We start from the raw sequence: 70,786 nt of genomic DNA on the forward strand, positions 1-70,786 counted from the left end.
AAGGCATGCCAAGAACCCAGAAGTGGCCACTTGCTGCCTGGGCAATGGGCAACGTCTCAGAGAAGAAGAGCCTCTGAGCTAGGTCTTGACAGATAAATGGAATCTCACCCAGGGGAGGGTTTATTGATTGAGTCAATGACTTATTCATTTATCCCACCAATAAGTGCCAGAGTCCATGGGGAGCAGCGCAAACACAGTGGTGAACAAAAACAGACACGGAGAGCCTATGGAGAGGCTGACATTGAAACGCAAGCACACGACCCATTAGTCAACCCCAGGGCCCGGACAGGGTCGTGCTGCACTTTTGAGAGGGAGGGTCCCCGTAAATTGTGCCCTCCTCCCCCCAATGCCTCACTAGTCCCAGTCCTGGACTACTTTTTCTCTGCCACTTGGGACGGGAGAGGGGTGAAACCCCCATGCATGAGACCAGACCCCAGGGCTGGGTTGAACCTGTGACTAAACATTTGCTCTTTGTCAAGTAGCACTCAGTCATCGCACTGCATCCTGCTTTCCACAGCCCACGTTCACAGCTCCGTGCTGCACCTGACCAAGGCGAGGCAAGATGCAAGACCTTGAAACATGTGCCTTCTTGTCCCTCCACATTCCACAAAGCATCGAACTAACTTTTCCTTAACTCCCCACAGCAAGAAGGGGATGTTCCTATGGAATGGACATAATTCTCTATTAACCTTCTTAAAGAGGCATTGGCTTTTTGTTTCTTCTCTTCCGGAAGGTGATAATGTCCACCGAGCTCAAGAGAACAGATTAAATACCAGGCTTCGCTCTGGTGGTCATGCCCGCCTCCAGCGCCCTCAGCACTTGGACTTGGAGGACTGGGGGGCAGGAGGCCTCATGGGGTGCAGGAGAGACTCAAATCTCATGTGCCCTGGACACTGCCTTTTCCTTCGAGTCCTTTTCAAAGTATTAAGGGGCCCCCACAAGGCCAACTGGCTAAAGCAACTCCCAGTAATGGGGTCCCATCTGCTGTCAGAATCCCCCTCATCATATTCCTGGGGCATCAGCCCCACCTTCTTCCAAGTTACCACTCCTACTTCTCAAATCCCCCTTTGTAAAAAAAAATGTTTATTTATCTTGAGAGAGAGAGAGAGAGAGGGCACGGGCACACGAGTGAGTGTGTGAGTAAGGGAGGGACAGAGAGAAAGGGAGAGAGAGAATCCCAAGCAGGCTCTGTGCTGTTGGCATGGAGCCCAAGGTGGGGCTCGATCTTACAAACCATGAGCTCATGACCTGAGCCGAAATCAGGAGTTGGACATTTAACCAACTGAGCCACCCAACGCCTCAATCCCTTTTTAATGGAAGCATCTTATAAAAGTCCAGATGCCCTAGGAAAGCACAGAGAACGGTGGGGAGGGGAGGTAGGCTGCTTCTAAAGTAACTCCCAGTGACCCCCATCTCCTGCCTTCACACCCCGCCCTGTAAAACCCCCTCCTCTGAGCATGAGTAGGGCCTGGTGATTGGCTTCCAATAAACAGAATAGGCAATGGTGATGGGATGTCCCTTCTGAGATTAGGCTCCAAAAGGCTGTGACTTCTGACTTGCTGGCAGTCCCCCAGCCCCTCCCCCACTGACCCTGAGGAATCCAGCCGCTGTATTGCGAGCTGTCCTACAGAGAGGCCCACACGGCAGGGAACTGGGCGATGGGCGTGGAGGGAGGTGGCTAGGACAACAGCTCATGAGAAACTGAGGCCTTTGGTGCAGAAGCTTGGAGACACGGATTCCTGCCAGCGACCAGTGGCAGTGATCCCAGACCCGGATCCATCCCCAACTGAGCCTTAGGATGACACCACAGCCCCTCCCCCAGAGGATCCACTGAAAGTGTATCTGGATTCCTGCCCGCACAACCTGTGATATAAAGTGTGTCATTCTAAGCCTGAACGTGCTGGGATGACTTGTTTCCATAGCAGTCGATGATTAATCCAGGAAGTGAACGAGAAGATAGTCCACACAAACACAGACTTCAAAGGACCATAACCACACTCTGTGCATAAATGAGCACATGTATAGGTAAGCTGACTTGTAGCCGGTTTGGGACGGGACAGACACATGGTACTTGGGTCCTTCTGTCTCTCCATCCAGAACTTTTTCTGCTGGCCTATGAGTTGTTGAAGGTCGCCTTTCAATTTCTTTGAGATTTTAAATATGGATTTGGAAAATGCATGCATCTCTCGTTGAGGATGTGTTTAATACATTGAAATACCTTCTGTTTGTATCAGAACCTGTATTGTGTTGGTGCAGGCCAGGTGTGGTGGCTCTGAGTCAGTTCTGCGCCACGGGGATTTCCTTGATACTCTTTGTGACTCTCTGGGCTCATGGGGGTCGCTTGTGGCTATGAATGAAACTCATAACACAGGCCTTTGCTTCTCTCCTTCTGGGTAAATGGCTAATGTTTCTTTGAGCTTTGGTTTTGACATCAGACTAAGTTGTATTTATGACTAACCTACTCAGTGAGTTATTCACAGTGACCATCAACTCAGAGCTGAGATTTGTCTTTTAAGAGATCTGGGCGTGTCACACGCTGGACAGCATCACGTAGCTCCTACTGTGCTCATGCTCATGCTGAGCATGTCAGCCCCCCACCCCCGCCCCGTCTCTGGGGAAGGATCCCCTGTTATCAGCAATCAGACTCCAGAGAGTCTCGCTTTTCAATGGCTGCCCTTCCTGCTTTGTAATTAGCGATGCCTTCCAGCTTAACATCACCATTTATCAATTTAGTTTGTTAGAGGTGGCTTGGTTCATTTTACCATGTTCAGTGAAGTCTACTGGATTTCTAGCTGTGCATGGGTTACAGTTAAAAGTGAACCACCCACACACCCCTGGCCAAAGCAAATGTGTAGAATTGCATGCATGGTAATGCTTTACCATTATCGCCAACTTCAGTGTTTTCAGTTGCAGAGGGGGCACCCAGAGGAGCCTTCTGGCTGGTGGACTAACCATGTAGAGAAGGGGGGAGGGTCTGAAATAGCCCAGTGTTCCCACCCTATCTACACTCACCTGTGTCCTCAGATGTGGTCCAGATGTGTTCCTTCCATGCAAAGATCCAGCAGGATTTGACTACCCACCCCCCCGGCTCTGTCTGCCACCTGTTCCCTGAACCCCCTTATGCTGAGTTCCTGCCACCACCAAATTCACATGCTGAAATCTTGACTACTGGGTGTCTCAGAATGTGACTATACTTGAAGATAGGGCCTCTAAAGAGGTAATAAAGTGAAAGTAAGTGCACTAGCATGGGCTCTAATCCAGTATGTGACCGGTGTCCTTATAGGAAGGGGAAATGTGGACACGGACACGGACACGGACGGAAGACCGTGTGAGGACCAAGGAGAAGACGACCATGTGTAAGCCAAGGAGGAGCCCTCGGCCAACCCTGCTGACTTGGTGATTTCAGACTCCCAGCCTCAGGAGTTCTGTGAGAATAAATTTCTGTCATGTAAGCCCCTCGGGCTGTGGGACTCTGTTATGGCAACCTGAACAGACAGGCACACCCCTGTGTGTGGTCCCTGCTCACAGTATGCTGCCCAGAAGCAGGGGGGCATAGGAGGGTCACTCTAGCAGAGGGACTCAGAGCACAGGATTGCACTTGGGATCCTTCCATTTGAATCCTAGCTCTGCTGCCTATTAGCTCCTTGAAGACGCTTGACCTTGAGCAAGTTACTTACTCTCACCATGCCTCTATTTCCCATCTGTGACATAAGGGCAGTCAAAATGTCAGCCTCATAGAGCTGTTGCATAAGTTAAATTAATAAGCCGTAGGTAGTGTTCGCTTTATTATTCATTTGACAAATGTCTACTGAGCATTTACTATCTCCGGACATCGGGCTGAGTGGCCAGAGTGGGACAGCGGACCACAGAGACTATGGGCCGTGCGCTTGTTTCTTTCTCTTGTTTCTTCCCTCTATAAGAATACCTGACGTATCTTTCTCTGCAATCACTCTTTCTAACCCATTCATCTTGCGAGACTGCCTTAAGGGTCCCGCACGTCAGGCCAGTCCTTCTCCCAGCTCCATCGGCTTCCATAGCTACATTTGAGTCAGCCTTACTGCCTTGACCTGCCCAAAATGCCTGTGTCCCACTGGCCCCCGGCAAGGACGCTGCTGCACCAGTCGGGGCCTCGGGCTCTTAGGCTGACCCGGATGAAATGTCGCCAGTTCTTGCCAGCTCGTTCTGGTCTGTTCTGTCAGTCTGTCCGCATCATCACTCTTCAGAGTCTTTGCCAAGTGCCCACCATGGACACATCTGCCTTCTGGAGCCTGACCTGGGTGTTTCCAGTCCTCAGCTCAATCCGATCTACAACATCTGAGTGGACATTCACATCCAGAGGCTGCTTTTCCATCGAAGAGTCAGGGAAGCACAAAGGTGATTCAGACGGGGCAGGGCTGTGAGACAGTGGGATTTCTGCAGCCATCCCGCTCCCCTCTCTGCCTATGAGGAAGGCCTTTGAAGCATCTGTACAGTCAGCCAGCCAGCCTCTGCCCACTGATGACCCACTGCCGAGGACCGCCATGATTGTCCGTCCCATTGTCAATGTCCCTAAATGCCCACCTCTTCTTCCCAGCCCTGTTCTCCAAAGATGGAACAGGGATTCTACCAGACATCTTTAATCTTTGCAATATCTGTGAAGTCAGTCTCATTATTCTCATTTTTACAGATGGGAAAACTCAGGCCCATATGGACCCAGCATGGGGAAGCTACTTGCCAAGATCCCACCACTGATTCGCAGTAGGATATGTGATGGGCGTTGCACTCCTATCTGATTCCCAGGTTTGGGCTCCAGGTCCCCCATGCCACCTCCAATGGGTCCCCCTCAACCTCCAGAGATGGACGAGGGAGGTCAAGTCCATGTGTGGCTGGGGGCTGGAGCAGTGCCTGCCTTCTAAGCAGTGCACCTCAGCAGAGTGAGAAATGAGGCGCCCAGTCTTGCCTGGTGTGATGGACGCTTCCCCCTGCTGGCCTCCGCCACCCAGAGCAAGACCCTGTCCTCTCCCTGCTCCTGACCCCTGGAAGGGGCCCGCGGCTGACCTTCTAAAGCCGCCCTCGGTGCTCCTGGCAGGTGCTGGAGTGCAGACCCTGGGATCACACCATCGGGGGCCCTGCTGAGACAATTGTCATCTGTCTGCCCTGTGGGGAGACCTTCTAGAGCTTCTGGGAAAACTAGCACTACAGAAAGGAACGGTTCATCCAGGGACACTTGGAGGTCACTGAGCTGGTGCAAGCCTGGGGACAGATGATGAGCAGAGAAGGTGTCCATGGCAGAACAGGGGAGAAAGACTGTAGGGGGGGGCATGATGTTTCCAGTAAGGCTGCTGCCCAGGGAAGAGAAAGAAGCTTATGACTGGGGGCTGCCAGGGGGCTCAGTCGGTTGCGTGTCCAACTTCAGCTCAGGTCATGGTCTCACGGTTCGTGGGTTTGAGCCCCGCGTTGGGCTCTGTGCTGACAGCTCAGAGCCTGCAGCCTGCTTCAGATTCTGTGTCTCCCTCTCTCTCTGCCCATCTCCTGCTCGTGCTGTCTCTCTCTGTCTCTCAACAATAAATAAATGTTAAAAAAAAAAAAAAAGAAGAAGAAGAAGTGTATGATTGGGACTCAGGTGCCAGAGCTCCGATCTGAACTCAGATCCTTCGTGTGTGTGATGGCGAGCCAGTCACTGGAGCCAGTCTGAGACGCAGGTTCCCCGTCTGTACAAGGAAGATCATAATCCTTATCCTTCAGGGTCATCGTATAGACTCAGTAAAATTTCTCATGCAGACTTCTTCCCTGCATCCCTGGCCTGGACTGTGTGCTCAGTGCGGCAGAGTCTCTGTCGTGCTGGTAACGTGCGTTCAAAAGATCCCTTCCCTTCATAATTAGAATTGCCCACATTTGTGCAGCCTCTTTGCAGAGCATGTTTCTGACCATTGTTTCATTTCCTTTGTCTGAGAGCGGCCAGGCCTGCCAAGCCTGGTTAGGGATGTGGATCAGAACAGTGGGCAGTAATAGGGGGTCCTGGGCTGCCTCGGAGAGAAACATCCATTAGCATTACTGGTTTCAGTCCAGGGAGCGGGGCTGCCGATTGGGTCTGGCAAGCAGGGGGGAGGTGGAGGGCGAGGAAAGTAGGTCAGTGTGTAAGCCAGAGGGGCCAACACAACGCCACCTGACGGCAGAGTTGACAAGCACAGTGCCCCGCAGTCCTGGCTGCCTCTGTGGGCCTGTCTCTAGGATCCTCCCAATGTCCCCCAGCACCACATCCCAGCCCAAATCACGCCCCCCATCAGCTGCACATATAGCCCCCCGGCAGCCTCTCGTGTCCCCTTTAAAGTTTAAGGCCCAAGTTCAGCCTGGCGGCAGGAGCTCCTGACCTTTCGGAGGGCCCAGTGGGAGCAAAGCCAACTCTGAACGGGGCCCGAGCGGAAGGAGGCCACGGTGGGGTGGAGGCGCGGGACCAGCGGCTTTGTATGGGCCTGGGCTGCCCAGTGCCACGCTGACTGTGTCTATTAAAATGTCGATCATTCCCCATCCGCCTGCCGTCTCCCCTCAACCCCTGGAGAAGGCAAGGGATTCACCGTTTTGTCTTTCCCGGGCCTATCGATGCCTCCTTTGGGGAGCCCGCTCGATGACGGCTCCAGAAAGCCGCGTGGAGCAGAGAGGCCAGAATTAAAACAGCCGCACGGAGGGACCCCTGCAGACCCCCAATTTCCAGAGGCTTACGGATCAGAAGGCAAAATAAAAAAAAAACTGCTGCGTCTGTTCTTTTGCAAACGTCGATGGTTTTATTCATCGTCCTCACTGCCCTCCCCTCACTCATGCCCTTCTTCTCTTCATTATTCCTGCTCAGCGCGATGCTGCACAGGGCTTCTCTCTGTTCTGCACGGAGGCCTGGGGATGGGAGGGCTGACAGGTGTCTTGTCACCAGCGGCCCAGTGAAGGGATGCTGCGAGGAAGACGCTGACCCGTCGTACCCCGGCTGGCCAACAAAGGGGTAGCACAGGGGCAGCCCGTGGCCAGAAGGTGTGTGGTCACACTGTGTGAGCAGAGTCCCCCCGTTCCACATGTGTGGACACCTGCTCTGCAAAGTCACTCGGGGCATGCCGCACAACTTCCGGGGCCTCAGGTGTGCCAAGGAGGCCACCCCTCCCTCCTCCCCTCCCTTGTAGCCTCCTGAGGTAGACGCTAAGGCAAAGTGGGTCGGGGGTGCAATTCACAGGGCGCTCACTCACTCCCCGTCCCAGTCCCTCTGGCTCAGCACCACCCCTGCCCCCAAGCCGTGCACACACCTCCCCCCTTCCCAGATCTGGGAGCTCTCACCTGCCTCTGCTTTCCCCTCCCTGCAGCTGGAAGGCGTGGGACACCCTGCAGGGCTGAAGCTGTGGCCGCCCCTTCCCCAAGTTACTGCTTCGGGGTGTCCCGTTTCCCTTGACTGGAGACGCAGGTGCTCGTGGAGCGTCTGCAGAGGCGGTGGAAACGCATGAATGAGCTCACAGCTGCCCCAGGCTTAGAGGAGGGTCCTGGGACACTGTGGGTCTGGCAAGAGGCTTGCTGCTTTCCTTCAGTGTGTGCGTGTCCCTGTGTGTGTGTGTGTGTCCCTGTGTCTGTGTCACTGTGTGTGTCCGTGTCCCTGTGTGTGCATGTCCCTGAGTGTGTCCCTGTGTGTGTGTGTCCCTGTGTGTGCCCCTGTGTATGTTCCTATGTGTGTGTCTGTGTGGTGTGTGTGTGTCCCTATGTGTGTGTGTCCCTGTGTGTGTGTCCCTGAGTGTGTCCCTGTGTATGTGTCCCTGTGTGTGTGTGTCCCTGAGTGTGTCTCTGTGTGTGTGTCCCTGTGTGTGTGTCTCTGTGTGTATGTGTCCCTGAATGTGTCCCTGTGTGTTTGTGTCCCTGTGTGTGTCCTTGGGTGTGTGTGTCCCTGTGTGTGTGTCCCTGTGTGTGTGTGTGTCTCTGTGTGTATGTGTCCCTGAATGTGTCCCTGTGTGTTTGTGTCCCTGTGTGTGTGTGTCCCTGTGTGTGTGTGTGTCCCTGTGTGTGTGTGTGTCCCTGTGTGTGTGTCTCTGTGTGTGTCCCTGTGTGGTGTGTGTGTGTCTCTGTGTGTGTCTGTCCCTGAGTGTGTCCCTGTGTGTGTGTGTCCCTGTGTGGTGTGTGTGTGTGTCCCTGTGTGGTGTGTGTGTATGTCCTATGTGTGTGTGTGTCCCTGTGTGGTGTGTGCCAGAACGAGATGAATCCAGAAAGAGACCCTTGAGAGTGGCCCTGCCATGTCTGAAAGATAGAGGCATGACTGCTGCCACTCCCCCTCCGGACTCCGTCCTGAATTGTCACAAGTGGCCCCATGTGCCCCCAGCCCATCTCCCTCTGTCTGAGCCCCTTGCTCGCCCACAGCCTTCCCCTTCCGGAGCCCCACCCTGGCCAGCAGAGCCCTCTCCTTGCTGGCTCCTTTCTCCTTTCCCATCACATCGCTCCGAGGAGACTGTGGCTTCCCTCTTCCTACTTGGCACACGGGAGGGAGGAGGGGCCCCGACGCTCCCCGACGCCAGCGCCACCGCTCTGCAGAGCCCCTGGGAGAACAGTCCCGTGGGGCTGTGGGAACATTTCTCGGGGTGCCTTTCCCCCTCCACGCCACGGGGTGGAAAATCCTATGCATGTGCACATATGCACGGCTGCCTTCACACGTGTGCAAACGTGTATCAGCTCATGCGACCGGGTCCCCACGTACCCACGTTAGGTTCACGCATTTGCACGCGTGTGAGTGTGTGTGCACGGGCGGGCAGGCGGGCTCTGGCTGCACGGGCCTCGCTTGCCGGGGTGGGTGGGGTGCACAGACGGCTCGTGTGTCTGGGAGAACCTGCCCGCGGGCGTGCGCACCCCTCCACCTGGGCGGTGCGCCCGCAGCTGCTCCTGCGTCTGCGGCGCGTGAGTGACGAGACAGTCCCCTTGTTACCGTGTAGTCTTATTAAACGCACGGCATGTTAATAGCACCGGCGAAGTCGGTTATGAAAAGCTCTTTATTAAAAATAATAAGAAATGGCCCTCTTGTTCCACAACTTCTGAGCCGTGCCTGGCCGCGCGGGCTGGCAGGTTATTAAAGTGGGATCAAGCGTCTTTAATACGCCTTGTGCGGCGGCTGTTTGGTGACTGCCTCGTTCCCAGCCGGCTGGCCCCAGTTGCCTCAGTCTCCCCAGCTCGCCGCCGCAGACACAGGGGATGAGGGGCAGGAGAACGTTTATAGGACACAGGCCTGGGGGAGGCAGAAGCGGGTCCTGCCCGACGGACCTGGAGGACTGCAGGCTGGGCGGTGACGTGGTCTCCCGTCCCTGCTGTCCTCTGGACCCACAGGCAGAGGTCAGGGTCGGGGACTTCCGTCCTAGAAGGTGCGTCCGCGTCCCTGAACGGTGGCGGCCTCTGGGAGCATCTCGTGCTTTCTCCGGGGCTCTGAGAGCAAGGACGAGGACTGGGCATGCGCACCAGCGCTTCTCAAACTCGGCTGTGCCCGGGAATCCCCGGAGAGCTTGTTAAGGTGCAAGATGTTGACCCGCGAGGCCGGGGGTGAGCTCGACTCTGCGTTTCTAACAGGGTCCTAGGGGACGCTCTTGCTGCTGGCCCATGGACCCGACTCTGAGGAGCAGAGTCCCATGTGCCTCTTGGGGAAGGACAAGAGTGTCACCTCGATGGCCCGAACCTTGAAGCTCACCAAGGGTGAGGCTCGGCAAGCCCCTCAGACCGGGAGGTCCCCAGGACCTGGGGCTGTGTGCTGTTCCCCACGGACTCCTAATGGCGCCCAGGCCAAGGGCCTGCCTGAGCTTAGAGGTGAAGAAGGCACACTAACACTTACTGAGCACCTGCTATGTGCCGCACACTTCCATGATCTTTCCTCCGACAGCCAGCTAACCAACTATTATCCCCATTCTAGAGCTGGAGAAACGGAGGCTCAGAGGACTCCCAGCTTCTAGGGGTCAGATCTAGCCTTTGACCCCAGGTTGGTAACTCTCCTGAATCGTGGTTTGGCACCAAGCAGAGCAAAGAGGCCCTCACGGTCTCTCTTTGCCTCTCCCCCCCAGCTGCCTCCCAGGACACGGAAGACCCCCATTCAGGGAACCATAAACCTGCCTCTACATCCTGGAGCATCGGCTCCCTGCTGGGCCCCAAACCGTCCATCAACATTAGTGACAACTACAAACGCATCTCCCCACCCCCCTGAGACGCTCGGGGCACAAGAGCGTTGAAGCTTTGCTTTCCGACAGATTTCAAGGCATGAGAGGCCCAGGGAGAGGCCTCACCTGGAAGATCGGCCGGGCAGCAGGTGTCCAGGAGGAGGAGCCCTTTCCAGCGTCCGCTTTGCTCCAGGCGCCGTGGGACAAAGGTGACAACAGTAGCGGCAGGAATGGTAGGACACAGAGTAGAGTCAGAGCTCACACTGCTGCGTCCTTGCTGATGCCACACGTCTGCGTGTAGTGTGTCCTTCCTTGTGATCATTTGCACATATAACTCTTTCATTCCCACCTTCAGACAAGGGACCCAAGGGTCAGAGAGGGTAGGTCATCTGCTTGAGGCCACCCAGCCCAAAGGACCCCGAGCTGGGCTTTGTACGCAGGCCGTCGGCTCCCCAGGTATTTCACCAGGTTTCATGGGAACACGTGAAGCTGGAAGGAGTCCACGGAAGATCCCCGTGCGTGTGGAGAACTGGAGGATCACAGAATGACGGGGCTGGAAAGGGATTCCAGGGCAATGGGTACTGCTTCGCATTTTATAGACGGGTAGACGGAGTCTTAGGGAAAGGGGCGCTTGACTAAGGTCCCATAGCAAGTTGATGGGACAGCAGGGACTCAAACCCAGGTCTCCTGTCATCCACTGCAACCTCGGGATCCTGGGGTGCAGTCATCCTGTGGACAGGAAACCCAGACAACAGCACAGAGCGCCGAGTGTCTGCATTCAGGGACTGCCTTGTGGTTCTTACTGTTCCCCCACTGTCCTGGGCTGGCATCACCACCTCAGGTCCAGGTCCAAGTTCCCTGATCTCCAGAAGGAGCTGGTCAAGGCAGCCGGCATACTGCTGGAGTGTGAGAAGCCGGCTTCTCAAAGGAGAGCTGTGTGCCTCAAAAGAGACGCTTACCAGCCCCTGTGTTCCATTGGTGCTGAGAGTGTATATTGATGTTACACCTTTGGAGGGCAATTTGGTGTTCATATCGGAATTTAACGTGCATAAACCTTTCAGCCCATCCATTCCATAGCTAGGAATTTGCCCCATAGACTCATTCTAGTGTTTGTGCTCAACACACACACACACACACACAAGTATTTATGTAGTGTTCTTTCTTTCTTCTTTCCTTCCTTCTTTCCTTTCTCCTTTCCTTCCTCCTTTCCTTCCTTCCTTCCTTCTTTCCTTCCTTCCTTCCTTCCTTCCTTACAGTATGCAAGTGGAGGAGGACAGAGAGAGAGAAAGAGAGAGAGAGATTCCCCAGCAGGATCCATGCGTGTGGAGCCCATCCTGGGGCTCTATCTCACAACCACAAGATCATGACCAGAACCAAAATCAAGAGTCAGATCCTTAACCGACCGAGTCCCCCGGGCGCCCCAAAGCAGCATTACTCATAATGGTAAGAGAATGAAAACCGCAGGTCATTTGTCCAAGAAAATACTGCCTGGTTCGGGGTGGCAGTGGCCCCAGAGACGAGCCTGGAGCCTGATTCTCTGGGTTTCAATCCTGCTCCGTCTCTCTCCACCTGTGTGAACCTGGGACGTAACTCAACCTCTCTGGGCCTGTTTCTTACCGTATAAAATCAGGGTTATGATAAGACCTATTTTAGGACATTTGGAAAGATTGGATGAGTGGGCACATGTGAATCGCTGGAAATAGCGCCTGACCCAGAATTAAGGGCTGAGACACGGACCCTCTTCCGGGAACTGTGGACTATTGAAAAAGAGCATTGTAGCTGGATGTGCTGATTTAGAAAGATCTCCAAGGTTTATTATCAACGGAGAAAAGCAAGACCCGGAATGGGATGAAAAGATCCTTTCTGTGTAAATCTTAACAAGTAGATATAAATCATGCTTTGCTGTAACTTGTAGGTATCTTTTTTAAAATTTTTATGTATTTACAGAGAGAGAGAGAGAAGGGGGAGAGGGGCAGAAAGAGAGGGAGAGAGAGAATCCCAAGCAGGCTCTGTGCTGACATGGGTCTCCATCCCACAAACTGTAGGATCAAGAGCTGAGCTGAAATCTAGAGTCGGATGCTTAACTGACTGAACCCCGCAGGCACCCCTGTAACGTCTAGGTAGGTGGGTAATTCTAACAACCCGTGCACCCCCCATTTGTTTTTATGACTGTTCAAGCATGGATGTCCAGGCTCTGGGAATTAAGGGCCTCTTGTGTTTTTTTCTTTATATTTTTGCGCATTAACAAATGTAATCTACGCACGCTGCTCACCTTTTTATTTTTAACTATGGTTAACAAAACCTGTCACGTGAGATTTACCGCCGCAGCTGTCTCTGAGTGTACAGCCTGCTGGTGTGCAGCATCGCGTCGTGGAGCAGCAAAATCTCCAGCACGTTTTCATCGTACAAAACGGAAGCTGTGTTCCCACTAAAGGCCGGCTCCCCGTTTCTCCCTCCCCTGACCCCTGGCACCCACCATTTCACCTTCTGTCCTTAGGAGGATCCCACTCCCCCAGAACCCCGGGAGGAGAAGACTCACCCAGCCACTGTCTTTGGGTGACTGGCTTATTTCATTTAACATAATGTCCCCCAGGGTCGTCCGTTGTAGCAAATGTCAGAATGTCCTTCCTTTTCAGGGCCAACTAGTTTTCCATATATGCATACCCCACATTTGGTGGGTGCACTCATCTGTCCCCGGGCACCTGGATTGGCCCCACGTTCTGACTACTCTGAATAAAGCCGCTCTGACCGCAGTGTGCAAATAACTCTCCCAGACGTCACTTTCAATTCTTTCGGATGCACCACCAGGAGTGGAATAGCCGATCATCTGGGCCAGACGCTGTTTGGAAGGCCTGCTCTCCGGCTTGTCTGCGGCTGACAGAGCCGCTCCCCTCCCCGGGGGGAAACCCGCCAAGGACTCCAGCCCCCCGAGAGGGAAATGATTTTCCCTGAGGCCTTCAGAGAGCAGACCGCTCTTGCCACGCGTCCTCAGAACCGAAGGGTTGTCTGAGAAACTTTAAAACATTCAGGAACATTTGAAAGCTACTCCTCTTTGGTTTTTAAATGTGTTTGGGGGCTAACGTGGAGCTAGATTTTCTCACGTTCTGATGCTTTGGCCGACCGCGTGCTAATGCGGTGGCTTCGAGACAGAGACGGTTTGCCTTTTCCCAGGAATGCCGGGATGACAGAGTTTTCCAGACCAGGTTTAGACAAGTGCAAAAAAATCACCCCATATTAAACTGTCCTGTTCTCTTTCTCTCTTTTAAGTTTATTTATTTATTTGAGAGAGAGAGAGAGAGAGAGAGAGAGAGAGAGAGAGAGAGAAATCAAGCAGGGGAGGGGCAGAGAGAAAGGGAGAGAGAGAATCCCAGGCAGGCTCCACACCAGCAGCGTGGAGTCAGTCCTATGCAGGGTTCAAACTCACAAACCGAGACGTCATGACCTGAGCTTCGGAAATCACGAGTCTGACGCCTAACGGATTGAGCCCCCCAGGCACCCCTCTCTCCTTCTTTCAAAGAAGGAAAGAGAAAAGAATGTTCAATGAAGTGCTGAGTTATCAAAAACCTCTCTGCCACTGTCCCCTGGACTGTGACGGGCAGGTGACACCCACCTGAGCACTGGCCGGGCAACCAAGCAACGGCCCAGTCAGGCCAGAAACAGTTCCCCGGGGCACCTGCATGCAAGGGAAGGGTCTGCTGCACTCGGCCAAGAGGCAAAGCCAGTGATGAGGGACAAAAATCCACGAGAAGCCTTCACTAGGGAGCTCAGGAGGCCCTTTCCCAGGAACCCAGGGGACATAACCCCAGGCAGGCAGGCTCTGGGTGTGGGGGGTGCCTGCGGGGGCTGGGGTTTGGGGAGCAGAGTGATGACTCAGTCCCCGTCCCCCAGGGCCATTGCGGAGGAGGCCACGCCCGCAGAGGGATTTGCCTGGGGGGTGCGGGGAGTCTGAGCTGCAGTTCAGGCTCCGTCAGCCGGTTGGGAGGAAGGAAGGAGGCGCGGAGACACAGAGCACAGATGCCTTGAAAGCCGCAGCTCGCTCCTCGGGTGGCAGAGTGGGTGGCAGAGAAGGTGAAGAGCGAAGCGGGCTTACTGCGAGCCAGCAGCTCTGTGTCTGTTAGGACCAGCAGCCCGGTGATGTCGCGGCCGCAGCCGGCCAGAGAGAGGGGATGACGGTGGGCACTGGGGATGGTTAGACCGCAGTAGCTTCTGCCTGCTGCCCACGCTGCACCACGCTGCGGTGTGCTGGCAGTCAGGCCTGGAAGGCAGAGAGGACCAGGGACACTCGCGGTTCAGCGCTGTGGGGCCCCCGAACCAGCGACTGACCTGGGAATCGTGCTCCCAGGAGCGGTGATGATTGATGAGCAGGAAGGAGTCAGGAGAAGCCCAGTGCGGGTGGAGGGAGAGATCAGGCAGGAGGATTGCCTTGTACCAGCCTGGGGGGGGGGGGTGACAGGGGCCACAGCAGGTTTTCAGCGGGAAGGGAATGATTCCACTGTTCCGTTTATGCGTTTTCAAAGATCGCCCTTCTGCTGCCGCATGGAGAATGGATGGAAGGCGGCGGAAGGCGGTGGAAGGAAGCAGGGAGGCTAATGAGGAGGCAGGTGTGGTTGCCCTGGAAAGATGCCAGTGACCCGCGCTCAGTAGGCGACCTCGGAGACGGAGAAGAGGGGACGGATTTGAAATTTAGGAGACAGAGTGACAGGGCTCGGTGATGGATTGCACACGAGGAGTGGGGGAGACGGGCGTCCAGGGCGAGACTGTGAGCACGCCTGAGTGCAGACCGCGTGCTGAGTGCTAGTGCCCTACCTGCATCGTCTCATCGACTCCTAAGGACACCCCAAGGATGCGGGGGGGGAGGGGGGTGTTGCCTCATCTTACCGTTTAGGAAACAGGCTCAGAAAGGTCAAGTACTTGCTAAAGGTCACAGAGCCCGGAGTGGTGGAGCCAAGCTGCGAACCCGGGAGAGTGACTGCTCAGCCCTGGGGGGGCCTTGACCCTTAACCAGTGGTGCCTTCTTTTTCTGGCTTGTGGAGGTTTGGAGAGTCCATTGATTAAGACAGAAAACTCCAGAAGGGGGAGCCCAGGACAAAGATGAGACCCCTGTGGCGGGTGTTGGTTTTGAGGTACTTTGGAAGAGTCAGACGTTCAGGTGTGGAGAAAGGGAGTCTGGAAAAGGTGATAAACCCTTCGTATGATAAACCCAAGAAGGCATCTTGGAAGAGGAGGTGATACCAAAGGCCCTGAAGGTGAAATGTGACAGTGAAGGAACATGGTACAAAGGCAGAGAACATTCCATGGAACACAGCCTCCAGGGCGGAAATTGTTTAACGGGGGTGGAAATCAGAACCGCCTGGAAATGAAGGAAAACAGAAAGCAAATACTGCCACCGCCCGAGCTGTAAATCAGAGGCTGGGGGGAGCCCAGCTGCGATCTGCCCGGAAGTCGGCCTGAGACCTCCCCCCTCCCCAGGCCTCCTGCAAACCACCCCGCCCCTTGCCCCGCCCTCCTCCTCCCGCTGTGCTGGGCACAGGATCGGCTCCAGAGTCTAAGAATCCTCGGTCCTGTAAGGCGCACCCAGAGGCCTGTCCCCAGATAAACAAACGACGCGTCTTCCTCTGCACAAGGAGGGGATGCGACACTGTGAGCCCAGAGAGAGCCCGGCAGGCCTTGAACGTCGCTGAGGCTTTGATGGCACCGTGGTGACACTTGTCTCCCGAAGTTGTCATACGCTTGAGAAGTAACACATCTCTCCTGCTCCCTGCAGGGAAGATTGTTCCAGAATGTGGCTGGGTCTGCAGGCCTAATCAAGGGAGAGATGATTTAGGGGCTGGAGAGCTTTAATTCAGGGCTCAGGCGGATCTGAATTTAAATTCCTTCTCTGTCATCATGACTTGTGGGAGCTCAGGCAAGCTGTGACTCGATTTCCGCACCTGTAAAATGGGTGCAATTATAGAATCTCACTAGCATGAGAAGATTGAAGTTGATATAGTATGTTAGGTACTTAGCTTAGTGTCTGGTCCAGAGGAAGAACTTAGTAGCAATTAATAATAATAATAATAATAATAATAATAATAATAATAATTTTTGTTTATGGTGTGAAGATAAGGGCACACCTAGAATCTAGAATTGGAATGTTCTGGCTTTTATTTATTTATTTATTTATTTATTTTTTTAATGGTTTGCCTTTGTTTGAAGCATGTTTGACACACAACATTGCATTAGTTCAGGGGTACGACACAGCGATTCGACAAGTCCATACATTACTCCGGGCTCTCAAGTGTAGCTACCGCCTCTCATCATCTGGCGCTACTGCAAGATCGCTGACTGATTCCCTCTGCTCTAACCTTCATCCCAGGGGCTTGCTCCTTCCCGAACTGTAAGGCTGCGCCTGCCCCTCTGTCTCCCCTGCTTGGACCATCCCCCCACCTGCCTTCCCTCTGGCAGCCACGAGCTAGTTCTCTGTCCATACGGGTCTGTTTCTGCTTTTCTTTGTTCACTTGATTGCTTTTTAGATCTCACATACCATTGACATCATGTGGTGTTTGTCCTTCTCCGTCCGACGTATTCCCCTCAGCACACTACCCTACACGTCCACCCACACTGTCATAAATGGCAAGGTCTCTATCTTTTTTATGGTTGAATAATATTCCACTGTCTGCAGATACCGTATCTTCGTTTCCCATTCATCTACCGACGGGTACTTGAATCGCTTCCGTATCTTGGCTATTAGAAACAATACTGCAATACACATAAGGGTGTGTATGTCTTTTCAAATGAGCATTTTCCTTTTCTTTGGGAAAATACCTAGCAGTAGAGTGACTAGATCACATGGTATTTCTATTTTTAATTGTTTGGGGAGCCTCCGTCCTGTTTTCCACAGTGGCCACGCCGGTTTACATCCTCGCCGTGAGGGTGAACGTCCTGGCCCTCATTCTGGCTCCCCTAGGAACGGCCCGGCTTCTCTGAGGACAGAGCCTGCAGCGGTCATCTGGTCTCTGCCTGACACTGAGCACAGTCCTGTCCCTTGAACTTGGCCCTGTCTCAGAGTCGTTTTCTGGGTCCTTTCTTGTGCCTGCTGTGGGCACCCCATCCCCACCCCTCAGAGAATTAGGCAGAGGTCATATCATGCAGGGCCTCCTGGGGCACAGCGAGGAGCTTGGGGCTCCTCCCGCTTTCAACAGGAAGGTGTATGAGTCGGCTGTCACCACATAACGCCGCATGACAAGCCACCCAAGGGCTGAAGCAGCAAGTGCCTGTGCTCACCCACACATCTGCGTGGGGGCTGGGGTAGCCCGGGCTTGGCTGGCCTCAGGGCCATCTGTGGCTGGGGCTCGGGCTCACCCCACACTACACAGCGTCTCCGGGAGGCCGGTGGACTGCTCCGGGCACAGGCTTCCCGAGTCAATGGCTGAGCAGCATGGGCACTGTGTCTTCCGGTCTGATCTTGGAACCGGCACAGTGTCACTTCCACTCTTGTTCCACGGGCCATGGCAAGCCTGGCTGTGCCAGACGCAGCAGTGATAGGGACGCACGCTCTGTCTCTCAAGGAAGGGACTGCAAAGCGCTATGGCTGAAGTCACAGATGAAGGATCGGGAGCAAGGACGAAATCGGCCCAAGAAGCCCCTGTGGCATGTGCGGCATTCGGGCGCCCATTCTCAGCACCCCCCCACCCCCACCCCAGGACACTGGCAGTATCTGCGGATAGTTGTAGCTGTCATGACTGGGCATGGGCATTACTGGAATCTAGTGGGCAGAGCCCAGAGATGCTGCAAATGTGCAGAAAAAACCCATAGTGAAAAATCATCCCATCCAAATGTCAATGGGAAGCCTTGCGGTAGGTAGACATCTTTATATCTGGGCATTAGAGGGCTGGCTCCGTGCTGAGGGCGGTTTGTAAGGGGGCGGGGGAGAGAGAGAGGCAGGCATATTTCCTGCCCCCACGCCCATATCTCCTGATGAGATATAATCACACTCTCTTTTGGGTTGGCTCTGTCCCCACCAGTCACAGTCTGCGGATTACAGGTTAGAGGGGAGCTGAATCACCCCTCAACACAAACCCAAGAGAAGGACACATAGGACACGGCACCCGGGTGGCTCAGTAGTTGAGCATCTGACTTCGGCTCAAGTCATGATCTCTCACAGTTCATGGGTTCGAGCCCCACATCAGGCTCTGTAATGGCGGCTTAGAGATTGGAGCCTTTGGATTTTGTGTCCCTCCCTCTCTTGCTGCCCTTCCCCTGCTTGTGTCCTGTCTTGTTCTCCCTCAGAAATAAATAAACATTTAAATAAAAATGGATAGGACAAGTTTCTTCTCCTGAGTTCCCATATCATGCCCTTCGGACAAGGACTACTGACAAAAATCTCCCATCTCCCAGCGTCTGTCTTCAGTGCTGCCCCGAGCAGGAAGGCAGGGATGAAGGGCTGGTGGGCCACACCACCGGAACCGGAACAAGCTGGTTTGGAGGGTTGGAGGCAAGTCCTTGGGAAAGGGGACAGAGGAGTATGGGGAAGAGCCATTCCCAATGTCAAGTCTGGAGGGTGTGAGCCATAACCAAGAGACAAGCAGCTGAGATGTGCAGCCACGGGAAGCTGGCTCAGAGCTGGAACTGGTGTGGAGCATCCGCAAGGAGCAGAGGCTAATGCTGTGAGAGGTTTTGGGTGCCGCCGGGGACAGATGGCTGCTGGGGACAGGTGGCCCTGGTGGGGGGGTGGGGGAGGGACGGGCAGGATCGGGCGAGCTCCCCAGGTACTTGGTTCTGGAGAATCTGACTTCACATCTCCTTGGTGAAGTCCATCAGGAGGGGGCCCAGGAGCTAGGGCGGCAGCCTAGAGCCTCCCCTGGAAAGCTGTTCCTTCTCCCAGGGACCCAAGGGCACAGTCGTTTCCATCTCTTCGAGTCATTCAGCCAGGTGCGTAAGAGGACACAAGTGCTCAAGGGGCCACGCAGGAAGCACAATGACCACGAATGTGCTCAGATCCGGAGCCACTGTCTGCATGTGACCTGGGCCTTAGATGAGCTTTGTGGGTCCCGATATCCTGAACTGAAAAATGGCGACTCATGGTAAATGGCAGCGTGAATGTCACGGGGCTCAGCGGGGAGCAAGGGGCCCTCGTCCAGAGAGTTCCCACACTGCCGCGTCCCTCCCAGACCACTGAGCAGACATCTCCAGGCCTCGGTCACGTGCCCAGGGTGACTCTGCCGGGGCTAATCTGGGTGCCAGAGTTTGGGAGCCACCAGCAGAGACCCGGGTGTCATGTGTGCTCATGCCCTCATCCCCCTTTTCCCTGGTGTCGCCCCTGAGCAGGTCTCGGTACCCAACCCGGGCACCCTCCCCCACACAGTCCTTCCCCACCCAGTCCTTCCCCGCCCAGACAAGGAGCCTCTGGGAGAGCCGGCAGCTCCAGGAAGGAAAGGGAAGCGGCCGCCCACGGCTTCCCACAAGCCTGAGTCATTCTGCTGAGCACGTCTCAGCTGTCTGGTTTGGGAGTGGGAGCAGCCTCCCGCCTTCAGCAGCGTAGACCCTGAGATTGGGCCCGTGCATCAGGCCGAAGGAGAACATGAGTCAGAGAAAATAATCTCCTCATTTAATCCCCTGCCGCCCCTCCGCCAGGCTTCCTCGCAGGGTGGGGCTGGAGCTCATGGGCTCCAGGGGCGGCTGCTTTACCGAGTTTCACCCCAAAGCCTCGGACTGATCCTAGCTAGGTGGTCACAAGGGGCGCTGGGCTGGCGTCGGGGTCCCTGCATCAAAGACGGCTTGCTCAGGCCTACACGGCACTTGGGTTTCTCCAAACGTGTTCTTGGCATCCCCTCCCTCTCTGAGAAAGCCTTCCCAGCCAGTGCAGAGGCGTGGGTCAACCAATCAAAGTCCTGTGAGTCAGCCGCTTCTCGGTTCGGGTGACCCACATGCCGGGCACAAGCCTGGCACCTCCGAGGGCCTGGCTGCCCGCTATATGCACATCACAAGTCCATGTGACGTTCCGCCTTTCTACCTGGTCTGTCCTGGTAATGCCAAGTGGCGCAGGTGGAGACCTCCTTAGCCGGATCACCTCCGTGATTGACCCAGTGACCTGCACCATCTTGGGAAACACCCTGGAAGTTGGCATTGGCACCGATGACATCCTCGTCTTCACCGATGTACCTGTTCTCTTGTTTCTCCTGTAATAAGTGACCACGAGCCCAGGGCCTTACCAGCACAGAGGTGTCCCCTTACAGTTCTGGAAGTGAGAAGTTTGAAATGAGTCTGATGCGGCCAAAATCAAGGGGCTGGCAAGGCTGGTTCCTTCTAGAATCTTCAGGGGGAGAATCTGTTTCCTTACCTTTCCTAGTTTCCAGAGGCTGCAGGTATCTCATAGCTTGTGGTCCCTTCCTCCACCTTCGGGGTCGGGATGTGGGTAGCACCTGCTCTCTGGCTCTGCTCCCGTGGTCACATGGCATTTGCACTCTGCCCCTCCCCCACCCCTGTATAGAGGCCCTATGATCACATCAGCCCTACCTGCGTCATCGGGATACTCTCCCCATCTGAGGATCCTCTCAAGGCCCTCTCCCTGTGTAAGCAACACCCACAGGTTACAGGGATTAGAACGAGGACTTCTCAGGGGCCATCGGTCAGCCTCCCACGACAGGGTGACATTGGCTGAGCACGAGCCACATTGTGGCCCCTGTGCTGAGTACATCTACATCATTGTGCTCCCCCCTAAACCCTGCGAGGCGGGTGGTGCTCTGTCCCCACATTTACACATGAGGATGTGGACACCTGCAGAGCCTAGGCAACCACCTCAAGAAGCGATGAAGCCGGGATTTGAACCCAGCTCCTTGTGATGACAAGACTGTGCTCAGAAGCCTCCGGGGCGTCCTACTCCACCCCTGCAAAGCCGCAGACTTCCCACACCTCCTCACCCACTCCCCTGCCTCCCTCCCGGATCTGCAAGGGACAGAGCCAGATGTCCACTCACAACGAGAAGAGACCCACCAACTTCTCATCCAAGTCTTGCTCTTGTGCAGAGCCCACCCGCCCATCTGCGGCACATGCCCACCTCGTGGAGGATGGGGGGCCCTCTCCTCTCCTCAGGTCCCTCCAAGGGACAGCAGGGGAGGAGTCGTCAGGAGAGGGGGGGCACGCCAGCCTCCCGCTGTCAGCACGGAGAGGTGGCCTGCGCCGAGCTCCCCTTATCTCCGGGCCTGCGGTCACCCTCGCTCTCCCCTGCAGCCAGGGCTTGCCAGCTATTTCCGTCTCTGGATCAGATACGGGACCATGATTTATTGATCGTAATAAACATTGCTTCACATGCACTTTGGTGACACGGCTCACTCGCTATTTAAAGAAACCCCAGCCCTGCAAGCCGAAGCGCAGAGGCCAGGTCAGGAGGAAGCCGGTGCTGGGGAGCCCCCTCGGTGACTGGATGGGCTCCTTTGCAGCTGGAGAATTAAGGCTCTCTGCCCCCAACCCACGCGCCCCTTATTGGCCTATCAGTTATTCCTTAAGAGGGTCTCTCCAAGAAGGTGCTGCTGTGTCAGAGGCTGTGGGGCCCATCGCAAGCCCCGGAGTCCTCAGTCCCCTCCACTGGCATTTCCTGGGCTGTTTTTTTTTTCTTTTTTTCTTTTTCTGTTTTGGAAAGCTACTGTCTTTGTCTTCTATCCTTTCCTGCTCCGGGAAATACAGCTGCCTCGGAGATGAAGCATCAGCTTTTTGCAGTAAAAGATTTCCAAGTAGGTCAGAGCACCCCACACCCGGTGGCTGGCTTTGAGGGGTACCATCTGGGGGGCGGAAACTGGGGGTGTGTCCCGGTAAAGAGGGGTTTTCCTCTGCCCAGACGGCGGGGTAGGAGGCGGACGAGGACCGCGGGGGGCGGGGTGCCCTTGCACACACACCCGGCTCGCAGCCAGGTGCGCCCCAAGTGGCTGACGCCTGGTGAATTACAGCAGCGCCGCCGGTTCTGGCTGTCAAGGTCGTGGAGGCCGCGGGGAGGGCAGACTGAGACCCCGGAGAGCTGGCCCTGGTCTTGTTCACTGCTGTACGTCCCGCAGTTCCAAGGGCGCCTGGCACAGGACAGGGGAGCCACGAATAGCTGCCGAATAAGTGAACGAGTGAATGGACGCGCACGGTGATGTCGGTGGTATGGTGGCAGGGGCAGGCGTGGCGCGTGGGGCGTGGCGGTGTCGGGTGTGAGCGCCACCAGACAAGAGCGGGGACAGTGGTGGGGACAACGTCGGTGAGTGGCAGTCAGGGCTGCGTGCTGGCGGTGCTGCTCACGGCAGCGTCTGATTGGCTGGCTCAGCTCACACGGGGCGGAGACGCGCTTGGGGCTCCGCAGGGCAGGGGGAGCTGTTGCGGGCCCAGGCCTGCTGCTAGGCATGCAGCTCCGGATGCCGGCTCCCGAGACTTCAGCCGCCAGCCTGCCGGCCACGGCGGTGGGCCGCGTCTGCTCCTCTCCACTCCCGAGTCTCTGTGTCCCCTCCTGCCCCACAGTGCGCAGCAGCGGTGCTCAGAGCTGAGCGATCGATCAGGATCGCCTATCACCCCATCACCACCCAGAAAGAGAGGACGGGGTGTGTTCCCAGGTGCCTGCTCTGGAGTCCGACGGATCTGGCCGCAGCCTGAGGTAGGGCAGGTTGTCTCACCTTTGAGACTCTGTTTTTGCATCTGTAAAATGGGTACAATGATAGCACCGGCCTCAGAGGAGGTCCGTGAGGGTCAGTGCTGGACTCACTGGACTCGGTCGACACGAGTTTGTTAGTGTTCCCAGGCTGGGCAGATTCGTGGGCTTCTGGGTGGCCTTCGGTTCAGGCCTTGATCCCAGATCCATCTGACCTTGACCCCGTGTGGGACCGCATGCAGCAAAGTCCAGCGCCCCGTGTGAGTGCAGCCACCCTACCAGAGCGGGGTGGGCACTCCACGCCCAGCTGAGCTGGGTGAGGCCGGGGTCTGGTGCTGGGGAACAGGCCCGCTGCAGGTTGGGGGGGCTTCAGGGCAGATACAAGGGGAAACTGCAGCTTTGAGGCCCCACCCTCAACAAGCAATGCCCAGAAAGGAAGAGAATGATAGAAATAAAAGTTAAATAGCAATAGCACCTGGTCTTTATTGAGCCTGACTCCGCCAAGCCCCAAGGCCAAGTCCTTCACTGGTGCTAACTCACTGGATTCTCACGTTCACGCGGTGGGGTAGGCTGCATTATTGTTCCATCCGCAAGGAGAAACGTGGGGTGGGGGTGGGGTGCGCAGGGTGAGCGAGGGCCCTCCCAGGACCACAGTGGAAAGTGGGGAAGGGGTTTTGCTTGCAGGGCCTCCTCAGGCCCAGCTGCCGCCCCACCCCCACCCCAGCCATTCCCAGAGGCCCAGCTGGAGGGCAGAGAGTTCCAGGCCTTCCAAACCCCCGCCACCACCTGCTCTGGCCTCAGAAACTCTGCTTCAAAATAGGGAAATTCGTAGCCACTTTGTCAGATTGAGATGGGCGAGAGGCCCCTTCTGCCCTGGAGGTCACTCTGCCCACCCCTCCCAAAGGAGGCCTGGAAAAGCATGGCACAGAGAAGGAAAGGGGATCCCTGAGGCGATGGTCCCCAGACCACCCTCCTCTCCCTCCTGCCTGATACTTTGCTCCTAATTCCATTCAATTGAACATGCTCTGTTCTTCCCGCTGCGCCCTGGACTGTCTCCCTCACTGTGAGGGAGGTTTAAATTGAAGCAACAGCCATGTTGCTGCTCCTGACATCCGAGGCTGGACGTGCACGACGACATGAAGGCACAAGTCCACCCTCGTGTGCCAGTGTCGGGAAGTCAGGGCCGAGCGGAGGGGGCTTGTGAAGGTGGCATGGCGAGGTCTGGAAAGGTCATCCACTGGGCTCTCCGTTTGCTGCTGCTGGCAAGGGAGGGTGTGAGCTCCGGGGGCCCTGGGTGCATCTCACAGCAGCCTGGAAAGCAGGAAGAGAGAGGAGAACCAGGAGGCACTGAGTGGGCATTGGCTCCGGGCCCAAGACTGACTCAGCCTGGCCCCCCAGGACGGACCTCAGTGGAGAATCATGGCGGAAGCAGGGCTCACTGAGGGTCAGGGTTGACCTGAGAAGGCCCCTAGGCCGTAAAGGATGGTAGAGCTGGGCAGAGTGGGGGTGCAGGGCGATGGGACAGCTGGAGCCAAATCAGAAAATCAGAGGCCCCCAGAGCCGGGCTCCTGAGCGAGAAGCACTGAGATAGGATGGTCTCCGGGGGGCAGGACGGGCTCAGAAGAACAGTAGGGCACAAAGTGATGGGGGCCCCTGCTCACGGAGCCGATCTTCTCAATGGGGCAGGGGGTCTCTGTGAAGAAAGACCACATGCCAATCAGTCAATAACAGAAGCTCCATGAAGAGGGATGAAGAGAGCAGTGGCCCAAGCCGCCGGCGGGCAGTGAAGGGCAGGAGACCGCCTCACTCCTTCACCCCGGGCCTCCGGGGTCAGGAACTGTGACCTCCACCCCTACACCACAGATAGGTGAGGTGGGGCTCAGCAAGCTTAGGTAATTGGACTCAGGATTCAAAGGCAGGCGGGGGGAACCCAGAGCCCAGGCTTTTAGCACCCACCGCTCCACCTGGTCTTAGGTTGGGTTTTACTCAAAGGAGACCTCCAGACAAGGATTGGAGTGCATGGAATTTATTTTGAAAGAAGGTCCTGGACACTCACTTATAGGAGCACGAGACAAGCAGGGCTCCAGCCCGCAGGGCACCGTGTGCGAGAGGGTAGAACAGACCTTAGGAATTACTCCTACCGAGGGAGGGAGGGAGCTGGGGTATTTACACACCCTCTTCCCTTTGGTCTGTGGCCAAGGGCCATCCCACTTCTGGCCTGCCCCCGGGCTGGTGAGTGGGCTCTGGAACCCAGAGCAAGGCCTCCCGAGTGCTGGCCGGGGGATAGCTGTGAGGTCGGCTCCCACAGAACAGTGAGCACCGGAGAGACTGAAAGAACGCCAACAGCATCGCCGTCCTGTTTAAACCACCCCTCCAGGCACAGCAAGTGGGTAACTTTTGGAGGAAGGTAGATCAGACGGGACACAAAGTTGAGGACCTCAGGGGCCAATCCAGGGCATTTTAACTTCATCTTGTATGCCCCTGAGAACCACACGGAGGGATAGAAAGGAGACATGGAGAATGATGCTCACCACCAATAAATAAGCACCTGCTATGGAAAAGGAACTTGAAATTCATTGAATTGATTCACGTTTGCAACAGCTCGTTGAGAAAAAGCCCTCTTTCTTAGCCAAATTGCCTGAGGCCTGTTCTGGATTTCTTCCCTATTGCAGAGTCAGGATTTGAACCCCAGACTCGCTGAGCTCCTGCATTCTCTGCCATGTTCACCCCAAGCTAAGGAAACTGAGTCCCTCAGGAGGCCTGGGAGCAAAGCCAGTGCGTGGCTGACTTAGCGCCCGCATTCCTTCACAGTGTGAATGTCAACTACCTAAATAGCTTCGGTTATTTGGCTAAATTAATCCTCCGAGGAGCTGCATAAATATAACCAGGAAGGCACGCGTGCGCACACACACACACACACACACACACACACACACACAGATGCATATATATTTAACATGGTGCATCACTGCGTGCCGATAAACAGCCTGATGACAAGCAAAGGGAAGATAAAAATACAAAAAAATTATAACCAGGGGCTGCGCGCAGGGTGACAGCAGGGAGCACATGAGGGTTCCTCCGGGGACGGGCCACAGGAGCTCCGCCACGGCCAGGCACATCCAAGCTCTCAGCTGGTGAGCCTGGCGCCCACCGTTCGCTCCCTTTACCACGTGACTTTGGGCAAGCTGCGCCACCCCTCCAAGCCTCAATGTCCTCATCCACTAAATGGGAACAAGAATACAAAGATGAAAAGCACCAAGACTTTATAAAGATGAAATGAAAGTGCATGTATGGAGAGCTCCTGGCACTGGCAGCAGCGATTGGTGAGTGAATGCCAACAGTGTGGCCCCACGGAGGTTGGTCGCCTGGAGGCAGATGGGAGTGACGAGGCCCCACAGCTTAGGATGGCTTTCCCTGCATCTCTTTACTCCCTGAGTCAGGACCAAAAGGGACCAATGAGCACGCTCCCTGGGTCAATGACCCCTCCCCCAAACCAGAATTCAAAGCAGCAGTGACAGTTACCAACTCTACTCCCTGCTAGTCCTGGACAAACCCATGGATACACATTGTATGTACATTGTCCAATTTGATCCTTCCAAGCACTGCATGAGGACTTTGCTATACTTTCTCCCATTTTCTTTTCTTTAAAAAAATGTTTAATGCTTATTTATTTTTGAGACAGAGAGACAGAGTGAGAGCGGGGAAGGGTCAGAGAGAGAGAGAGCGAGACACAGAATCTGAAGCAGGCCTGAGGCTCTGAGCTGTTGGCATAGAGCCCAATATGGGGCTCAGACCCACGAACCATGAGATCATGACGTGAACCAAAGTCGGACACTTAACCAACTGAGCCACCTGGGCACTCCTTACTCTCATTTTCAAAATGAGCCTTTCTAAGGCCCCAGGAAGGGCTATGACTTGCCCAAAGTTACCTAGTTGGCGTTACGGGTTGGACTGTGTCTCTCAAAAATGCACATGTCGGGGCACCTAGGTGGCTCAGTCAGTTGAGCGGCTGCCTTTGGCTCAGGTCATGATCTCACAGTTCATGGGTTCGAGCCCCACGTCGGGCTCTGTGCTGACAGCTAGCTCAGAGCCTAGAGCCTGCTTCAGATTCTGTGTCTCCCTCTCTCTCTCTGACCCTCCCCTGCTAACACTGTCTCTCTCTGTCTCTCAAAAATAAATAAATGACATAGAAAATATTTTTTTAAAATGCACACGTTGAAGTTTTAACTCGTACTAACTTCCAGGGTGACCTTATTCAGAAATAGGGTACTTGCAGATACAATTAGTTAAGCTGAGGTCAGACTGGGGGAGGGAGGGCTCCTCTCCATTATGACCGGGGCCCTTATAAAAAGGGAGAATTTGGATACACACACATACACACACACAAGGAGGGCACCCCGTGAAGATGAAGGCAGGCATCGGGGTGATGCGTCTACAAGCCAAGGAGCGCCAAATGGTGCCAGCACAGCCCAGAAGGTAGGAGAGGGGCCCCATGCAGATTCTCCCTCTGCCCCCCGGAAGGAGTCAGCGCCCTGACCTTGGACTTCCAGCCTTCAGGACTGTAAGACAAGAACAGCCTCTTAGGGAAGCCCCGCTGGTGCTGTTGCGGCGGCTCACACAGCTGGCACATGCGGAGGAGGACTTGAACCCGGGCCTCTCTGATTTCAGTGCCTGCCGCTACTCAGTGCACTGAGACACGTCTTCACCTGGACCCGCCCTGCCCGGGCAACCGGGGAAAGGGTCTGCTGAGCCGAGGTTTGGAGAAAGCAGGGCATCAGAGGAAGGGGGCCACCACCAGAAAGAACTCTCTAAACACCAGCCCCGGCCCTGGTCAGGCTTCCTTGAGAGGGAGCAAAGCGGATCCAGGTGGGATCTAGGAGGAAGGGGAGCAGGAGGGCCCGCACCATCTAAGAAAATCCATTAAGCCCCCTGAGTCCAATACCCCTTAAAGTCTCTCAGTAGAGGGTCTGCTCCGAGGGGAGACCATGGTCCCCGTGCCATCCCCTTGCCCTGGCGGCTGCCGGAGCTGGGCTGGGCGGATTGGGTGCAGGGGCCTCTCAGAGCTGCCCGCGGGTTGCCATGGTGATCGTGATCCTCCTGTGTGAGCTAGAGGAGGCTGAGGTCTGAGGGGCTGCACTGAGGACAAGGGTGCGTGTGTGGGGGGCTGGGGTGGGGAGGGCCAGCGTCGCTCGAGAGAGAGCCGAGTGGGTCCCACACCGTACCAGGTGCCCCGCTCAACTGCTCTTGTTTAAGACCCCATGACAGCCCTTCCACGGGGATATTTTTATCTCTCTTCTGCAGATTTGGAAACTGAGACCAAGAGAAGAGGCGAGCTTTGAGTCGGGTGAGGGAAAGGGCCAGAGCTGGAACGCAGGTCCTCTGTCTCCGGAGTCCCTGCTTTTCCTCTCTGTGCCACCCGGCTGCCTTGAGGACCCAGCGAGGGTTCCCTCTGTGGGCCGGGAAAGGGACCGCAGGGCTCCCAGCCTGGCTGTGGGGTGATCGGGACCCGGGAGTCGGCACACCCCTTGCGCATTCTGGAGCAAAACCCCAAGCTTACCTTGTGGCCCCCGTGGCTGCCGGGGCCAGCGTGCTGGACCGCCCCCAGTCGCCGGATTCATCAGACGTAGGAGGGTAAAGATGCGGGTGAAACGAATCACTGGGCATCTCGCACAGGCCAGGCTGGGCTCCGCTGTCCGCGCCAGGGTAAAACCAGGGATTCTGGGGTGTGGGCGTCGCTGGAGTCAGACCCATCCCGCTGTGCTTTACTTCCTGCAGACTGTGGTCACCAAAGGCAGCGAATGAGGGACCTGGAGCCTGGGGTCGAGCCCCAGCTCTGGGGTCAGGTCTCTGGCAAATGTGGTATGTGACAGCACCTGCCCCGTGGACGAAGAAAGGGAGGCACTTTTGTCGACTGGCCCAGGGCTGTGCTGACCACAGCCCATTGTGCAATGAGGGGAGAGGCATGAATTCTGCAAACCCCTCCCAGGTCTGACGTTCTGTCTGCACAGCCAAGCAGCTGTAGTGGGCCAGAAGGGTTAGACTAGCTCCGTGGTTTCCAAAAACCCAACTAGGACCTATGGCGGGGAGTTACAGGCTTGCCCACCTGGGTCTCCATGGAAGGACAACTGAGCGCCAGTGGGTCTTCTCAGGAGTGAGCCAGTCCTTCGGTTAGTGAGTTCCCTGTCTTTGGAGGCATCCAAGTGAGGCTGGAAGGTGTGTGCCCTGCTCGTCATTTCTAGCTCTGTGCCCAAGCATCAGGATGCCTTGTTGTTTTCTGATGATGAATTTTCTTCCCAAGACAATCAGGTCTGGAGACAGAGGCAGGGAGAAGCCGACAGAGTAGCAGAGTTCATTTGTAGCACCTGTCCTAACCCCTGGTGCCTCCCACAGCCAAGCAGATGGGAGAAGCTGGGCTGTGCCCCCCTCAGTGAAGCCCCTGCCCATGCCGTGTCGACCCTCAGTTCGGTTCATGTGCTCTTTGAGCCACACTTTCCTCATCTGTACAATGGGGTCATAATCAGCACCTGCTTTATACGATTCCTGTAACAACGCTTAACAGAGCGTTCTCGGTAACTATCACACTTGAGTGATAGGACACTCTTTATTCCTGGACAGAATGGAAACACCAGGGGGCGCCTGGGTGGCTCAGTCGGTTGAGCATCCGGTTTCGGCTCAGGTCATGATCTCCCGGTTTGTGGGTTCGAGCCCTGTGTCGGGCTCTGTGCTGACATCTCAGAGCCTGGAGCCTGTCTTCAGATTCTGTGTCTCCCTCCCTCTCTGACCCTCCCTTGCTCACACTGTCTTTCTCTCTCTCAAAAATAAATAAAACATTAAAAATTTTTAAAAAGAAGAATGGAAACTCCAGGACGGCCACCAAGTCCAGCATCCCTGGGAGGGGCCCCAGCCGCCGGCTGCCTTGGAGACAGACACACCATCTCCAGGTCCAAACGCTCTCGGCCTCAAAGAGCGGAACAAATCCCGCAGGGGTATTGATTGAAACCACTACGGATTCGTGGAGACAACACGCCGGCCCGGAATGAAGTCAGCCGCCACTGCCTATTTCCATAAGGTAATAATAACGTGCGCTTTTGCTTTATGAAGTAGAATTTGTTATGACTGATGAGCCACATAAATTGCCAGGTGGGGAAAAAAAAGAAAGGAGGGGAAAACTACAAATAAATTTGTAATCTGAACAGGGATTACCATGTAATCGAGAGGGGAAGACTGCTAATGGCAGAGGCAAAGGCCAATTCAGCCCCCATGCTCTTGGCTCCACGTTGAGGCGCTGAAGCAGAAGCATTCTTGAGAGGCTCTGGAAGGAAAAGTTAAGCGGCAGGAAGCCCAGGGAGCGGATCCAAGGAGAAGCAGGACAGAGTTCATTTGGTGGCTATTTATTGAAGGCTTACTACATGCGCCTAGCACCGATGGAGAACATGACAGGAACTGCCCCCATTGGCCGTCAACAGGGCGCCATGATGGTTTAAACAGCAGAATGCAGGGACCAGATTTCTGCCTGAGGAAGCTCACTCTGGCTGTGAGACGGGGAATGGATTGGAAGGGCCAAGGGTGGGGCCTGGGGACAAGTTCGGAGGGCACCGCCATGACGAGTCTGAATGAATGGTGGCCTGAATTAACATACTAGTGAACAGGGAGAAGAGAGATCATCCAGATGAAGTAAGAAGGGAAAGACAGACGGGCTGATAATGAGTGGATGTGACAATACTGAAGGAGCCCAGAAGGATGGGCAGGGTCCGGGCTCTAGCAATGGGTGTGGGTGAGGGTACCCTCATTAAGACCAGGGGATGTTTAGCTTAGTCCTTGAGAGATTACATTTGAGAAACCTACAAGACACCCCAGTGGAGACTTCCATGGACAGCTAGTCAAGAGGGTGATCTGAGCCAGAATGGGGATCGGGAAGTGGCCAAGAGAAAGGGGATCCCTGAAGCTGAGGATGGGGACTGGGGGGTAAGAGAGCCCAGGGAGAGTAAAAGGAAGAAGAAAAGAGGTCCAAGACCAAAGTGGAGAGAATATTGATGCTTAAGGAGCAGACAGAGGAAAGGGTTAATGGAAGGGTTTGAGAAAGAGAGCCAGAGAGAGAGAGTGGGGTGCTGGTAGAGCCCAGGCTTGCTCAGTCCACCCCTTATGAGCAGAGGTGGGTGTCTGCAGAGCACTCGGACCGGCCACGCTTGCTGTCAGGGGACTGCTCTGAGATTATTTATCTGGAATGGAAAAGTAATAGGCGTCTTCAAAATTGGACCCGCCCCCCCAAACCCTAGCCCCAGCTTTAAAAACTATTGGAGAGTTTGAATCAAGGCTCTTCCACTTGGTGCCTCAAGACCTTGGATGGGTAGTAGACATTTTTGAGCCTCAGGGTTCTCCTCTATAAAACGGGAGAATAAAACACTACCCTTCAAGGCAGTTGTAGAGACTAAACGATATGGGCTAAGGGAACTTGTCTGGTGCATTGTAAATGCCCGCAAATTCCAACATGGTTTCCTCCAACGCTCTGAGCTACCCAGCCTAGAACAATGTGGTCATAACAGTAGCCCAAGGGTAAATCATCTTTAAAATGGGCAGAGTGCGGAGGGAGCCATGGAGAGAGTGGGATGCTGGGATGCAGCTCCCAGTGGTCATGGAGGCTCCCTAGTAGAGGTGAGTTTCTAGTAGTTTCTGGGAATGATGGGGTGTGGCTCAGAGGGCTAGGAGGAGGTGAGTGTTCCCAGGTTAGCCTGAGGTCCCTGGGAGGCAGGGAGAGAAGAGGGTGTGCCGGCTAGGCCAGGAATCCAACTGTAGGAGATGTGATGATGAGTGGAAAGGAGACCAGATGCCCAGGTGGCCCTGAGGTGGCCATGGGCAGTGTCCAAGCCACACCATCTCAAGTCCGTGCGGGAGTGAGATAGAGGATTCCTGCCTCTAGGGAACTCACTCTGGTAGAAGGCTACATTTTTCATTCCTTGTTTACACTTTGGAGTTATAAAATTTCATGTTTCTCCCCCTCCCAAGGCCCCTGGTGCCTATAAACAAACATCCCGATGTACAAAGATAAATGGAAATCATAAGTCCCCAAGCTTCAGGATCCGAACAAAGAAGAGGAGGAAGGGCGGGGGCTGGGCGGAGGCAGACTTCGATGAAATCGAGACCATGCCAGCCCCGTTCTCTGGCCATGATCAATATGTTCTCCAAAGTGCCTTTTAAATTACTGTCGGAGGCAATGTGCCATATTTATGTATATACATGCTTAGAGGTGACACGGGGGAGAAATGCAATTTCTATTATGAAATCATAATGTGCATTTATCTTCAGGAATAACACATCGAAATGTTGGAGTGAGAAAAGTTGAAAAGCAATCTGTCTATAAATAAAGACCGCAGACATCCTGACATTTTACGATGTGGGGATTTCAGCAAGAACTTCTCCTTTGGACACATCGCCCAAGGGACCATGTTCAAACTCCGATTTCCTGGAAGACGGCATTTGGGAGTCCAGAATCCTCCTTGCTGGGGTCCAAAGTAAAGGAGGTAGACTTTACTTTTCTAACAGAGATGAGGATGGGGTTGGGCTGGGGCTGGTGGCGGGAGGGGGGGGCGGGGGGCAGGACGTGCCAATACATGATAAATTTAGTTCTTAGTCTGGCAGAAAGATCTGGGGCTGGGGGGGGGGATGCTAGGAATGAGCATGTAGATTTCTTCAGGCATGTACTGTGGCTCACGTGTCCTCCCTTTTCTCAGTGAATAGACAAGTGGTGTGAAAATCCAGGCAAATGCAGAGGAAGTCGGGTCCCTCAGGGACACCCCTCCCTTGATATCTCATGTGGCACTGGCCCCATGACCTCCAGATCGCACCCTTGGCCAGAGTCACTGTGGTCTTGACCCTCTAGGCGCACGACCAGGCAGCATCTTCTGCAAGGACAACAGGCAAATTTAAATGCTGAGAGGAGGAGACCTGGTGGGGGTGGGGGTGCCTGGGGACAGGGGTGGGATTCTGTCACCCATGTCTCTGACCCTGAATGCGGCACAACAGGAATGCAGCTCATGCTGATGTCCCCATCACCCACTCGTTCATTTCTTTCCTCATCTGCTTCCTTGCTCATTTGCTCTGCAACCTTGTAAGTGCTGCCGATGCCAGGGATGTGAGACAGTAGGACACCCTCCCTGCCCACAGGGACCTCCCAATGCTCCAGACAGATGTGTAATTGGCAATTACCAGGAAGAGAGAGATGTTAAAGGTGCCATGCGGGCCGGAAGGGGAGGGCACACGTCTAACTCAGCCTAGGGAATCAAGGCTTCCTGAGGAATCATCTAGAAGGATGAGAAGAAAACAGCCAAGTGGGGAAAGAGAGGAGATGCCAGGCAGAGAGGAAGGATAGCAGGTTGGAAAATCCCAAGATGCAAATGGGTTCTGACTAAATGCAAGGTATGCTGAAGGCTGGAGAAATTAGTCAATATTTACTCTGTATCGGGGGGTGGGTTGCGGGTGGTACCAGCCGCTGAACCAACCAATCGCATACGCCCGTGCCCACAAACATGCCTGCACGGCGTGCGTTCGGCACTCCTGTTTATGCAGCATCAGTATTCAAACCCAGCTGTCACAATGGCCCCACCAGGGTGTGCCAGGTCTGTGCTGCACTGGAGACGGGAACACAGGCTCCTGAGAAAACAAATAGTGGGTCCTGTGCGAGGCAGTCTAGCCCCTTAGAAAGGACATTAAGTTTCAGCATCAGACCCAAGTTCAAAACCAGCACTGCCACCCACGAGCTGGGCAAGCCTGGGCCAGTCTCACAGTCTGCATTCCCCCCGCCCCCTGCCCCGTGCAAGAAGGCTGGCGAAGCGGTCCTGTCCCAGAGGGCGGCTGGGGGCTGAGCGAGGGAACCAAGCAAGTGTCTGGCAGAGAAGGGGCTCCAGGTGACTTACTGATGGGAGGTCAGTAGTATGATTATTTCTACTAACAGCTACAGCAGCTGAGGATGGAGGGCCGGTAACAGGACCAGGGTCCCTGCCCTTCCCTCGGCTTCAGCCATTCTCTCTGCAAGCCTGGAGCCACATCTGCTGGCCTCAGAGCCCTGTCCCTGCACCCCTGTACCCCCCTGAGGAGCCCCAACCACCCCTCCCAGGAGCCGGCCTACCAGCAAAGCCACCTGGGGCTCTAGTGCTCTCCTGTCCTGTCAGCCTCACCGATCCCCTGGTCTCTCTGAAGTGGAGCATCGCTGGAGTCAATTATCTCTGGGCCCCCAGTGTCAGGGTGGACCCTATGGGAAGGGGCCCCCTGGACAAGCTCCAGCATCTTATCCCTTTCCAGGCAGGGCAGGCCTGACAACTGCTGGCTTCCTTGGCAAATCTTACTGGGAACGCTGTCTTCACCACACTCCAGTCTCTGTAAGTATTGGCACCCATTTAACAGATGAGGAAACTAAGGCCCAGCAAGGGGAAGGGGGCAGTTTGAGGCAGCCAGAGCACTGCTATGGAGTCAGACTAATGCCTTGGGCCGGAGGGAGTGGCAACAGTAGTCAAGGCCTGTCGCCTAGGAGAGGGAGGGAACGGTGGTAGCTGCAGTGCCGGATCTGGTGAGGATTACACGAGGCTGCTCATGGGAGGTGCATAGTAGCTACTCAATAAATGGTAGCTGGTCATCACTGTTACCTGTGTTGTTACTACTATTTCCATTCTTACAAGAAATCAGCCACCTGCCTGTAAATACTCCAGTTTCTGGCACCTGGAGGTCATGTCCCTCCCTGGGGTGAAACAAACCAGTTACAGTTGGAAGTGAGGCTGGGGGTAGAAGGGAGCCTAGAACAGCACAACCACCAATAATAATGGTAGCAGCAAACACTCCCATTTACAGTGCTCTGGACATGGATATAAGTGCTTCACATTTGTTAACTCGTGTAGACGTCCCAACAGTCCTGGAAGTAAGTACTATTATCCTATTTTACAGGCGGTGGGTGAGGCTTCCCCAAGGGATGAGGCTTGGACAGGCTTCAGGACAGAGTCTGACTCCTGGACGAAGCCTCCAGAGGCTGCAGGGAGAGGCCAGTGCATGTCATCTTGAACAGGGAACCGGAGAGTCGCCCTGACAGCCAGGAGTACAATAGTCTCCCGAATGTGGAGTGAGAGAGCAAAGGAGATTGGCAGTGCCATTGAAAGACGGAGAGGCTGGAGCCTGGCAGACAAAAGCTGGGGAAGGAGCAGAGAGGGAAGGAGAGGGGTACGAGGAAGAGGTAAGACGGGAGCATAAAGGCTGGGGGAGAAGTGGAAGGCGTGAGTTGTCAGGGCAGGGAGGCTCGATGCTGAGCAGAACGGCTTTGTCTGTGTTGGGGGCCTGACAAGGGGTACAGGCAGTTTCTGCCGGTACTGAGTTGTCCTCACCCCCAAATGTGATCCCGGCTCCTTAGCCTGGGAGCCTCACTTCACTGAGATTCTACACCCCCCACCCTGGGGTCTCAGAGCTCCCGTGGCCGGATCCCTGAGCACGTACCAGATCCTTACACTTGCACGAGTCTCATCCTGGTCTGCCCCCAGGTGAGGGGAGACTGATCATCCTCAGTGAGTAGATGACAGTCAGAGACTCGAGGATGTGCGGACACCCAGCTAGAATCCCACAGCCGCACCGACCTCCCCAGCCTCGGGCTTCCTTGTTGGGAGGGGGCAGTCAGGGCCCCGCATCTCTACTGGGGACTTGGTTCATAAGACTGGCATTATGGGTCCTAGAGGGGGTGGCAGGCCTGAGTTCTGATGGAGAGCTCTGACTCCCTTGACCTCAGGTTCTTTATCTGTACAATGGGAATCTTAACCCTGAAAACGTGAGACATTGGCAGCTTTGGTGAGGGGGTGGGAATGAGTGGACATTTTTCTAGAAGCCACTTCAGTGCTACCATCACCACCATCGGAAGTATCATCATTCAGCAACACTTGTCTCCCCCACCCCAGCCACCCCTACCCGTTCTGCCCACTTGGACCAGTGGTGCTTTTGGGTGGGGCCTGAGCTCACGGGAGCTCAGCCTCCTCTCTCTTTTGTGCGAGAGACTGTTACTGTTTTTACTATTTTACTGCATAGATTTTTTTTCTTTTCTTCCTCTTTTTTTTTTTTTATGGGGATTACTTTATGGCCAAGGATTTTGCTTTTTGCAGCAGAGACTTGAAGCTGGCTCGGCCTCGTGTTTACGAGGACTCTCAGGAAGGTTTATGAGGCTGCAGCCCAGACCCTTCCTTTGGCTCCTGCCAATCCAGGACAGTGGGACATGGGAGCAGACGGAGCTGAAAAAGCCATTTATGGGTTGCCGCCTCCTCTTCCTTGGGTCCTAGGCTGTTCCCATGTCAGGGCTCCCTCACAACTTGCCTGGGAAGAGAAAACCAAGAGGAATGGGGGTCCCCAACAACCATGTAGTTTCATGTGTTGCCCTCCTCCCTCTGGGACTCAGTTTCTTCATCTGCAAAGTGGGAGTGTTTGGAATATCTGCCTCAAAGGTGAACGTGGGGATCATGCTCAGAGCAGAATCCAGCAGACAGACTATGAGATGTACAAGTCCCACTATCTTCCCTTCTCCTTGGGGAAGATGAGCAAGCCATCCAGCCTCACTTTGTACATTCAGCTTTGTATGATTCCATAACCAGATCAACTGATGTTTCCTGAATATTCGGCCTGGAGCCAGATACAACATCCTTCATTGTACTTACCCTCACAACAATTGTGTGATGTAGGTGTTATCATCACTCCCATTTAAAGAGGAGGAACCTGAGGGTCAGAGAGGTTCTGTCACCCAGCTAGTAAGAGGTGTGACATGGATCAGCACCTGGAAAGTTTGACCCCAGAAACCGAGTCCTTGGACTTGAGCCCCAACCTAGGGATTATAACAAAAGACAAGAAGAAGAGTCAGGGCACCCAGTCTGAAGGGGAGAGGTTCATCCTCATTTAGAGCAGGGAGGTCCTGGTCCCCAGAAGGACATCCATGCTGAGGATTCCTTTCCAGGAAATAGAGAGCTCTGGTGCCCAGGGCTCTGGGTACTTAGACCTGAGGCTGGGTCTCCCAGGGTGACGACTTGAGGAGTGGTGCTCTGAGCAGCGGTGGACACTTTCCATTTTGACCAAAGACAATGCACCAACAATGGGCTTGTGCAAAGGCAGGCCTACTTCTATTTAGACAATAGTATGGACTTCCAAATAAATTGAGCAGCAAGAAGCAAAAAACAAAGAGGCATCTAAATGTCCTCCTCTGGGAATTTTCTGAGGACAGAGCTGGGTTTTCAGGGGTGCTCATGTGGAGACAGGGGGCTAGAAGAGTTGCCTGCAGAGCCTTCTCTGTCTGGGCCAAGAAGAGACCCTCCTCCTCACTGCTGAACAACTGTGATATTGCAGCATCCTGGGTTCCAGGACCTCCTCCCTCTCCACCTGCCCTGTGGGCCCTCCTCGCCTCCTGGGCTCTGGAACAGCTATTTAATGGGTGGTGATGCAGCACTGATGCGCAGTCTTGTCTGCCAGCAGGACGGCTCCGGGAGCGGGATGTAGCAATGCGGCTTGTGTATCCTGCTAAGAGATATTTAATAAATATGCAAATTGCTGCCTCTACCTCCTCAGGCAGGTAAGGAGCGGGGAGAGGCTGGAGTTAAGTATTAAATCTCTGCACAGCGTGGAAAGCTCAGCACAGACGCAGGGACTGGAGCTGAACTTCCTGGGAAGACTTCCATCTGGCATCTTAGAGCCCCTGCTTGGAGGATGGAAGAGAGCAGGAGAGGCAGGGGAACTTAGGGGTGGGGTCTGGAAAAAGGGAACACAAAAAGCTATTTTACTTAAGAAGGTGGAGCATGATATAGGAAGATGGAAAGACAATTTATTCATTGGTGCAACCATTCCCCTACCCATTCCATGTGGGTCCATCCACCTGTCACCACCTACCCAGGTACACTTGATTCACCGTGCAAACCATCAATCCACCCATCTGACCTTCATCCATCTATTCATTCATCCTTTCACTGACTTGCTCACTCTCCCACATCCAAACACCCAACCATCCACCATTGTTCCATCCATTCATCTGTCCATCTACTAACTTATTCATAAATCCACCATCCATCTATCTACTCAACTATTAAACTTCCATACAACCACATACCTATCAATATCTATCTACCTTCTTTCCTTTCCATCAGCTGTCTACTCACCCATCCATCCATCCTCCATCCATCTATCCATCCATCTTCTATTTCTTACATGCAAGACTCTGTTATTGGCACTGAAAATGCAAACAATTGGACAAGTTCCCACCCCTTGACGAGTCTTCAGCATGTTTGTAGCTAAGGCGTAATGTGGTCAGGGACACAATGCCTACTCTTACACTTGGTTTAGGGGAAGTTCTCATTTATGATCTTCCTTACAGGAAAATCAAGAAATACTTCCATGTCCATGGAATGATATGGATTGGTAACTTAGCTGCACCAAGCCCAAAATTAGCTGAGTTTACAGCTTGTATTTTACTGAGCACTGGAAGTAGAGAAATGAGCCAGTCATGATCTCTGCCCCCAAGATGTTCCTGGGCTACTGGGGAAAGACACAGAAAAAATAAATAGGCCCTGGGGCAGTGAAATGTAGAGTGTGACAATCTTAGGGTGCCTGGGGATGGGTATGAGTTCCATGGGTAAGTTTCCAATTTGGCCTTGACCCATGTGGAACATACACAGCTTACCTGGCATTAGGTCGTGCCTCACAGGTGTCTGTTTTTATGTTATGGGATCCAGGCCTGGCTGTGACTTGGGCTAAGTATGAGCTATTGAGCTGGAAGGGAGAGTCTGTCTGCCCTTCTTGAGCCCTATCTACCAAACCCTTGCTTTATTCACCAACTTGGAGAATCAGTAAGAGCCCACCAAGGGGCTTAGAAAGAGGGCTGATTTTAAAGCCTGACAGACTTTCATTCCACTTCAGACTCTGTTCTTTACTAAGGATGAGATCTGGGAGCCTCTGTTTCCTCCTCTTCTAAATGAGAGGGTGAGGCTGTGCATTGAGATGGGCCTGCATGGGGAAAACAGCCAGGGAGCACTGTCTGGCAGAGTGGGCTCTCAGGCAGCGCTGGTGGGTGGCTGGGCACTGGGAGGCAGGGGCTGGGTCTGTTTGCTTATCTGTAGGCAGTCTACCCCATCCTTCCCTCCCCTCTGCCTGCCTTCTCTTGAAACGCAGCAGTCCACTCCTGATAGGGTGTCAGAGACCCCCTCCTCATTCACTATTTCATCCACTAATTCACATATTGATGCCAGAACATGGACAGTCACTCCACCAGTGACTAGTAGAATATCCCCTTCCCATCCCCTCACCAAGTGGATAAGACACTGAAATTTCATACAATACCCTCCCTCTCAGAAGCACTCCTCTTTCTTCCCTTCTCCCCTACAAGCTGAAATGGAATTATGTATTTTTTTTGCTATCGTCTGCTATAGACGGTGTCTCCCAGAGAACCATGGGTAATCTCAGATGCAAATGTCCTATGCAAATCCAGCTGCCTGTTAAAATTAGGAGGAAGCCCAAGGCGGACGCGGGTGTGCTGTAACTGGAATCTCCACAGAACCTTGATGGAAACGTGCAAGGGAGACTGGCAGCTTTCAAGATGGCGCTCCTGGCCCTGTCCAGGGTCCTGAAGCTTGGCGCCCTAGGTGTGGGTTGTGGTAAAGCAAGTGTGGACCCCTCACCCTGAAGATGTGGCACTGTTTTCAGACTTTGATTCCCACCCAGTGGTTCTCCAATCAGGGGTGATTCTGTTCCGCCGGGGGCCACCTGGAGACATTGTGGTTGTCAACACTCAGTGTGTGCTACCAGCCCCTGGCAGGAGAGGCCAGATGCTGGCAAACTTCCTACCGTGCACCGGCCAGCCCCCCAGTAAGATGCCCACGGTGCTGAGGCCGAGAACTCTTGCCCGGATCTATTCCAGCCCCTTGGGGACCAAGGACAGCACGGGAGGAGGAAGTTGGTTGGACAGCCCGTTGTTACTTTTACCTCGAAGGGCGAGTTAGGAAGTCCCTCACGCTCCTCAACTCACGCCTGTTATCCCACACTCTTTCACAGCCTCACTCCTGGTTCTGACTTTCTCCTTTATCCCCTGATCCTGTTCCCGGGCCCCCCTCTGATGTATGTCCTGAGATATGGATGCTTCCTGTAAAATATACGGTACTGTTTATTGTGAGAATGTGTTTTAATTTACATAAATTGTAGTGGGCTATAGATCTCATTCTGCTGCTTAATTTTTTCACTTAACTCTGTGTTTTTAAGATCTACCCGTGTTGCTGTGTGTAAATCTTGTCTGATGCCTCTGACTGCGGCAGAGTCTTCCAGAGAGATGACTGCTCTCCTCAAGGTGTTCACCCAGCCTGCCCCGCTGAGAGGGTGTCCCTGGGTCTCCTGGGAATAGGACGGTGGGGTCGTGGCATGTGGTACTTCATTTCCCTGAATATTGCCAGGTTTCTTCCAGAACAGGATGCTCTCTGTATTGCTGTCAACACATGGCATTACCCACTTTTCCAATTTTTTCCCTCCACAATCCGATTAGTATAAAGTGGTATAACAGTGTTGCTTTAATTGGGAGAAAGAAAATGGAATTCTAAAAATTGGAGTATAAGAGACACACAATATCCATGAGTTTCTGGTGCACACCACAGTGACTCAATATTTTTCTACATCACAGAATGACCACCATGATAAGTCTAGTTGCTATCTGTCACCACAGAAAAGTTATTACAATATTATTGACTATGTTTTCTATGCTGTATGTTTCATCCCCATGACTTATTTAAAGCTGGGAGTTTGTACCTCTTAATCCCCTTCACCTATTTTACCCATACCCCCCACCCCAACCTATCTGCCCCTGGTAACTAATGGTTTGTTTCCTGTGTCTACTACTGTTTTGGTTTGTTTGTTTTGTTTTTAAGATTCCACACAGAAAAGATATCATATGGTATGTGTCTTTCTCTGTCTGGCTTCTTTCACTTAGCAGAACACTCTAACTTCATCCATGTGATTGCAAATGGCAAGATCTCATTCTTGTTTATGGCCGAGTAATAGTCCATTATAGACTTCTATCTATCTAGCTCACATCTGCTTTATCCCTTCATCTATTGATGGACTCTTAGTTTGCCTTCCTATCTTGGCTCTTGTAAACAAGGCTGCACTGAACCGAGGGGAACATTTATCTCTTTGAATTGGTGTTTTCATTTTCTTCAGGTAAATATCCAGAAGTGGAGTTGCTGAATTATCTGGTAGTTCTATTTTTTATTTTTTGCGGCACCTCTATACTGTTTTCCATTCTGGCGGCACCAGTTTACATCCCGACCAACAGTGTGCGTGAGCTCCCTGCTCTCCACAACCTTGCCAACACTTGTTATTTCTTGTCTTTTTGATACTAGCCATTCTGACAAGTGTGGAGTGGTATCTGATGGTGACTTGCATTTCCCTGATGGTGAGTGATGTTGAGCATCTTTTCTTTCTTTTTTTAAATATTTATTTATTTACCTATTTTGAGAGACAGAAAGAGCATGAGCAAGGAGGGGCAGAGAGAGAGAATCCCAAACAGGCTCCATACTGCCAGCACAGAGCTTGACATGGGGCTCGATCCCGTGAACTGTGAGATCATAACCTGAGCCTAAATCAATAGCCAGATAGATGTTCAACCACCTGAGCCACCTGCACATCCCAAGCAATCTTTTCATGTGTCTGTTGGCCATCTGTATGTTTTCTTTGGAAAGATGTCTATTCATGACCTCTGCCTATTTCTTAATCTGGTTGTTTGTTTTTTTGATATTAAGATGTGTAAGTTCTTTATATATTTTGCATATTAACCTGTTATCAGATGTATGCTTGGCAAATATCTTCTCCCCTTCAGGGGGTTGCCTTTTCATTTTGTTGATGGTTCCTAGAAAACAGAATCTTAAGAAATTCTTTTCTAGAACCCAGGAATAAGCCACCTTAACAGTGACAGGAAGGAGCACCTGAGTGACTCAGTCAGTTAAGCATTCAACTTCGGCTCAGGTCATGATCTCGCAGTTCATGAGTTCAAGCCCCGCATTGGGTTCTGTCCTGACAGTTCAGAGCCTGGAGCCTGCTTCAGATTCTGTGTCTCCCTCTCTCTGCCCCTTCCCTGCTTGCACTTTGTCTCTCTCTCTCAAAAATAAATAAACATTAAAATAATTTTAAAAACAAACAGTGAGCTGGCCATGGGAAACTATTCCCAGCATCCCTGAGGCACTTAGAGTCCAGAGTGCTCTAGGTATGCAAAACCAGCAAGCCTCCAATTCCCAAAGAGTAAGTATTTCCTGGGGGTGTTCTCAGAGCCAGAAGCATGGTCAACAGCACAGATATGTGCCCTTCCCTTGTGGGGCTGTGGAGGAGTGGGGAGAGTGAAACTACCAAAAGAATGATGGATTAATCTCCACGGTGATTGGTGCTACCAAGACGTGCAGGACGTCATGTGTGGATGGGGTGGGTGGGTGGGCTGGAGACTCAGGGAGAATGTCCCTAAAGAAGGGACAGTTAGGCAGGGACCTATGGGATGACAAGAATTACCCAGGCAATGGGGGAGCAGGTCTGCAGGCTTCTCAGAGCCTTGGCCCCCAAAGCTATCAATGAGACGATGTGCACAGGCCCAGCACAGAAGGTACGTTTCACAAACGTGGCATGGAGGTCATGGCCGGGCTCTCCATTCAGTTTTCCTCCCTGTCTGTTGCCCAGGTGATGGGCAAATGGGGTTCTGTTGCTGGAGGCTTTGTGAATGGTGAGGACACCGTGGGGTGACAGGGTGGGACCCTTGGGGATGGATGGGAAGGCAGGAGTTGAAGTGGAAGTGAAATGGGCTCAGAGGGACCAGGGGCAGCCGGGAGCTGAGAATGGATCTGGGGACACCACGCCTCCCCGGAGGCCTCACTGGAGGCAGCCACAGCGGGACTGGGGGCAGAGTATCCATGGCCCAGGAGCCCCTCCCAGCAGAAGTTTGGGGGCTGGGTCATCACTGCCAGCTTTGGTGGGCGTGGATTGCATGGGAACGGCAGCTCCTGGACCAGTGGTTTTCATGCTCACGTGGGCCCTCCCGCCCCTGCTTTCTGGGCACTTCCTGGGACAAGGGCTGGGTCTCTGCATCAGCCTGGGAGCTCCCTGCAGACAGAATTTTTCTCCTCCCTTGGACTTGGGGACGATTGTCCCAACAGGCCTTCATGGCCCCCAGGTGCTCTGGCTGAGTGTCTGTCTTTGGGGTGAGGTCTCCAATCCAGCAGCTTTGTGGGGAGGGCCTGGTGGAGGCCAAGTTCGGCACCACCACCCACTTCACATGCATCAAGGACATGTGAACACAGAAAACCTTGCCAGTTCCCCATCTGGGTCCTTTCCCTGGGCACAGAGATGCCCTTGCCCCGAGGCCTTGGGTGTGCACAGAGCATTCTTTTCCCCTCCCTGTTTTGATGGGAGACCCCCAATCTCCTAGCCTCTGCACGGGCTACCTCCATCTGGGCCCTGTGCTCACCTCCCAGCATTCCCCCACAGGGACCCCACCTCCTGTCAGAGTGGACTCAGGCCTCCTTCCCTCGGGCTTCCCTCCTCTGCCCCTCGACGGGGCCATCCCTGCAAAAGTCGCTGCCTTCAGAGACCATGGGCTCACACTATCTGACTCTTCTCAGTCTGGAGCCCGAGGCCATCAGACTTTTTCAAAGACTATATAAAATGTGTTTAGTGGTTGTGTGTTTCTTTTTAATATCAGCAAACTGTATTTTCAGGGAGAAAGGGCCAGAGCCACAGAGAGAAATAAAGAAAAAACAACCCACCCAGGAGAAAGATTTCGGCTGGAAGGCCAGGGAGGCAGGCTGGGTCCCGGGGGGAAGGTGGTGGATGTTGCTTCTCAGGGAGGCTTGGCCAGTTTTGAGGCAAACCTGGGGTGCCTTGGATGGGCCAGGGGCACAGGGCACTGGGGACCCCTCTTTATTCCTGAGGTGAAAGGGGGAGGAAAGAAAGGAAGTTTCCAGCCTGTGCACCTGAAGCCAAATTCCACCTCTGGCCTCCTGCTGGCCCAGTGGTGAAGGTCACAGTCCTGGAATCACAAAGCCCAGCGTGGTGCTGGCCAGCTGGTGGACTCAGACTTCTCAGCTTTGGCTCCTTCCGCTGTAAACTGAGGCTGATGACCGTGCCCAGCCTCAGATTGTTTGGAGATGTCGGCGGGGTGATGGCTGGAGAGAACTTGGTGAGTGATAGGCCATTTTTGGAGATCACCAAGCTGAGCCTCCTTGGCATCATCATGAGGCACCAAGGCAGGGGGGCCAGCTGGGCCAGGGGCAACAGGCCCTGGGGTGTCTCCAGGATGGCTGAGAGGTGAGGGGGCTTGAGGCAGGGTCCTGCGTCTTTGCACTGGCCCAACACCTACTCAGTGTGGCTTTAAACCGATGCCACTGTGGAGGGCCAGCGGTGGCAGGCATTGCGAGCTGCGCACTGGGGGAAAGAACAGGGATTTCACCGATGGCAGGTGGTATGGGCAGACGCCTCCCACAGCCCCATCTCGGTGTGTCCACCACCCTGACAGCCAGGTCCGTGGCTCCCATTTTTCCAGACAACGTGACCCTCAGGAACGGTCCCTGGGACACAAGGAGCTCCAGCAATCCCTGTGCCTCCGGCCTTCCTGAAGTTCCCCCTTCTCTGCCTTCTGCAAGTTCTGTTTCTCCTTCAAGTGTTTCTCAGCCTTGTGTTGTCCCAACATCCAAAGGCAGACTGGGGATGTCCAGCTAGGCCATGTTGGGGGATTGGGGGGCTGGTGAGATGGAAATGCTCCCCAAACAGGCTGCCGGAAATGCAGGTCGGTGCCCCCGCCCCCAGGCCGTGAGTTTCGGCCCATCACGCGCTGCGGAGGCTCTGTCTCTGATAAGGCTCTTGGAAAGCTAAAGGGAGAGGTTTGCTGGGCTCCCATCGGTTTAAGTGTGAGGAGACCACCCTGTGCATACGGAGGCAGGGATCCATGACCAGCTGACAGGTAGCTGTCTGGGGGGTGGCTAATGTGAAAGGTAAACTAAAACACGGACCAAAGCCCTCTTGCCCTCTCCCCCAGCTGCCTGCAGGCCGGGCCTGGACAGAGCGGTGACACATCCTCTCTGCACGGAGCAGGGAGGCCCGAGGCGCTTCTGGGTTGGACACCAGGTTCAAGGTGTCCCTAGGTGATGAAAAACCACTGAAGGCCTATGAGCACTTACACGGCATGAAAAAATAAAAAGTAGATTCAGGGACTTAGTGTCCAGAATGGTCAGGTACAGTTTAGCAAATTTAGCAAATAAAATACAGGATTTTTTTTTTTAGGGTTTTTTTTTTTTTAGCATATGTATGTCTCCTGTCATATTTCATCATGCAATATTTGGGATATACTTATACTATAAAATTATTATTTTTTAAATCTGAAATTCAAATTAAACCAGAGGTCCTCTTGTGTATCTGGCAACCCAAACTGGAAGGGAAAAGGAAGATAAAAAGTGGATTGGGAGGGGCGCCTGGGGGGCTCAGTCGGTTAAGCATCCGACTTTGGCTCAGGTCATGATCTCACAGTTCATGAGTTCGGGCCCCGCGTCGGGCTCTGTGCTGACAGCTAGCTCAGAGCCTGGAGCTGCTTCAGATTCTGTGTCTCCCTCTCTCTCTGCCCCTCCCCTGTTTGCACTCTGTCTTTGTCTCTCTCTCAAAAATAAACATTAAAAAAAATAAGAAAAAAAAGAGGATTAAAAAATTCAGGCTCACTCTCTGGTATTTTATTCAGTGCTTTTACTATTTAATTTTGTTTTCTGATTATCTCATAGTAAATATGGATTTGTCCCTCAAGTGACTGTTACAACTATGCGGAGGCAGACTGACACTCCGTCTCTGTCACATACACGTCCCCAAGCCATGGATTCTGAAATGGATTCATTCAGCACATTTGTATAAATGTCGACCGAATGCTTTGGTAGGCGCTGGAAATGATCTAGGAATGACTTCAGGAAAATATCTAGAAATGCCTGTTTGTCTCTATCTGTATTTCTCGAGTCTGCTTCATCTGTCTCTCTATGCATCCTTGTAACACACACACACACACACACACATTTATTATGTGTGTGCATTCTTGTGAATGTATACAAATATATACACACGTGCTTCGTGTAGAGCCTTAGGGATGAGCGAGATAAAATACATTTCAACAAATAACAGTAAGTATGGATGAGGTGCCCAGTTCCAAATGACTGGGCGCTGCTCTTCTAAACCAGCCCTGGCACCGGCATCTATCAGTTGCTTGCCGTTTGTCACATCTCTGGCCTCACTTCATTTTCAGAGAGCCTGTGAACCAAAGAGACTGGCAGCAGCTGGGGTCGGGGGGTGGGTTATGTGACTTTACTGACGATCACACAACCAGGAGCTAGGGAAGCCCGCCTCCAAACCAAGCCTTGTGTCTGGTAAAAATGCATATGGTGGCAGACCAGTGGGTTAGGCCAGTCTGACTTCCAAGGTCACTGGCTCTCTGCTCTGTTTCATAATCCCAGGTGGCTGACTATTTTTCTTCCTGGAGTCCTCCTTCGGTTAACCCCATCCCTATGCTTTATCAAGGTGAGGGGTGAATGTGTTAAAAGACTCTGGATTCTTCTTGGAGGACCTAGGCTGACATCACCTTACGCTGTGGGGCTGCAGTTTTGTGGGCCTGGCTAGCACTCAAGGCAGGATTTGGAGACGCAGCCGTGAGCAGAGGCTGGATCTGCAATGCAAAGTCTGATGCTTCTGCGACCCAGAGCAAGAGAAATAAATGTAGGGGAAGCAGATCATCCAGGCGAGGGCTTTGAGGCTTCCAGTTCTTGGGAGAGACGAGAGAGATGATCCATTTGGAGAGCTGAGTGGAGGACATCCCTGAACAACCAATTAAACCACTTTTAATGGTCTCGAAGAATATATGTTCAAGTTCCAAACCAATCTCAAGACTTAGTGAAGCAGAGATAACTGGGGCTTTGGCCGCGCAAGATAAACTAGCAAAATCTGAAAGGCAGGCAATCCTGTTTTACGTTAAGGCAAGTGAAAATCAACATGAATCCGGGTCCTTCTCTTATTGCTATTTGATGCATGTGGTTACCCACAGGAAAATGCTCCGACATCTGGGAGACAGCCAGGTGCAGAGAATGAATGAATGAATGAGTGAATGAATGAATGACTTGCCCCGAGGCTCCAATCGTTACAGTCAGAAGGGAAGAGCATAAACTGATTCAAAGATCCAATAAGGAAAGTGGATATTTGAGATTAAAAAGGAAAATGTGAAGAGTACACTGATCTGCTCATTGGCTCGTAAAATGCAATACCAAGCAATTAATTTCATAAATGCTTATTTAGCTTGTGTAAACTGGGGTTGTGTTATAAGGGAAGGGTTTTCATGTCAGGCTCCGTGATGCGCGCTGTCCAGCCTCGAGTCCAGACACCTGCCCCCAATCCAAACATTTGTGACCCACAGAACAGGGTATGGGCACAGAATGATGTCCCTTTTGCTCGGGGAGGGGGACTTACCTTCCCCTGAGGAAGCTGGGGGCCACTTCCCTCGGGAGGAGCTTGTGACCAAGGTGGGTGCTTTGTTGCACGCGCAAGCGGCTTCCTAGCCCTGCCTGCACCTGCTTCCTTTTTCTGTACCTCTAATGATTCTTACCTCGGTGCACTCTGTGTGGCCTTGGACAGGTTCTTTAACCTTTCTGAGCATCCCCTTTCTCATCTGCAAAATGGGCGTGCCACCCCTGGGGCAAATGCAAGGATGAGATGCAGCACAGAAAGCCGTGCTCCCCACCATGACTGTCCATCAGTCTCCTGGAGAGCGTTAAAAAAATGCCAGTGTTGGGGCACCTTGGGTGGCTCAGTCAGCTAAGCGTCCGACTTCATCTCAGGTCATAATCTCGCGATTTGTGGGTTCAAGCCCCGTGTCAGACTCAGTGCTGACAGCTTAGAGCCTGGAGCTGCTTCGGATTCTGTGTCTCATTCCCTCTCTCTGCCCCTCCCCCACTCATGCTCCGTCTCTCCCCATCTCTTAAAAATAAATACACATTAAAAAAAGTTTTTTAATGCCGGTGTCCCGCTTGCACCCTAAAGGAAGTAAAACAGAAAATCTGGGAAAACAGGACTCGGGCACCAATGTCTTTTCAATCTCCTCATGTAGTTCTGGACGCAGCTGAAGTCAACTTCTTCACCAAGTATCTGGTACCTGGCAAGGACCCGATAAACACGAACTGTCAGTCAGCACCTATTTACCAGCACCTTTACTATGTGCCAGATTTAGTGGTGAAATAGATAGGGATGGATCCTGTCCTCCTATATTTTATGGCTGCATACAGATGGTGTCTAATGTGAGCTCTGTCATGTAGAACCGCAAGTGCTCCTGCTCCCTCCCCCGGTGAGGGGTGGCCCCCAATCACATTTGGTCACACTCCATCAAAACAATCCGGTGCCCCAAAGGTGATGTGTCTTCTCCCAGAGTTGATGCCTCAGCCCCTCCTGAGTGCCTCAGAATTTCTTTAAGAAGTTTGGAAAGCCCACTGTTCATTCCCAGACCCGATGGCCACCTTGGTTGTGAATGAATATGACCATATCTCAGAAGGTTCTGGCGTGAAGAAACTGACGCTTAGCAACTGTGGCAAAAATGGGTAATTCGAGGAGCACCTGGGTGGCTCAGTCTGTGAAGCATCAGACTTCAGCTCAGGTTGTGATCTGGTGGTTTGTGAGTTTGAGCCCCATACCAGGTCATCAGGCTCTGTGCTGACACTCAGAGCCTGGAGCCTGCTTCAGATTCTGTTTCCCTCTCTCTCTCTGCCCCTCCCCAGCTCATCTCCCCCTCCCCTCTCAAAAATAAATAAACATTTAAAAAATGAGTAATTCGAGGCTATGTCAAGTTTGATAGCCTGAGCTAAGCATCATCTGCAGTCAGTGATAGGTTAGGGGTGAAGGTGGGGGTGCTTTGGAGCCCAGGTTCACCTTCCACCCTGTTTTCTGGTATTCTTATCACAGGTAAATTACCTGATATTGATAAGCTTCATGTTCTTTTGTTTTTTTTATTTAATTTATTCAATTATTTTGAGAGAGGGAGGGGCAGAGAGAGCTGAAGAGAGATGCAGAATCCCTAGCAGGCTCCAGGCTGTCAGCACAGAGCCTGACACAGGGCTCGAACTCACGAACTGTGAGCTCATGACCTGAGCTGAAACCCACAGAGCCCTCCAGGCACCCCGAGCCTCATGTTCTTAACATAAGGATGTCATAGGGGCACCTGGGTGGCTCAGTCAGTAGGGTGTCTGGCTTCGACTTGGGTCACGATCTCATGGTTTGTGGGTTCGAGCCCCGTGTCGGGCTCTGTGCTGACAACTAGCTCAGAGCCTGGAGCCTGTTTTGGATTCTGTATCTCCCTCTCTCTACGACTCCCTTGCTTTCACTGTCTCTTTCTGTCCCTCAAAAGTAAATTTAAAAAACCATTAAAAAAAACCATAAAGATGTCATATGGACGGATCTGAGTTACTCTCAGGATTAAATGATGCATGAAGACACCAGTCCAGTGCTGGGCAAAAAGCAGGGTTTCCATGAACCCTCCATCTCGTCTGTCCCATCCCCACTTCCTTTCCTGTTGCCCACGTGGAACCACACCACAATCTCAGATTGACTTGTGTGGCTGTTCTGATGTCCAGAGAGACACTCATTGAAGGTGCCTTTGACGCATTCAGTACAGGACGTCCATCGGGACCCATACCTGGTGGCAGCAGCATCTTGTTGGTGGCTGGTTGAGTGACTGTCAGACCCCCAAGGGCACCCGCCGCCTCTCTCAGGACACACCTTGGTACAGGGTCACCATGAACTCACCCTGGGTCTCTGTGCTCCCAGAGACTGGCCGATATTCCTTAGGGACACAGACCCTGGAGTCAGACAGACTGGTTTTTCCAACAGCAGCTTCAAACCCTTGCTCAAATCTCTATACCTCTCTTGGCTTCCTTTCCCACATTTTCAAACTTTCCAAATCCTCTGGAGAGTTCTGGAAAAGTGTAAGCTACTCTCCAGCCACAATGGCCGTCTTCCTTTTCTTCAAACACATCAAACTACTTCCCACCTCAGGGCCTTTGCACCTGCTGTTCCTGCTGCCTGGACCTCTCTTTCGTGGGCTCCTGTTCATATTTTAAATCTCAGCTTAGGTCTTCCCTGACCACCTGGCTAGTAGAGTTCCTCGTGATCTCATCAGCCTGTTTATCTTCTTCCCAGCCCTCACAGCAATCTGAGCTGACTCTTTTCATTGATTTTTTTTTATTAGCTTAATGTCCAATCCCCAGCGGAGACTTCTTGAAGGCACAAACTATCTTTCTGAGCTCATCATTGTACCCCACGGTACCTGTCACATGATAGGCGCTCAGTAAATATTTCTTCAAAGGAATAAATGAGCGAATGGTGCTTATGCCTAATAGTCACTGGGCTCTTAGAATATGCTGGACATTGTCCACACACTGCACGTGCATTCACTCTGTTTTACGTGGAGACTCGGCGCAGGAAGCTTCACCAGCCCGGGGTCACCCCCACAACAGATTCCCTGAAGGGGAACCAAGATTTAAATGTAAGCTATTCAGAGGCGCCTGGGTAGCTCAATGGGTTAAGCATCCGACTTCAGCCCAGGTCATGGCCTCCAGTTTGTGGGTTTGGGCCCTGCCTGCTTGGGATTCTCTCTCTTTCCCTCTTTCTCTGCCCCTCCCCAACTCCTGCTTTTGCTCTCTCTCAAAATAAATAAATAAACTTAAAAAAAAAAACATACATAAATCTAAGCTGTTCAGCCCCAGAGCCAAGGCTGGATGAGTGAATGAATGTGTGCACATAAAAGCACTTACCACAGTGCCCAGCACACAGTAGGTGCTCAACGGAGGATGGCCATGATTTGGATTTCAACATTGCACTGTCTCCTCCTACGTGCAAAACGTGTCCCCAAGGGTTTCCAGGTCCCTGGCCCGTCCGCCCCCACTGCCTGTGATGTCCGTGTTACTGAGCCCAAAATACAAAATCTACATGTGGATTCAAAGATGCGCTTCTACATTTTAAGCAGCCGGAGAGCTAAATATTTAAAGGAGACATGTGAATTATTGACTCGCGTCTGTAGTGGGCTCTTCGATTCGGCCTGCCTCTGTCTCACCATTGTCCCTGGTCTCTGGCTTCTGCTCCTCCCAGAAGCCCAGCACCCACGCCCCTTGCTTCCCCCCCGCAGAGAGGCCACACCCTCAAAGGAGCAAGGGTCCACCCACCCACAGACTGCGACTGAGGAGCCGCAGCCCCGCCCACCCAGAATACAAGGGGTCGTGGGGGAGGGGGGGAAGGGGTTGCCTTGTCTGTCCCTCAGGGGCTGGGGGACATGCTCCAAGGATGTTGCTAGGTTCCGATGATTTCAACTCCATAAACTTTAATGATCACCTACTGTATACAAAATCACCATCACCATCACCATCACAGGAAGCGATCATTTATTGAGAACTTTCTGTTCTTTGTGTGCTTGAATTCACTAAATCCCAGACCTTCCACCTGATTGACAGCTCAAGGCTCCCCCTACGTTCCTCCTCTCCTGTCGGCCTCCCGTTTCTCATTGTAAATCAGGTAGACGGCTAGGCTAGATTTCTCTCTTTTTTTCATAGCTACATCCCAGCACCTAGAACGGAGCCTGGCCCATGGTGAGTGCCCAGTAAGCATTTCTGGAAGGAAGGAAGAAGGGAAGGCAGGAAGGAAGGCCAAACTGTGCAGTGACCACCAAAATCATGTTCATATTGGGGTGCCTGGGTGGCTCAGTGGATTGAGTGTCAGACTCTTGATTTTGGCTCAGGTCTTGATCTTAAGCTGTGGGATCAAGCCCTGTGTCGGGCTGCACTTGAATTCTCTTTCTCTCTCTTTCTCTCTCCCTCTGCCTTGCTCTTTCTCTAAAATAAAAAACAATCACATTCGCTACCAAGATTATTTTCATTTTACTAGAGTTCCCCCACGCCATGCCCATAGGTAGTTGATGTCATTATCTCCAGCTTGCAGAGGGAGACACTGAGGACCAGGGACAGTCTTGGGAAGTCCCTGTCTTCACACAGCTTACGATCAAGAGGATAAAGAACAGGTCTCTGTTCTCTCTTGGAGGAGCCCCTGAGGGAGGGTACAGCCGTACGAGCCAGACTTCCTCCGTGCCGCCTGGATGTCAGACCCACTAAAGGGCATGGAGTTTAGCCCCGGCCTGGCTCAGCCATCTAGCTCCGAGAAGTCTCCATTTCACAGATGCACATACTGAGGCTCAGAGGCTCTCAGAGACTCCCTGTGGAAAGGATGTGATCTCGCCCCTTCACCTCCCAGGCTTTGCATGCTGAGGTCCCGTCTGCTCTCTAGTCTCATTTCATGTCCCCGGAGACTTGGACCCCTTACCCCCTACCCCATGTCCCTCACTCACCATGTTTGAACACAGGGAAGATCATTGCTCTCTCCCCAGAGCCCATTACAGTGCCTGGAGCACAGAGAAGGAGAGAGAGAGAGAGAGAGAGAATCCCAAGTAGGCTTGATTCTGTCAGCACAGAGCCCAACTCAGGGCTTGATCCCCTGAACCCTGAGATCATGACCTGAGCCCAAATCAAGCAAACTTAACCGACTGAGCCATCCAGGGGCTCCATAGTTGGCACTTTTTAAAAAAATTTGTTTAACATTTATTTATTTTTGAGAGACACCGAAAAAACAGAGCACAAGGACAGGAAGCAAGAGAGAGGGAGACACAGAATCGGAAGCAGGCTCCAGGCTCTGAGCTAGCTGTCAGCACAGAGCCCGACGCGGGGCTCGAACTCACAAACCATGACATCATGACCTGAGCTGAGGTTGGACACTTAACCGACCAAGCCACCCAGGGGCCCCAGTAGGCACTTTTTAAGGAGTAGTTCATGGAAGGGGCTCTTGCCCTGGGGCTCCGGGCTGTGCCCTCCTGCAGGAATTCAGGACTCGAATGGCCTGAGAGTGAAAGCCAGAGTTTCAGCTTCTGGAAGAGGAGGCGTCACGGCTGTGGAAGGGCAGAGACAGGCCCTGGGGAGTTCGTACCATGTCGCCAGCAGGCTGGGATCACGTGGAAGAGCATTCCAGGTGAAGTGAACCGAATGAGCGGAGGCTAAGAGGTAAGAGGGGGCACGGTTGCCTTAGGGAACAAGGTCAGACCAGTGCACCCGGAGGGCAGGAGCGTCCCAGACCATCCGTCTGAGCCTTGATGGTCCTGGAGACGGGCATTTGTGGGGAAGAGCACTGGGTGTTATATGGAAACCAACTTGGTAATAAATTATATATATTTAAAAAAAAAAAGGAGAAGGCTCTGAAAGCCCAGTGGGGAAATGGGGAGCCCTGGCTGAGGTTTAATCAGAGCTGTGCTTCAGAAGTGCCGCTCCGGCCAGGGAGGGATGGAGATGAGAGAGCGGTTGACATCCTCAGGCGGACGTCCTAATGCTGACCCGCCACGGCAGGTAAACATCAGGAGCAGACATCACCCGCGAGGAAGAGGGGGAGCTTGGCTTTGGTGGCTCCCGGCTGGTCAGGGGCAGAGGCGGGAGACGGGCCTCGTGCCGCCTCCCGGAGCCGGGCACCCTGGTGCCCGTAGTCAGGGTTACGGAAGGGGCGATCGTCACGGAAATCACAGAGGTCACCTCCAGCCTGGCCTCCCCATGGGCTGCTGCCAGGTGATGATTCATTACAAATAAAAAGGGAGGAAGGCGACACCAGCCACGAGGACCCCGAAGCGGGAAAGAATTCCAAATAAATGGGTCCTTTGATCATTGGACCAATTTCTGCAAAGGCTTGTTAGCTCCTAGAAGATCAAATGGGGAAGATAATGAGCAATTTTCAGGTAGTAGGTGCGGCATACAAGGTGACAACCCAATTTAGTCAGATTCTTAATCAAGTCGAATCCCTGACTTGACGCTATTTGCGGCGTCTATTACTCCATTATGCTGAGTGCTTTGCTGTCTACGGTCTCCAGATTTCCAGTCGTTAGAGGTATTTATCTCCATGCGATTTAATTAAAGTCTAGTGTTTAATGACACAATGTGCGCTAATTATTTCTTGTTGGTTGTTGAGGGTGGTTTTTTTTTCCTTCCCCCCCCTTTTGCAACAAAGCAAAAGTCTCATTATTTCACTTGGCAAAGGAAAGGTGGAGGATGGGGGCTGGGCTGGACTGGGCTGGGCTGAGGGGACCTGGTGACAGATCAGATGTCAAAGCTTCCGAGAAAAGCAAGGAGACGCTTTGTCCTTTGGATCCCTGATGCGGGGCTCTGCGCCCTCTCTCCACAGCCTCCCCTTCGTGGGAAGGACTTAGCACGGTGCTAGGCACCCAGGGGGCACGCACTAAAGGTCAGCCTAGATTGTTGCCACTATTTTTGTTACACTGCACGCTGTCCTCAGTGGAGGGGGCCCCTTCTTTGTTACACCAAAGTGTAGCAGTTCCCAGATAATCCCTCACGCTGCTGCTGGAATCTTTGGTGATATTATTCCAAGTCCTTGCCTGCGCAGGATGTGTACTTTGGGGAAATCCTACACAGAGGAGTCCGGTCCCATCTCCATCACCACGCCAGAGACAGATGAACCATCTTTGAGGAGGTGGTCCGTTCTCAGCACCCAGGAGACGAACAGAGCCAGGGCTCTCTGCCTGCCTTTCAGCCCTGACATGGAAGACATCACTCACTCTCCCCGAGCCTCAGTTTCCTCATCTGCACAATGGGGGCCTATGAAATCCAATGAAGGTTAAGAGAGAGAAACCATGAAAGCGTCAAGCATTTGCCTGGTAGGCATGCCAGGCTCAGGGGACAGCAACCTCATTTATTAGGATCATCTTTGCTCTCAGAAGGGCTTGGCCGAAGGGCGGAGCCTAGCAGTTTGTGACGGTCAGCATCTGGGAGTCAGGGGGGCAATCTAAGGTGAGGATAGAGCTACCATGGAGGGAGGAGGCACCCTCAGCAGTGTCTGGCCACTGGGCGAGCAGAGTCGAGATCCTAGAGACGGAACAAAGACACGTGCGAGGAGGATGGCCGAGACACAAGCCCCTCCAGGTGTCAGTGACCTGCTGCCGGTGTGTGCTGAGGCGTGAAGGCTCTGTGGGTGACCAGGATGGGCCCAGGCCCCCTGGGCAGCAGTTCCTGGAGTGACTGTGGATGCCATGAGGCAGATGGGCTGGGAAGACGTCCTTGGATGGCCCCCGGACAGGATGCAGCTTTCAGGAGCTAAACCAGACAGAGGGAGGACCTGGGGTGTGTGAGTCCAGGAGGACCAGGGCCACCGGGGCACGCTTCTTGGGCAATAAAGAGCAGAGGTCAAGGGCACTTGCTTTGGAATCAAGTTGGTCTGCAGACCTGTTCCTTCCCTATCCTCATGCAGGTCACTCCCCCCACCGGAGTCCCATTTCCATACCCGTGAGGTGACACGGTAGGACCTGACCTCAGCAGGTTGTAAAGGGGATGGAATGGCAGAATACGCCCCCTGATGCAGACGAAGTACTCAGTATATTGTCAGTTATTTCTGTAAGCCCTGGACTGGGGCTTCCGGGGAAGGGTTCCGCTGAGCACCTGCAGGTCTGGAAATGCCACAGGGAAATGCCCCTGCAGAGGGGCCCCAGAGTCACCTTGCCTGCTGACCCTTTTAGGGAAAGAGGTCGCGAGAGAGTCTTTCCTCGGGGTGGCTTTGGCCTGTGCTCTGAGCGTGGAGACCCTGCTACGCCCTGGTCGTGGCGGGTGGGATCTGGGTCCGTGCCCAAGCCTCTAATAGCCCGTGTCCCAGGTGGACCTTGGGGGCGACTCTGCTCAGGAATATGTTTCCTTTTCGGGAGAACAAACAAGACAATCAGGTTCTCTCCCCAAGGGGCCTAAATGTTGGGGCTCCTAGAGAAGGTGGATCATCCTACATATTTTTTGGACAATCACTGAGCATCTGTTTCTGCTTTGCATGAGCCCAGAAAATTCCGGAACCCAGCATGATGGCACAGCTAGGAGAGCTCACTGTCCCTTCCGTCCTGGAGGAAACCGGCCCTTCCCCCACATCACCAGAGTTGACAGGGACAGGACTCCGAAGCCCCTTGGCAGGGCCACGTGCTGTGTGTGAGACCAGCTCTGACCTCCAGGGGGCTCCTGCCTGGAGGGAGAGGGCTGTCCACGCAGACCCAGGAAGCCGGCGCAGGGGGAGAGGTGGGCCTCACTGGCGGTCAGGAGGGTGATGGTGGAATTACAGCAGGTCATGAGAGGAAGAAAAAGGTGTCTGGGGACAGGAGCCCTGCGTACAAGCACGGAAAGGTGGGAGAGAGTGATGAGCCCCAGGGACTGCATGCAAGGTGCATCAGGAATAAGAAGGGACCTGGATGACGGGGGTGGGGGGGATGAGGGAGGGGAACGGTGGGCAGAGAACTCAGAGCAAGAGACCAGGGCATCTTATGTCTCCGCTGATGAGCAGGAACCACAGCCCAGAGAGAGGCACGCCTGTGTGTGAGGCCCTCTTGTGAACTCACGTTAATTTTTTTTGAGAGAGAGCAAGAGGCAGTGTGAGCAGGGGAGGGTCAGAGAGAATCTGAAGACAGGCTCCAGCCTCTGAGCTAGTGGTCAGTATAGAGCCCGACACGGGGTTCGAACCCACGAGCCCCGAGATCATGACCTGAGCTGAAGCTGGACGCTCAACCGACTGAGCCACCCAGGCACCCCATCATGAACTCACGTTAATGCCTAGATCCTAGAAACTTACTGAAGCCCCAGCTGAGCCTTGGAAACCTTCGGGGGGGTGTGTGACCGCAGATGACTGTCCCCTGAGGACCTCTCCCCTCCCCGGCGCTGGGGTCTTGGCCTCCAGTCAACTGTGAGGAAAGCAGATTGCTGGAGGCCAGTCGGCCACACGCCCCAGAGGTTCCAGGAGCAGGCTCACCTCCCCTGCTGCGGCCGGGAGACTTGGCACATCACCAGGCAACAGCTGAAGGAAGCAAGGAGGACGGAGAGGCCTTGGGATCCAAGGGGCTCTGGGACTCAGGCAGCAGCTTGAAAGGTTTTATGGGAGTTTCTTCAAGGAAACACATATCTGCACTGACACTTGCCAAGGCATTTTCTCCAGTAACAAGCTTCTTTATTCAGCCAAACAAAGAAACCATCGCACACAGAGGAGTGAGGAGAGCTGTCAGGGGCTGTTCTGGGGAGAAATGAAAGAGGCTTTTGCCGAAGCTCAAGCACATAAAAGCTGAAGGTCAAGACAGAGCCCCCCCCCCTTCCTGCTGCTTTGGGCGCACAGGACATTCAAGATGGCCGACCCAGCAACCAGGCTGCTGTCGGGCAGCTGTGGGGCTCCTCCTTCCGGCCTCACCCTGGAGCCCCATCTTCGCAGCCTGGGTGGGAAGGCGAGGACACAGTGCTAACCCCCTCTTGGGACCCGTCGTGGGGTCCGGAGACCTGTGAGCTGTGGCCTGTCACTGTTCCTCGTGCTCCCAGCTCTCCCTGGGGCCCACCTGGGACCCGTGCCACGAGCCAGGAGGCCTGGGCACCTTTGCCTGGTCGCCAGGGGCACCCACAGTGTGATCAGACCGATAAAAATGGCAGCCCCCAACGCTGCAGAGGGCTTGCACTAACCCTCTGCGTCTCCCCTGCAAGCGGTCCTCACAGTGAACCCCATCAAAGCCCGGGGAAGATTTCACTCCCCCACTTTACGGGCGAGGGAGTGCAGCTTGGGCGATTAAATGACTCCCCTGAGGACACGGTGCGGGTCAGGAGACCAGCTGGGGGGCTCTTGGGGGGCTCGGTTGGTTAAACGTCTGGCTGGGTTGTGGCTCCGGTCATGATCTCGAAGTTTCGTGAGTTCAAGCCCCACCTCGGGCTCTGCGCTGGCAGCATGGAGCCCACTTGGGATTCTCTCTCTCTCCCTCTCTCTGCCCCTCCCCCCCTCATTGTTTCTGTCTCTCACAAAATAAATAAATAAACAAACAAAAAAAAAAGACGGGCCAGGACTCTAACCCAGTGCCCTCCTATTTCAAATGTACTGTCAGTGCTCTATTGCCGGATTCCAACCAGGGCATCCTGAGTTAAATGGTGGCCATTTGAGTGTGTGACCCCTGTGTCCTCTAATGCCATTTAATTTATTTATTGATTTATCATTTTTTTAAAGTTTACCTATTTATTAGAGAGAGAGATGGAGCGAGTACAAGCCTGAGTGGATGAGGGGCAGAGAGAGGAAGAGAGAGAATCCCAAGCAGGCTCCATGCTATCAGCACAGAGCCCGATGTGGGGCTTGAACTCACAAACCGTGAAATCATGACCTGAGCCAAAAACCAAGAGCCAGACACTTAACCAACAGACCCACGAAGATGCCCCTAATGATGTTTAATTTAAACATTTGTTGAAAAGGCTCCTCCTATGACTTCCCCAAGCTGGTGACAAACTCTTGAATCAGAGAGAAACGAGTGTAAGTGTCAGTCCCTCTTCTGATTAATTCTGTGACCTTGGGCACGCTCCTTGACCTCTCTGAGCCTCAGATTCTCCCTGAAAAATGGAGAGAATCACGGAGTCTCTACAAAGAGATGGGACCGGGCTCTACACAGTACTATTTATATGGCTCTGCATAGGGCCCAGCAGGGGACAAACACCCAATAAACGGAGGCTATCATTAACACAATGGTGGCACAACGGTGGCAGCGATGACAATGGTGGTTGTGTTGGTTAACAGTTCTCCGAGTGCACCACAAGACCTCAGTGGCGCACAACAACACTAAATTAGTTCATTAAGTAGTGGGCGGATGCGGGCTGGGCTCCACGTGGCTCTCATTCTCTGCCTGGGCCCGTGGCAATGGCAGCGGCAAAAGCTAGCGTGCAAATGCACGTCAAGTCTCTGCTCATGTCGCATCTCCTCGTCCTCCATCGGCCAAAGCAAGATACGAAGCTGAGCCGAAATGCAGGAGACAGCAGAGGACACCCGGGCCACAGCGGGCGGGCACTGCCAAGGGTGAGGCCATATAATCCCAGGACTGGATGGGGAGCGAGGAGGAGGCTCAGAGCCCCGTCTTCCACCCACGGCAGCTCAGGCAGACTGACTTTGACTTTTCAGGCACTCATGCAAGCACAGAATTAGAAGTGGAACCCATTTCTTATCTTCTTTGTCACAGTGATTTATCCTAATAAATTGTGTGTCTTCTAAAACCTGGTCAAGTGGGTTTCTTGCCTCTACAAATGACTCCTGAATTCTCAGAGTCCTGAGTTGTGAACTCATTTTGTACGTATAGGTGGGGACCGAGTAAGGAGCCTGAGAAAGCCACCTGGAATGAAGCCATGTAGAGAGCAGCTGAAAACAATGGGCATTCACAAGAACTACTGACGGGCAGACGCTCGGGTCCCGTCGCTCTGGAGAGCAGCTAGGAATCATCTGACGAAGTTGAAGACTCCCGTATGCTGTGATTTGAGAAACTTTTAGATGTGTGCCTAAGGTACAAGCACCGTGTGTCACATTCCAAACCCAGAGCCCCCCCCAAAGGTGCACCCACAGTAGAATGGGTCATAGCAACGTAGTCACACGGCGGAGTAGTATGCAGCCAGGATCCGAGACGAATCTACCGCAAGCAACATCGATGAGTCTTACAAACGTGGTGTGAATTAAAAGGAGCAAAGCACAAAAGCACCTCCATTTGCACGAGGCTCACAGACAGGCAAAAGGAAACCGTTTGGTTTAGCGATGGATACGCAGATAAGGAAACAAGAAGCAAAAGCCAAGGAATTGGTACCATGAACGTCAGGACGGTGGTCCCAGCCTGGGGTGGGGACAAGGACGGTCAGAAAGGACACACAGCATCTTCAGGAGGTGCCAGACTTCCAGCTCTCGGTCTCAGAGGGTTTGTTTACATAGGACTCACTTTAGAGAGATTTATTAAATGGCTCATTTGTACTTCCTGCACTTTTCCATATATGGTATTTCACAATGAAAGTATGTTTTCTTCTTTTAAATTTTTTTAATGTTTATTTTTGAGAGAGAAACAGAGTGTGAGCAGGGGAGGCACAGAGAGAGAGAGAGAGAGAGAGAGGGAGACCCAGAATCTTAAGCAGGTTCCAGGCTCCAAGATGTCAGCACAAGCAAGCATGCAGGATTCAAACCCACAGACTGTGAGATCATGACCTGAGCCAGAGTCGGATGCCCCTGAAAGTTTGTTTTCTTAAGGACAGTTAAGAAAATAGGGGCATTCAGTTCCGAGAAAAGAAAACACGGGGTGAGTGTAAAACCTGACTTACGGTTTTTGAACAAGAGATGTGGACAGGAGAATTCCCGTCTTTCCGCATTGCCCCAAAGGCAGAAAAAAATCAGGACTTGAGGGGAACAAGTTTTGGCTCAAGATGAGGAAGAATTTCTGATAACCAGAAACCTTAAAAAATTGAGTGTACTTTTTGGGGGGAGGGGAGGGGAGATAAATTCCTTTTTATTTACTTAAGGGGACCCCAGGGTACACTGATGGGAACCTTGGCAAAGACCTTGAGTCAATGTCAGAGATGCCTGGGCCAGGGAAGATGGGGGCTGACCAAACCCGGGAGGCAAGGCCAGTGTGGGAGGTGAGGCATCTGTAGCCAGACCGGACTTTGATTCCAGCCTCACCGTTGTTCAGCTAAGTGACCTTGGGAAGGTTACCTGACCTCTCTGTGCTCTTTTTCCTCACTTGAAAGCAATACTGCATATAAATTTTCTAGCACATGCCTGGCCCTTAATAAGCCCTTGATAATTGATGGTCGTTATTGTTAATAAAAAAGTTTCTCCCAAACGGAGATTCTGAGGATTCTCTGCACCCGTAAAAGCATATGTGTTAGATTTTTCTTTTCTTTCTTTCTTTTTTCTTTTTCTTTTTGGTAATACAGCAGCATCACAAGACCAAATGACACTGGTTTGTAAAAGCAAGCAATTATCGGGGCACCTGGGAGCCTCAGTCGGTTAAGTGGCTGACTTCAGATCAGGTCATGATTCACTATTCATGGGTTTGAGCCCCGAGTCAGGCTCTGTGCTGACAGCTCAGAGCCTGGAGCCTGCTTCGGATTCTGTGTCTCCTTCTTTTTCTGACCCTCCCCCACTCACACTCTGTGTCTCTCTCTCTCAAAAATAAATAAATGTTAAAAAAAAAAGCAGCAAGCAATTATTTTGTGCTCACGGGTCTGTGGGCCATAGTTATGGCTCAGCAGGGCTGGATCCCGGCTTCAGACTCCAGCTGTGGGTCGTCTGCCCCCCGATTCTCTCATCCCAAGACCAGACACCACCCGGGTCACACCCTGTCCCTGATAAAGGGCAGAAAGTTTGCAAAGGACCCTCAGAAACACACAGCGCGTGGTAAGGCTTCAGCTCCGAAGTGCCCCCTCACCGATACCTCCTCCCACACTCCGCTGGCCCAAGCCGGTCACGGGGCCATGGCCAAAGTCAATGCTGCAGAGAGATCTGCGGGCCCCCCTCCTGTAAAGTCACAAAGGGGAATGCAGGTCCGTGAAGAATCAGGAACCGTACTCTGATTGCACGCATGCATGCAGAATATTCGGGAGTCACTCTGTTCAGTGTGGGAGAATATATTAAAAAAAATCTTCTTCAAGAACCATGAGGCTATAAAATATAAGGTTCAAAAACCTCAGCCTAACAGTGAACAGTGAAAATGTAATTTTCCCATTTTATTGGCTTATATAATAAAATCGTTGCATAGCTGATTACTTTTAATGCTCCATGATCTGTCAGTGAGGAGGTAAGTACAGAGCTCTGGGGTCTCTCTTCCTATTTCTGGTTCTCACCTGTTGGCCGGAAGACCCCTGAGACTCACCTAATCCTGGTTGAAAATTGCTTTTGCCTTTCTTTTTTTTTTTCTTTTTCCTTCTCCATTCTCGGACTTCTTGGCAAGTAGAGATTTCTGTTTCCGGACGTGTTTTGTCAAGCAGGGGTCTGGGAGGGGAGGCCACCAGAGTCTGGGCTTAGGTAGGGGCAGAATGAAGTGTTGTTCTTCTAAGAATTTTAACCAGCTCAGCCGGGCCCCTTCCCAGCAAGACCCCCGCCCTCCCTCCGTTAGCATTTTCTCCGTGGCTGGCAGCTCCCGCCCACAGGATGGTGGCCGGGCTGTGTCTCTCTGGCCACTGTGGCTCATCTCTGAATCACTTCCAGACGTAGCCAGGAGTACAGCAGATTGGGTGCACCCACTGGGGGCTGGGTCTCTGGGGATAACTTAGGGGAGAAGAGAGAGCCACGCAGCCTTGCCCGGATGCGAGGTGGTACCCCACAGGAGAAATGCGGGAGGCCCGGAGGAGTACCAGGGCGCAGATCATCAGTGCACCTGCCGCTAACTTTCCACGAAATGCCACCGAAGGTCCCTTTGCCTCTCTGTGGCTTGTCTCCATAAAGGACCAGATTTCAGGACCCCCCAATTTCCTTTGGGAGGGGTCCACAGAGCACCAGCAAGAGGGAAGTCTCCGGGGCCCTGATGCCTACACTCCTGTGTGGCCTTGGGAAAGTTACTTACATGCTCTGTGCCTCAGTTCACTCAGCAGAAAACAAACCAGGCCATCTCCTCAGGTTGTTTCCAGGAAGAAATAGTCAACACGTCGGGAGCATTCAGAACCGTCCCCGGCACAGAAGAAGCCCTCCGTCAGTGTTACCTCCTGTTCCGATTATTCCAGCTTAAGATGCTACACCACTTTGCTCCTTTTTTAAATGTGATTTATGCTTTTAGGCTGCGAGGGCTATTAGGCTGACTACGTGAGGGTATAATATATGGGTTGGGGGAGGCGGTAAAAGCACAATCTATGCAGAGACGCCGAACCATGTGGCAACTGGAACAGATCCAGTGAAGAGCTGTGGACAAGATTAAAGGTCTGAAGAACAGCCCCTCCCGGCAAGAAAGACAGAGAGTGGGTTATTTACTACAGCAGAGGTGGGGGGGTGATGGGGAGAATTCCCAGGCACCGGCTCTCCCCTCACAGGGCGAAACTTTGCGGCTGAGACACCAGCTGCGTTTCCGGATGATTAAATAGGGAGGCAGAGAGCTGATCGAATTTTCGCCCACCTGGCAGAAGTGTGCGCATCATTATCTCACCGCTAAGATTTACACGCAGGGGTGAGGTTTTGTCTCCCGGGATCCTCTTTACCCCGGCGCCTCCCTGAATGAGACGGGAAGGTGATGTTCGGGTTCTCAGAGAGCTCCCGTCTGGGGGAAATGTAGCAAGAAATGTCAGGGAGATTCCAGGGATGTTTAAAACAACACAGTTTGTCTTGTATGACCTTGAACACACGAGCCTCAGTGTCCCACCTCAGAGTTTGGGGATGGGATGAAAAGCAATGGGGGCGCCTGGGTGGCTCAGTCCGTTGAGCGTCCGACTTGGGCTCAGGTCATGATCTCACAGTTCGTGGGTTTGAGCCCCGAGTCGGGCTCTGCGCCGACAGCTCAGAGCCTGGAGCCTGCTTCAGATTCTGTCTCCCTCTCTCTCTGCCCCTCCCCAACTCATGCTCTGTCTCTCTCTCTCTCAAAAAAAATAAATAAACATTGACAATTTAAAAAAAAAAAAGAAAAAAAATTGCACTTACTAAGCACCTGACCAACGTGCTAGGCTCTGACGCCTCGACCTAAAAAGGCAAAATCCAGTCCATAGATTGCCTCTGTTTCCATGATACTGGACGTCCCATCTGATTCTTATTTCCTGGCCCAAATGGGCACCTGTCCGCCCGGAAGGACGGTGCTGCCAGCAGCTCGAAGGGACGTGGAGACGAGACCATCCTACTGCTCCCGGTCGGGAGACCCATCTCCCCGTCAGAGAGGTTTGGGGACAGGGATGTCGTCTTTATGTGGCCGTGGTTTGGAACAGCTGCACAACTCTGGGATCTGGGGCTTCTCGTGTTAGACTGTGGCCCCGGGCGGAGCGCTGTGTTGGTCATGGGGAAGGGGGGCAATGCTGCCATCACCGCAACCCTCAACCTCAATGGCTCACGTCCACAAAGTTTCGTTTCTTCCTCCGGCCGTGCGCCCACTGCAGTGAGGGCTCTACTTTACCGCAGGCCGACGGGTCCGCGTCCACACAGCCCTCTGCCATCGCTGCAGCAGGGAGGAGGCGACTCTGGGAGGTCCTACACAGCTGTTAGGGGCTCCCGCCCCGGGACAACACACGCCGCTCCTCCTAACAGATCAGTGGCTCTAGCAACCAGAAGGGGGGCAGGAAACGCACCCCTGCTCGTGCCCTTGCGGGGAGAAGGGACACATTTGAGGAGCAGCACCAATGACCACACAGCATCTCTCCGGGCCCCACGCCTTCCCCCACCGCAGCCCTACCGGCTCCACGCTCCACCAGGGCTCCATCACCCCCCTCCCCACCTGGAGCACAATCCTTGGTGGGTGCATGTGAGAGAGACAGACAGAGATAGGGAGATATGCAGAGACAGAGAGAATGCAATCCTCAGCTCTTCCCTCAAGAAACAAATGGCCCTTTGACACTCATAACCCATTTCCGAGGCAATTCGCTCTTTGTAGCCCTTCTCATTGCGCCGGGCCAGTGTTACTATTATTGTTTCTCATTTATATGACAGAGCAAGCGCGTGCTCTTCTGATTCCTGCTGAAGATCAGCGCTGCTGGGCTCTGGGGTCCACTCCCCCCCCTTGCCTCCCCTCCTGCCCTCAGGCTCCCTTCCCTGCAGCCCCGCCCCGGGGGTCCCCCGCCTCACCCTGGTCCCCCTGCCTGGCCTCCACGCCCTCCTCTGCAGAGCGCCATCCACACAGCCTGGGCTTCCCGTGACAGGCGGGCAGCTGCCCAGACAGCAAAGGGAGAGAGGCAGCTCACAAGTTAGCGCCTGCTGTTTGCACCGCACTGTGCTGGCCTCTGGGCCTGTGTGGTTATCCTCACACGAAGCAGGTAAAGTGGAAACTGTCGTGCATGCAGCACAGGTGGGGAAACTGAGGCCTGGGGAGGAGAATGGCTTGGGTGCGCCCCACAGCGCGTAAACCACACTCGGCAAGAGAGAAATTCCAGAAACGAAGGGACCCCTCCGCAGGCAGAATGGGTCGGTGTCTAGGGTCTTGGAGGTAAGGGGGGCTCCCGGAAGGGGTTCTGGGCTTGGAGACTGAGCCCTGGGTTTGGGGACTGACGTGGCCTGTCCCACCCCACCCCCACCCCCTGCGAGGCACTGCGCCCTCCCACGCCTACTCTCCTGGGTCTGGAAATGCGGCCGCCCCCTGCTCTCCCTGCCAGGATCCGGGAGCTAACAGTGCCACTTTGGACGATAACAGAAAGATCTCCGGTGTGCGCCCCTCAACACACCGCAGTATCACTGGGGTCAAGGGTCCCTAACAAGCCGGCAAGTCCGTTTGCAGATCATGAGCACATAGATGTAGATGGATGACCTCAGCCGAAAGCTGCCTTTGGGACTCACGGAACGGCATCATTGACAACTCTGAAAACAGTCTTGGACCCACGCCCACTCGGTGCCGGCCCCAGGGCTGCAGCGTGTGACCTCGTGAGGGTAGATGGGCAATGAACCAGAGGACAGATAAACAGGATAGTTTCAAATAGAGATGCAGGTGGTGAACACCAACAGGCTGGTGATGGAATGTGACCTTATCAATCACGGCTCCTTATCAGGCGCTCAGACCAACCTCCCCCTTCCCAGCAGCCCCTTTGGATCGCGGGCCCAGGGAAGGTTCTCCGGGCACTCACTCCTGGAGAAAGACTTCCGAGGTCCCCAACCTGGAGAGCGGCCCTCCCTCCTTGAATCCACCCTCTCTTTGTATTCCTCTTCTGGATTTGGGAGCGGTCATTTTCTTTTTTCTTTTTAATGTTTTATTTATTTTTTTTGAGAGAGAAAGAGAGAAAGACAGCATGAGCAGGGGAGGGTCAGAGAGAGAGGGAGACACAGAATCGGAAGACAGGCTCCAGGCTCTGAGCTGTCAGCACAGAACCTGACACGGGGCTCGAACCCACGAACTGTGAGATCATGACCTGAACCGAAGCCGGACGCTCAACCGACCGAGCCACCCAGGCGCCCTTGGGAGCAGTCTTTTATTCATTTATTTATTTATTATTTTTTATTTTATATAGTTTATTGTCAAGTTAACGGTACATCTATGCCCACCGTGTACCCTGCTTTGGCCTTGGCTTATCCAGCTGTAGCTGGACTAGGTAATTAGGTTCCGATGAGGTCAAGAGGATGGGGCCGTGATGGGATCAGTGTCCTTAAAAGAAAAGGAAGAGACAGCAGAGCCCTTTCTCTCAGCCATGTGAGGACACAGAAGGAAGCTTGCCAGAAGCCCCCTCCCCAGGAACCCAATCAGCGGCACCTTGATCTTGGACGTTCAGCCTCCGGAGCTGAGAGAAGCCAGTGTGTGCGGCCGAAGCCCCCAGTCTATGGTAATCCAGAGCAGCCCAGGCTGACCAACGCCATTGGAGAGGAGATGGACAGAGACAAATTCTACCCTATAGCCCTTGATCTTTTTTTTTTCTCTGTCTTTAAATATGGGAAATAATATTAGATTAAGTTAATGTAATCACTAACATCGTGTTCTGCAAAGTGAAAATTAATGCAACTTTGTTCCCCAACCCCCTGACTACCCAAGAAATCAGAATTTCCATAATACCCAGACCCATGCTTTTCTTTTTTTCTTTTATAGTTTATTGTCAAGTTGGTTTCCATGTAACACCCAGTGCTCATCCCCACAAGTGCCCTCCTCCCTGCCCATCACTCCCTTCTCCTCTCCCCCTCCCCCTTCAGCCCTCAGTTTGTTCTCCATCTTCAAGAGTCTCTCATGGTTTGCCTCCCTGCCTCTCCCCGACTATTTTCCCCCCTTTCCTTCCCCCATAGTCCTTTGGCAAGTTTCTCCTGTTCACTTATGAGTGGAAACATATGGTGTCTGTCCTTCTCTACCTGACTTATTTCGCTTAGCATTACACCCTCAAGGTCCATCCACGTTGCCACAAATGGCCAGATTTCATCCCTTCTCATTGCCATGTAGTACTCCATTGTATAGATAAACCACATCTTCTTGATCCATTCATCAGTTGATGGACATTTAGGCTCTTTCCATGATTTGGCTATTGTTGAAAGTGCCGCTATGAACATTGGGGTACATGTGCCCCTATGCATCAGCACTTCTGTATCCCTTGGGTAAATCCCTAGCAATGCTATTGCTGGGTCATAAGGGAGTTCTAGTGATAGTTTTTTGAGGAACCTTCACACTGTTTTCCAGAGCGGCTGCACCAGTTTACATTCCCACCAACAGTGTAGGAGGGTGCCCGTCTCTCCACACCCTCGCCAGCATCCATAGTCTCCTGATTTGTTCATTTTAGCCACTCTGACCAGTGTGGGGTCCTATAGCCCTTGATCTTGACTCACTGGCCACCACCGTGTATCAGAGTGTATGCCAGACCCCGGATTCTCCCAGGGGGAAGATGTGATCCCTGCCCTGGAAGAGAACCTAGTCTCTGTGGGAGACAGACATGTGGTCAATTATTACAAAACACTGTGCCATAACTGTGGGCTAAAATGGTACTGTGGGACTGCAGAGAGGGCCAGCAGGGGACTCCTGAGCCCAGGGGCAACCAGGGAGGTCTTCCCGTAGGAGGTGACCTTAGACCTGGCATGTGGTGGTTGAGTTGCTCAGGATCCTTGATCCTTTGATACCAACCCCTGCCCCCCACACTGGTCTCCCTCCCAATGTGCGAGGTGACCTCTTCTCCCACAGATGACAGTGCCTTCTCTGTGGATGCTCCGGTCAGGGAAGAGCCCCCCTGCTCGGGACCCCCCCGAATGGCCAAGCCGTGACTGTGTGTCTGGAGGGCCACCCTGAAATCCAGGGGGCATCGCAGAGTCTCTGCCTGGGTGCTAGGCTCTGAATGAGGACCGTGGGCAGAGCCGCGCTGGGTTTGGACCCCTGTTTTCCCAGGAAGCGCTCTGTGTTCCCACCGCGCAGGAGCTTGGCCAGCGCTGCATGGGGTGCGGCCCGTGAGGTTGGCCGCTGGCAGCACTTCTGCTCGGGAGGGCAGGCCTGCTGAGAAAGTCTGGACTTCCTCTGCTCTCCTGCACCAGCGTCACGCTCCCAGTGTGTCCGTCACCACACTGTCCCCACGGTCGTCACTCTCCCAGCATGTCTGTCACCACACTGTCCTTACGATCATCACACCCCCAGTGTCCCTGGTCTGCCACCACCACCTTTATTCTAGGCCACAGAGGCCACAACCACCCCCGCCGGCACCCTTTGTGCTCCATGTCCACAGCCTCTGGACGCCCCCAACCATGACTCCAGAACCAGCCCGTGCCGACCACAGCAGACCCCCTCCAGCTGGACCCCCTCATTCTCCCCGCGGTGTCCCTGGTGCCGGGACCCAGCTGTGCGCTGACACCCGTCCTCTATGGACAGGTTGGCCCATCTGTGGTCCTGGAGGACCGGGCGAGTCAGCTGTGACGATGAGGCAGTGGTCCTTCCCGGTGCGCAGGGCCTCCTCCTCCAGCCAGGGTGCCGCCCTCAGACCCTTGACCTTCAGGCCCCCTCCCCCCCAGCAAACAGGAGCAGGGTCCCCAGGCCCATCTGCTCCATGGCCGGTCTTCGCCCCCATCAGCCCCACACGGTTTCCGTGGTCTGTCTTCCATGTCCCTCCCGCCCTCCTGCTGCCACAGTCCGAGGGCATCGTGCTTCCCATCTGCTCTCCCAGCACGGGGCTCGGAGCCGGGAGCCCAGCGCCCTCAGGGATGCCGACCCGCCGGGGATGGACCAGGAGAGAACATTGGCTCATCAGACCCCCGCGGGGCCGCCCGGCACCAGGGCCTCCTTCCCGGAGGCGCATCCTGGCAGAGCGGGCGCGAGGGCCGGTTCCACAGCACCTGGCGGCAGGAGGGCCTTGCGTCAGCTTGGAAATGAGGCCACCGCTGCCCGGGCCTTGCACACATTCCTTGTTCAGCGAGATGTTGTTTCCAAATGTGTTTCCCAGGGAATTGGTGTGGGGTTTTTCTCTCTCTCATTTCCGCCTCCTCTTCCCGGGGTGGCAGAGGGCACGGCCACAGCTGCTATTGCAACAGGCAGGAGACGGGTATCAGGCTGTGTGGGCGGCCCCGCCACCACCCCGCTACCGCCGATCCGGCTAACTGTTACCACCATCTAACTGTCACCACCACTGCCCCAGCCCTCCAGCCAGCAGAGCACGGCTGGCACCCCCTCTGGGCCCCGGGCCCAGTGATGCGCACACACCCGGCTCCCTGCCCTGCTCCCAGCCTCTGCTCTACCTGTGCCAACCAGCTCCTTTCCCTCGAGGCCTTAGCCCCCAGGAAGCCCACCATGATGATCCTTCCTTCCACCTGCCCCGGCAGCCCGTGGCTACTTTCTAAGCCCCCATCCACCTGCCCCGGGGGTCCTCACTCCCTGCTCAGAGTCTGACCCTGGAGACACGTCCCCGACGAAATGAGACAGATGTGGCCACGGTCTCCAGGAGTCTCCAGCGAGTTGGAGAGAAGGAGGTGGAAGAAACCCACAAAAAATAAACTGTGAAAGGCGCTAACAGTTATGATGGAGACAAAGGGATGTGACGGCAGAGACCCTGAAGGAGGGAAGGTCAGGGATGCGTCTGGGGAGGGGGCGTGTCCTAAGGCCAGGACATTGGTGTGACACCCCAAGAATGAAGAGAGGCTCATCATGGCAACACGGGGTGGGGGTGGGGTCACGGGGCAGCAGCAGCGTGAGGCCGCTGACAGAGAGTGAGCAGCGGGGAGTGGGTCCTGGGGTGGGGGCAGGGTCAGCGCTCAGTCAGGGCGTGCAGATGCCGGAGGACCTCAGGCAGAGGCCCAGGCAGCATGTGTGTCCCCGGCAGTGCTCAGCGGGTGCTCAGGGACCACCTGCTGGAAAACGGTGCTTGGATGGTCATACGTACGTTTCCACTTACTCCACATCAGCTTTTCTAGTCTAAGAGAAGGTGAATTTTGACGCTAGGCAGGGGCGGGGCCTGTCTGTTCATCGGCCCTCCCTCTAAGGATCAGGAGCAGGAGCTGTGGCTGGGGGGCGCTTCAGCAGGTCTCTCTCTCTCTCCCCCAGCCTCCTCCCTCCTTGCTCCATCCCAGAAAGCTGGAGTTGGTCCCTGTTGCTTCTCCTGTGCCTGCGGCCTGACAGCTCACAGAACGTCAGTATGGATGCCTCTGCAAAGTCGGGCAGGTGCGGAACTTCTCTGCACAGACAGCAGTCACAGTCACAGTCGTGTCTGGACCTGATGGACTGGGCGGCGGGTACAGGGCTTCAGAAACAGACAGGCCTGGTTTCAAATCCACTCCACTTATGAGCTGTGTGACTTCTGTCAAGTCACTTACCCTCTCTGTGTCTCGGCTTTCTTTCCTACGCAATGGGTGCTTGGAGAACTTTAGTGGAGAGTCCTGTCCTTAGCAAATGCTCCAGCAATAGCATCGGTCATTCTTTTTAATTTTATTTTTTAGTGTTTATTTATTTTTGAGGCAGAGAGAGACAGAACATGAGCAGGGGAGGGGCAGAGAGAGAGGCAGACACAGAGCCTGACGCTGGGCTCAAACTCACAGCTGCGAGATCACGACCCAGGCTGAAGCCAGATGCTTAACTGACTGAGCTAGGCGCCCCAATCGGTTATTCCAATTGCCGCTGTGGCCATGTAGCTTCACAGCGAGCGTGCAAGAAAGATGCCATTATCTCCACTTTACAGATGGGGAAATAGAGACCACGGGACGAAACCTCTTGCTCCAAGTAGCTCAGACACAGAAACAGGGTCTCCAGGCTAGGATTTCTGACTCTGGGGTCACTCGGTTCCCAGGAGGCCTGGCTCCACCACTGGGGGAAGGCACTTCTCTCCAGAGAACGCAGTTTCCCAAATGCCACGTACTCCAGAGCGATCTTGAAGGAGACACCCTCTGCCTGCGCTCCCAGAGGGCCAGCCTCTCTTTGATTGCTTCCCAGCCAAGCTCCAAACCGGAGACAGGGAGCAGGCAGGGCCTGGGTGAGCGCTGGGGACGCCGGCTGCTGACAATAATGACACATTTTTACCAGATTACCAACTCCCAGCATCTCCCATTAATGAGCGATTCTTGCGAGGCAGACACGGCTAACAAGATGCTTCTGAACTCCCGTCCGCACTTTCAGCTGCCA

General features: G+C 53.7%; 2 long non-coding RNA genes across 2 annotated transcripts; one reads left to right on the forward strand and one right to left on the reverse strand.

The window, feature by feature from the left end:
* Nucleotides 1–22,618: 22,618 nt before the first annotated feature.
* Nucleotides 22,619–32,188, forward strand: LOC115299489. The gene is made up of 3 exons (XR_003912198.1): nucleotides 22,619–22,728; nucleotides 29,571–29,791; nucleotides 32,026–32,188. It is a non-coding gene; the product is annotated as an uncharacterized LOC115299489 (long non-coding RNA).
* On the reverse strand, nucleotides 23,181–28,648 carry LOC115299490. The gene is made up of 2 exons (XR_003912199.1): nucleotides 28,280–28,648; nucleotides 23,181–24,033 (listed from the first exon to the last, which is right to left on the reverse strand). It is a non-coding gene; the product is annotated as an uncharacterized LOC115299490 (long non-coding RNA).
* Nucleotides 32,189–70,786: the final 38,598 nt, after the last annotated feature.

The sequence above is a fragment of the Suricata suricatta genome, chromosome 8, assembly GCF_006229205.1.
Source record: "Suricata suricatta isolate VVHF042 chromosome 8, meerkat_22Aug2017_6uvM2_HiC, whole genome shotgun sequence".
NCBI lineage: Eukaryota > Metazoa > Chordata > Mammalia > Carnivora > Herpestidae > Suricata > Suricata suricatta.